The sequence below is a fragment of the Schistocerca gregaria genome, chromosome 7 (genome assembly GCF_023897955.1).
Source record: "Schistocerca gregaria isolate iqSchGreg1 chromosome 7, iqSchGreg1.2, whole genome shotgun sequence".
Taxonomy (NCBI): Eukaryota; Metazoa; Arthropoda; class Insecta; order Orthoptera; family Acrididae; genus Schistocerca; species Schistocerca gregaria.
This window is the reverse complement of record NC_064926.1, coordinates 4073861-4145949: the sequence shown is the minus strand read 5'-3', so window position 1 is coordinate 4145949 and position 72089 is coordinate 4073861.

Below are 72089 nucleotides of genomic sequence, written 5' to 3'. Positions count from 1 at the left end.
TTGTTATCAATCCCCATGCCATTTCTGTGTTTCATCAACACTCTGATAGTCCACAGATTACAGATTGCCTCCAGATGTGCATCGGAAACTACCACTGGTCTTCCTGGGAACGATCAATGCGTAGACTGTTTGAGACATTACTACCATGGAGGAAACTGCGGATGGTGAATGTTGTATTCAATCCCGGTGCAATTTCTGTGTTTCATCAACACTCTGATAGCCCACAGATTACAGATTGTCTCCAGATGTGCTTCTGAAACTACTACTGGTCTTCCAGGGAACGAACAAAGCGAAGACTCTTTGAGACATAACTCACGTGGAGGAAAGTGCGCATGGTGACAGTTGTTATCAATCCCCATGCCATTTCTGTGTTTCATCAACACTCTGATAGTCCACAGATTACAGAATGCCACCAGATGTGCATCGGAAACTACTACTGGTCTTCCAAGGAACGATAAAAGCGTAGACTGTTTGAGACATTACTCCCATGGAGGAAAGTGCGCATGGTGACAGTTGTATTCAAACCCGATGCAATTTCTGTGTTTCATCAAATCTCTAATAGTCCACAGATTACAGAATGACACCAGATATGCATCGGAAACTACTACTGGTCTTCCAGGGAACGATCAAAGTGTAGACTGTTTCAGACATTACTCCCATGGAGGAAAGTGCGCATGGTGACTATTGTATTCATACCCGATGCAATTTCTGTGTTTCATCAATACTCTGATAGTCCACAGTTTACTGAATGCCACCAGATGTGCATCGGAAACTACTACTGGTATTCCAGGGAACGATCAAAGCGTAGACTGTTAGAGATACTATTCCTGTGGAGGATAGTGCGCATGGTGACTCTTATATTCAATCCAGATGCAATTTCTGTGTTTCATCACACTCTTATAGTCCACAGATTACAGATTGTCTCCAGATGTGCTTCGGAAACTACTACTGGTCTTCCTGGGACCGATCAAAGCGTAGACTGTTTGAGACATTACTCCCATGGAGGAAAGTGCGGATAGTGACTGTTGTATTCAATCCCGATGCAATTTCTGTGTTACATCAACACTCTGATAGTCCACAGATTACAGAATGCCACCAGATGTGCATCGAAAACTACTACTGGTCTTCCTGAGAACGATCAAAGCGTAGACTGTTTGAGTCATTACTCCCATTGAGGAAAGTGCGCTTGGTGACTGTTGTATTAAATCGCGATGCAATTTCTGTGTTTCAACAACACTCTGATAGTTCACAGTTTACAGAATGCCTCCAGATGTGCATCGGAAACTACTACTTTTCTTCCAGGGAATGATCAAGGCGTAGACTGATTGAGACATTACTCCCATGGAGGAAGGTGCGCATGGTGACTGTTGTATTCAATCCCGAAGCAATTTCTGTGTTTCATCAACACTCTGATAGTCCACAGATTACAGATTGCCTCCAGATGTGCATCATAAACTACTACTGGTCTTCCTGGGAACGATCAAAGCGTAGACTGTTTGAGACATTACTCCCATGGAGGAAAGTGCGGATAGTGACTGTTGTATTCAATCCCGATGCAATTTCTGTGTTTCATCAACACTCTTTTAGTCCACAGATTACAGATTGTCTCCAGATGTGCTTCGGAAACTACTACTGGTCTTCCTGGGACCGATCAAAGCGTAGACTGTTTGAGACATTACTCCCATGGAGGAAAGTGCGGATAGTGACTGTTGTATTCAATCCCGATGCAATTTCTGTGTTTCATCAACACTCTGTTAGTCCACAGATTACAGATTGTCTCCAGATGTGCTTCGGAAACTACTACTGGTCTTCCAGGGAACGATCAAAGCGTAGACTGTTTGAGACATTAATCACGTGGAGGAAAGTGCGCATGGTGACTGTTGTTATCAATCCCCATGCCATTTCTGTGTTTCATCAACACTCTGATAGTCCACAGATTACAGAATGCCACCAGATGTGCATCGGAAACTACTACTGGTCTTCCAAGGAACGATCAAAGCGTAGACTGTTTGAGACATTACTCCCATGGAGGAAAGTGCGGATAGTGACTGTTGTATTCAATCCCGATGCAATTTCTGTGTTACATCAACACTCTGATAGTCCACAGATTACAGAATGCCACCAGATGTGCATCGAAAACTACTACTGGTCTTCCTGGGAACGATCAAAGCGTAGACTGTTTGAGTCATTACTCCCATGGAGGAAAGTGCGCTTGGTGACTGTTGTATTAAATCGCGATGCAATTTCTGTGTTTCAACAACACTCTGATAGTTCACAGTTTACAGAATGCCTCCAGATGTGCATCGGAAACTACTACTTTTCTTCCAGGGAATGATCAAGGCGTAGACTGATTGAGATACTATTCCTGTGGAGGATAGTGCGCATGGTGACTGTTGTATTCAATCCCGAAGCAATTTCTGTGTTTCATCAACACTGATAGTCCACAGATTACAGATGGCCTCCAGATGTGCATCGGAAACTACTACTGGTCTTCCTGGGAACGTTCAATGCGTAGACTGTTTGAGACATTACTCCCATGGAGGAAAGTGCTCATGGTGACTGTTGTATTCAATCCCGATGCAATTTCTGTGTTTCATCAACACTTTGAAGGTCCACAGATTACAGAATGCCTCCAGATGTGCATCTGAAACTACTACTGGTCTTCCAGGGAACGATCAAAGCGTAGACTGTTTGAGACATTACTCCCATGGAGGAAAGTACGCATGGTGACTCTTATATTCAATCCAGATGCAATTTCTGTGTTTCATCAACACTCTGATAGTCCACAGATTACAGATTGTCTCCAGATGTGCATCGGAAACTAGTACTGGTCTTCCTGGGAACGATCAAAGCGAAGACTGTTTCAGACATTATTACCATGGAGGAAAGTGCGGATGGTGACTGTTGTATTCATTCCCGATTCAATTTCTGTGTTTCATCAACACTCTGATAGTCCACAGATTACAGATTGTCTCCAGATGTGCTTCGGAAACTACTACTGGTCTTCCAGGGAACGATCAAAGCGTAGACTGTTTGAGACATTAGTCACGTGGAGGAAAGTGCGCATGGTGACTGTTGTTATCAATCCCCATGCCATTTCTGTGTTTCATCAACACTCTGATAGTCCACAGATTACAGAATGCCACCAGATGTGCATCGGAAACCACGACTGGTCTTCCAGGGAACGATCAAAGCGTAGACTGTTTGAGACATTACTCCCATGGGGGAAAGTGCGCATGGTGACTGTTGTATTCAATCCCGATGCAATTTCTGTGTTTCATCAACACTCTGATAGTCTACAGATTACAGATTGCCTCCAGATGTGCATCGGAAACTACCACTGGTCTTCCTGGGAACGATCAATGCGTAGACTGTTTGAGACATTACTACCATGGAGGAAACTGCGGATGGTGAATGTTGTATTCAATCCCGATGCAATTTCTGTGTTTCATCAACACTCTGATAGCCCACAGATTACAGATTGTCTCCAGATGTGCTTCTGAAACTACTACTGGTCTTCCAGGGAACGAACAAAGCGAAGACTCTTTGAGACATAACTCACGTGGAGGAAAGTGCGCATGGTGACAGTTGTTATCAATCCCCATGCCATTTCTGTGTTTCATCAACACTCTGATAGTCCACAGATTACAGAATGCCACCAGATGTGCATCGGAAACTACTACTGGTCTTCCAAGGAACGATAAAAGCGTAGACTGTTTGAGACATTACTCCCATGGAGGAAAGTGCGCATGGTGACAGTTGTATTCAAACCCGATGCAATTTCTGTGTTTCATCAACACTCTAATAGTCCACAGATTACAGAATGAAACCAGATATGCATCGGAAACTACTACTGGTCTTCCAGGGAACGATCAAAGTGTAGACTGTTTCAGACATTACTCCCATGGAGGAAAGTGCGCATGGTGACTATTGTATTCATACCCGATGCAATTTCTATGTTTCATCAATACTCTGATAGTCCACAGTTTACTGAATGCCACCAGATGTGCATCGGAAACTACTACTGGTATTCCAGGGAACGATCAAAGCGTAGACTGTTTGAGATACTATTCCTGTGGAGGATAGTGCGCATGGTGACTCTTATATTCAATCCAGATGCAATTTCTGTGTTTCATCACACTCTTATAGTCCACAGATTACAGATTGTCTCCAGATGTTCTTCGGAAACTACTACTGGTCTTCCTGGGACCGATCAAAGCGTAGACTGTTTGAGACATTACTCCGATGGAGGAAAGTGCGGATAGTGACTGTTGTATTCAATCCCGTTGCAATTTCTGTGTTACATCAACACTCTGATAGTCCACAGATTACAGAATGCCACCAGATGTGCATCGAAAACTACTACTGGTCTTCCTGGGAACGATCAAAGCGTAGACTGTTTGAGTCATTACTCCCATGGAGGAAAGTGCGGATGGTGGCTGTTGTATTAAATCGCGATGCAATTTCTGTGTTTCAACAACACTCTGATAGTTCACAGTTTACAGAATGCCTCCAGAAGTGCATCGGAAACTACTACTTTTCTTCCAGGGAATGATCAAGGCGTAGACTGATTGAGACATTACTCCCATGGAGGAAGGTGCGCATGGTGACTGTTGTATTCAATCCCGAAGCAATTTCTGTGTTTCATCAACACTCTGATAGTCCACAGATTACAGATTGCCTCCAGATGTGCATCATAAACTACTACTGGTCTTCCTGGGAACGATCAAAGCGTAGACTGTTTGAGACATTACTCCCATGGAGGAAAGTGCGGATAGTGACTGTTGTATTCAATCCCGATGCAATTTCTGTGTTTCATCAACACTCTTTTAGTCCACAGATTACAGATTGTCTCCAGATGTGCTTCGGAAACTACTACTGGTCTTCCTGGGACCGATCAAAGCGTAGACTGTTTGAGACATTACTCCCATGGAGGAAAGTGCGGATAGTGACTGTTGTATTCAATCCCGATGCAATTTCTGTGTTTCATCAACACTCTGATAGTCCACAGATTACAGATTGTCTCCAGATGTGCTTCGGAAACTACTACTGGTCTTCCAGGGAACGATCAAAGCGTAGACTGTTTGAGACATTAATCACGTGGAGGAAAGTGCGCATGGTGACTGTTGTTATCAATCCCCATGCCATTTCTGTGTTTCATCAACACTCTGATAGTCCACAGATTACAGAATGCCAACAGATGTGCATCGGAAACCACGACTGGTCTTCCAGGGAACGATCAAAGTGTAGACTGTTTCAGACATTACTCCCATGGAGGAAGGTGCGCATGGTGACTGTTGTATTCAATCCCGAAGCAATTTCTGTGTTTCATCAACACTCTTATAGTCCACAGATTACAGATTGTCTCCAGATGTGCTTCGGAAACTACTACTGGTCTTCCTGGGACCGATCAAAGCATAGACTGTTTGAGACATTACTCCCATGGAGGAAAGTGCGGATAGTGACTGTTGTATTCAATCCCGAAGCAATTTCTGTGTTTCATCAACACTCAGATAGTCCACAGATTACAGATTGTCTCCAGATGTGCTTCGGAAACTACTACTGGTCTTCCAGGGAACGATCAAAGCGTAGACTGTTTGAGACATTAGTCTCGTAGAGGAAAGTGCGCATGGTGACTGTTGTTATCAATCCCCATGCCATCTCTGTGTTTCATCAACACTCGGATAGTCCACAGATTACAGATTGCCACCAGATTTGCATCGGAAACCACGACTGGTCTTCCAGGGAACGATCAAAGCGTAGACTGTTTGAAACATTACTCCCATGGGGGAAAGTGCGCATGGTGACTGATGTATTCAATCCCGATGCAATTTCTGTGTTTCGTCAACACTCTGATAGTCTACAGATTACAGATTGCCTCCAGATGTGCATCGGAAACTACCACTGGTCTTCCTGGGAACGATCAATGCGTAGACTGTTTGAGACATTACTACCATGGAGGAAACTGTGGATGGTGAATGTTGTATTCAATCCCGATGCAATTTCTGTGTTTCATCAACACTCTGATAGTCCACAGATTACAGATTGCCTCCAAATGTGCTTCTGAAACTACTACTGGTCTTCCAGGGAACGAACAAAGCGTAGACTCTTTGAGACATAACTCACGTGGAGGAAAGTGCGCATGGTGACAGTAGTTATCAATCCCCATGCCATTTCTGTGTTTCATCAACACTCTGATAGTCCACAGATTACAGAATGCCACCAGATGTGCATCGGAAACTACTACTGGTCTTCCAAGGAACGATCAAAGCGTAGACTGTTTGAGACATTACTCCCATGGAGGAAAGTGCGCATGGTGACAGTTGTATTCAAACCCGATGCAATTTCTGTGTTTCATCAACACTCTAATAGTCCACAGATTACAGAATGACACCAGATGTGCATCGGAAACTACTACTGGTCTTCCAGGGAACGATCAAAGTGTAGACTGTTTCAGACATTACTCCCATGGAGGAAAGTGCGCATGGTGACTATTGTATTCATACCCGATGCAATTTCTGTGTTTCATCAATACCCTGATAGTCCACAGTTTACTGAATGCCCCAGATGTGCATCGGAAACTACTACTGGTATTCCAGGGAACGATCAAAGCGTAGACTGTTTGAGATACTATTCCTGTGGAGGATAGTGCGCATGGTGACTGTTGTATTCAATCCCGAAGCAATTTCTGTGTTTCATCAACACTGATAGTCCACAGATTACAGATGGCCTCCAGATGTGCATCGGAAACTACTACTGGTCTTCCTGGGAACGTTCAAAGCGTAGACTATTTGAGACATTACTCCCATGGAGGAAAGTGCTCATGGTGACTGTTGTATTCAATCCCGATGCAATTTCTGTATTTCATCAACACTTTGAAGGTCCACAGATTACAGAATGCCTCCAGATGTGCATCTGAAACTACTACTGGTCTTCCAGGGAACGATCAAAGCGTAGACTGTTTGAGACATTACTCCCATGGAGGAAAGTACGCATGGTGACTCTTATATTCAATCCAGATGCAATTTCTGTGTTTCATCAACACTCTGATAGTCCACAGATTACAGATTGTCTCCAGATGTGCATCGGAAACTAGTACTGGTCTTCCTGGGAACGATCAAAGCGAAGACTGTTTCAGACATTATTACCATGGAGGAAAGTGCGGATGGTGACTGTTGTATTCATTCCCGATTCAATTTCTGTTTTTCATCAACACTTTGAAGGTCCACAGATTACAGAATGCCTCCAGATGTGCATCGGAAACTACTACTGGCCTTCCAGGGAACGATCAAAGCGTAGACTGTTTCAGACAATACTCCCATGGAGGAAGGTGCGCATGGTGACTGTTGTATTCAATCCCGAAGCAATTTCTGTGTTTCATCAACACTCTGATAGTCCACAGATTACAGATTGCCTCCAGATGTGCATCATAAACTACTACTGGTCTTCCTGGGAACGATCAAAGCGTAGACTGTTTGAGACATTACTCCCATGGAAGAAAGTGCGGATAGTGACTGTTGTATTCAATCCCGATGCAATTTCTGTGTTTCATCAACACTCTTATAGTCCACAGATTACAGATTGTCTCCAGATGTGCTTCGGAAACTACTACTGGTCTTCCTGGGACCGATCAAAGCGTAGACTGTTTGAGACATTACTCCCATGGAGGAAAGTGCGGATAGTGACTGTTGTATTCAATCCCGATGCAATTTCTGTGTTTCATCAACACTCTGATAGTCCACAGATTACAGATTGTCTCCAGATGTGCTTCGGAAACTACTACTGGTCTTCCAGGGAACGATCAAAGCGTAGACTGTTTGAGACATTAATCACGTGGAGGAAAGTGCGCATGGTGACTGTTGTTATCAATCCCCATGCCATTTCTGTGTTTCATCAACACTCTGATAGTCCACAGATTACAGAATGCCACAAGATGTGCATCGGAAACCACGACTGGTCTTCCAGGGAACGATCAAAGTGTAGACTGTTTCAGACATTACTCCCATGGAGGAAGGTGCGCATGGTGACTGTTGTATTCAATCCCGAAGCAATTTCTGTGTTTCATCAACACTCTTATAGTCCACAGATTACAGATTGTCTCCAGATGTGCTTCGGAAACTACTACTGGTCTTACTGGGACCGATCAAAGCGTAGCCTGTTTGAGACATTACTCCCATGGAGGAAAGTGCGGATAGTGACTGTTGTATTCAATCCCGATGCAATTTCTGTGTTTCATCAACACTCTGATAGTCCACAGATTACAGATTGTCTCCAGATGTGCTTCGGAAACAACTACTGGTCTTCCAGGGAACGATCAAAGCGTAGACTGTTTGAGACATTAGTCACGTGGAGGAAAGTGCGCATGGTGACTGTTGTTATCAATCCCCATGCCATTTCTGTGTTTCATCAACACTCTGATAGTCCACAGATTACAGAATGCCACCAGATGTGCATCGGAAACCACGACTGGTCTTCCAGGGAACGATCAAAGCGTAGACTGTTTGAGACATTACTCCCATGGGGGAAAGTGCGCATGGTGACTGTTGTATTCAATCCCGATGCAATTTCTGTGTTTCATCAACACTCTGATAGTCTACAGATTACAGATTGCCTCCAGATGTGCATCGGAAACTACCACTGGTCTTCCTGGGAACGATCAATGCGTAGACTGTTTGAGACATTACTACCATGGAGGAAACTGCGGATGGTGAATGTTGTATTCAATCCCGATGCAATTTCTGTGTTTCATCAACACTCTGATAGCCCACAGATTACAGATTGTCTCCAGATGTGCTTCTGAAACTACTACTGGTCTTCCATGGAACGAACAAAGCGAAGACTCTTTGAGACATAACTCACGTGGAGGAAAGTGCGCATGGTGACAGTTGTTACCAATCCCCATGCCATTTCTGTGTTTCATCAACACTCTGATAGTCCACAGATTACAGAATGCCACCAGATGTGCATCGGAAACTACTACTGGCCTTCCAAGGAACGATAAAAGCGTAGACTGTTTGAGACATTACTCCCATGGAGGAAAGTGCGCATGGTGACAGTTGTATTCAAACCCGATGCAATTTCTGTGTTTCATCAACACTCTAATAGTCCACAGATTACAGAATGACACCAGATGTGCATCGGAAACTACTACTGGTCTTCCAGGGAACGATCAAAGTGTAGACTGTTTCAGACATTACTCCCATGGAGGAAAGTGCGCATGGTGACTATTGTATTCATACCCGATGCAATTTCTGTGTTTCATCAATACTCTGATAGTCCACAGTTTACTGAATGCCACCAGATGTGCATCGGAAACTACTACTGGTATTCCAGGGAACGATCAAAGCGTAGACTGTTTGAGATACTATTCCTGTGGAGGATAGTGCGCATGGTGACTCTTATAATCAATCCAGATGCAATTTCTGTGTTTCATCAACACTCTCATAGTCCACAGATTACAGCTTGTCTCCAGATGTGCTTCGGAAACTACTACTGGTCTTCCTGGGACCGATCAAAGCGTAGACTGTTTGAGACATTACTCCCATGGAGGAAAGTGCGGATAGTGACTGTTGTATTCAATCCCGATGCAATTTCTGTGTTACATCAACACGCGCATAGTCCACAGATTACAGAATGCCACCAGATGTGCATCTAAAACTACTACTGGTCTTCCTGGGAACGATCAAAGCGTAGACTGTTTGAGACATTACTCCCATGGAGGAAAGTGCGGATAGTGACTGTTGTATTCAATCCCGATGCAATTTCTGTGTTTCATCAACACTCTTATAGTCCACAGATTACAGATTATCTCCAGATGTGCTTCGGAAACTACTACTGGTCTTCCTGGGACCGATCAAAGCGTAGACTGTTTGAGACATTACTCCCATGGAGGAAAGTGCGGATAGTGACTGTTGTATTCAATCCCGATGCAATTTCTGTGTTTCATCAACACTCTGATAGTCCACAGATTACAGATTGTCTCCAGATGTGCTTCGGAAACTACTACTGGTCTTCCAGGGAACGATCAAAGCGTAGACTGTTTGAGACATACCTCCCATGGAGGAAAGTGCGCATGGTGACTGTTGTATTCAATCCCGATGCAATTTCTGTGTTTCATCAACACTCTGATAGACCACAGATTACAAAATGCCACCAGATGTGCATCGGAAACCACGACTGGTCTTCCAGGGAACGATCAAAGTGTAGACTGTTTCAGACATTACTCCCATGGAGGAAGGTGCGCATGGTGACTGTTGTATTCAATCCCGAAGCAATTTCTGTGTTTCATCAACACTCTTATAGTCCACAGATTACAGATTGTCTCCAGATGTGCTTCGGAAACTACTACTGGTCTTCCTGGGACCGATCATAGCGTAGACTGTTTGAGACATTACTCCCATGGAGGAAAGTGCGGATAGTGACTGTTGTATTCAATCCCGATGCAATTTCTGTGTTTCATCAACACTCTGATAGTCCACAGATTACAGATTGTCTCCAGATGTGCTTCGGAAACTACTACTGGTCTTCCAGGGAACGATCAAAGCGTAGACTGTTTGAGACATTAGTCACGTGGAGGAAAGTGCGCATGGTGACTGTTGTTATCAATCCCCATGCCATTTCTGTGTTTCATCAACACTCTGATAGTCCACAGATTACAGAATGCCACCAGATGTGCATCGGAAACCACGACTGGTCTTCTAGGGAACGATCAAAGCGTAGACTGTTTGAGACATTGCTCCCATGGGGGAAAGTGCGCATGGTGACTGTTGTATTCAATCCCGATGCAATTTCTGTGTTTCATCAACACTCTGATAGTCTACAGATTACAGATTGCCTCCAGATGTGCATCGGAAACTACCACTGGTCTTCCTGGGAACGATCAATGCGTAGACTGTTTGAGACATTACTACCATGGAGGAAACTGCGGATGGTGAATGTTGTATTCAATCCCGATGCAATTTCTGTGTATCATGAACACTCTGATAGCCCACAGATTACAGATTGTCTCCAGATGTGCTTCTGAAACTACTACTGGTCTTCCAGGGAACGAACAAAGCGTAGACTCTTGAGACATAACTCACGTGGAGGAAAGTGCGCATGGTGACAGTTGTTATCAATCCCCATGCCATTTCTGTGTTTCATCAACACTCTGATAGTCCACAGATTACAGAATGCCACCAGATGTGCATCGGAAACTACTACTGGTCTTCCAAGGAACGATAAAAGCGTAGACTGTTTGAGACATAACTCCCATGGAGGAAAGTGCGCATGGTGACAGTTGTATTCAAACCCGATGCAATTTCTGTGTTTCATCAACACTCTAATACTCCACAGATTACAGAATGACACCAGATGTGCATCGGAAACTACTACTGGTCTTCCAGGGAACGATCAAAGTGTAGACTGTTTCAGACATTACTCCCATGGAGGAAAGTGCGCATGGTGACTATTGTATTCATACCCGATGCAATTTCTGTGTTTCATCAATACTCTGATAGTCCACAGTTTACTGAATGCCACCAGATGTGCATCGGAAACTACTACTGGTTTTCCAGGGAACGATCAAAGCGTAGACTGTTTGAGATACTATTCCTGTGGAGGATAGTGCGCATGGTGACTGTTGTGTTCAATCCCGAAGCAATTTCTGTGTTTCATCAACACTGATAGTCCACAGATTACAGATGGCCTCCAGATGTGCATCGTAAACTACTACTGGTCTTCCTGGGAACGTTCAATGCGTAGACTGTTTGAGACATTACTCCCATGGAGGAAAGTGCTCATGGTGACTGTTGTATTCAATCCCGATGCAATTTCTGTGTTTCATCAACACTTTGAAGGTCCACAGATTACAGAATGCCTCCAGATGTGCATCTGAAACTACTACTGGTCTTCTAGGGAACGATCAAAGCGTAGACTGTTTGAGACATTACTCCCATGGAGGAAAGTACGCATGGTGACTCTTATATTCAATCCAGATGCAATTTCTGTGTTTCATCAACACTCTGATAGTCCACAGATTACAGATTGTCTCCAGATGTGCTTCGGAAACTACTACTGGTCTTCCAGGGAACGATCAAAGCGTAGACTGTTTGAGACATTAGTCACGTGGAGGAAAGTGCGCATGGTGACTGTTGTTATCAATCCCCATGCCATTTCTGTGTTTCATCAACACTCTGATAGTCCACAGATTACAGAATGCCACCAGATGTGCATCGGAAACCACGACTGGTCTTCTAGGGAACGATCAAAGCGTAGACTGTTTGAGACATTGCTCCCATGGGGGAAAGTGCGCATGGTGACTGTTGTATTCAATCCAGATGCAATTTCTGTGTTTCATCAACACTCTGATAGTCCACAGATTACAGATTGTCTCCAGATGTGCATCGGAATCTAATACTGGTCTTCCTGGGAACGATCAAAGCGAAGACTGTTTCAGACATTATTACCATGTGGGGAAAGTGCGGATGGTGACTGTTGTATTCATTCCCGATTCAATGTTTGTTTTTCATCAACACTTTGAAGGTCCACAGATTACAGAATGCCTCCAGATGTGCATCGGAAACTACTACTGGCCTTCCAGGGAACGATCAAAGCGTAGACTGTTTCAGACATTACTCCCATGGAGGAAGGTGCGCATGGTGACTGTTGTATTCAATCCCGAAGCAATTTCTGTGTTTCATCAACACTCTGATAGTCCACAGATTACAGATTGCCTCCAGATGTGCATCATAAACTACTACTGGTCTTCCTGGGAACGATCAAAGCGTAGACTGTTTGAGACATTACTCCCATGGAGGAAAGTGCGGATAGTGACTGTTGTATTCAATCCCGATGCAATTTCTGTGTTTCATCATCACTCTTATAGTCCACAGATTACAGATTGTCTCCAGATGTGCTTCGGAAACTACTACTGGTCTTCCTGGGACCGATCAAAGCGTAGACTGTTTGAGACATTACTCCCATGGAGGAAAGTGCGGATAGTGACTGTTGTATACAATCCCGATGCAATTTCTGTGTTTCATCAACACTCTGATAGTCCACTGATAACAGATTGTCTCCAGATGTGCTTCGGAAACTACTACTGGTCTTCCAGGGAACGATCAAAGCGAAGACTGTTTGAGACATTAATCACGTGGAGGAAAGTGCGCATGGTGACTGTTGTTATCAATCCCCATGCCATTTCTGTGTTTCATCAACACTCTGATAGTCCACAGATTACAGAATGCCACCAGATGTGCATCGGAAACCACGACTGGTCTTCCAGGGAACGATCAAAGCGTAGACTGTTTGAGAGATTACTCCCATGGGGGAAAGTGCGCATGGTGACTGTTGTATTCAATCCCGATGCAATTTCTGTGTTTCATCAACACTCTGATAGTCCACACATTACAGAATGCCCCAAGATGTGCATCGGAAACTACTACAGGTCTTCCAGGGAACGATCAAAGCGTAGACTGTTTGAGACATTACTCCTATGGAGGAAAGTGCGCATGGGGACTGTTGTATTCATTCCCGGTGCTATTTCTGTGTTTCATCAACACCCTGATAGTCCACAGACTACAGAATGCCACCAGATGTGCATCGGAAACTACTACTGGTATTCCAGGGAACGATCAATGCATTGACTGTTTGAGACACTTTTCCCGTGGAGGATTGTGCGCATAGTGACTGTTGCATTCAATCCCGATTCAATATCTGTGTTTCATCAACACTCCTATAATCCACAGATTACAGACTGCCACCAGATGTGCAACAGAAACTACTACTGGTGTTCCAGGGAACGCTCAAAGCGTAGACTGTTTGCGACATTACTCCCATGGAGAAAAGTGCGGATGGGGACTGTTGTATTCAATCCCGATGAAATATCTGTGTTTCATCATCACTCTGATTTTCCACAGATTACAGATTGTCTCCAAATGTGCTTCTGAAACTGCTACTGGTCTTCCAGGGAACGATCAAAGCGTAGACTGTTTGAGACATTACTCCCGTGGAGGAAAGTGCGCATGGTGACTGTTGTATTCAATCCCCATGCCATTTCTGTGTTCCATCAACACTCTGATAGTCCACAGATTACAGATTGCCTCCCGATGTGCATCGGAAACTACTAGTGGTCTTCCTGGGAACGATCAAAGCGTAGACTGTTTGAGACATTACTCCCGTTAAGGAAAGTGCGCATGGTGACTGTTGTATTCAATCCCGATGCAATTTCTATGTTTCATCAACACTCTGATAGTCCACAGATTACAGATTGCCTCCAGATGTGCATCGGAAACTACTACTGGTCTTCCTGGGAACGATCAAAGAATTGACTGTTTGAGACACTAGTCCCATTGTGGAAAGTGCGCATGGTGACTGTTGTTATCAATCCCCATGCCATTTCTGTGTTTCATCAACACTCTGATAGTCCACAGATTACAGAATGCCTCCAGATGTGCATCGGAAACTACTACTGGTCTTCAGGTAACGATCAGAGCATAGACTCTTTGAGACATTACTCCCGTGGAGGAAAGGGCGCATGGTGACTGTTGTATTCAATCCTAATGCAATTTCGGTGTTTCATCAACACTTACTTAGTCCACAGATTACAGAATGCCTCCAGATGTGCATCGGAAACTACTACTGGTCTTCCAGGGAACGATCAAAGCGTAGACTGTTTGAGACTTTACTCCCATGGAGGAAAATGCGGATTTTGACTGTTGTATTCAATCCCGATGCAGTTTGTGTGTTTCATCAACACTCTGATAGTCCACAGATTACAGATTGTCTCCAGATGTGCATCGGAAGCTACTACTGGTCTTCCTGGGAACGAGCAAAGCGTAGACTGTTTCAGACATTACTCCCATGGAGGAAAGTGCGGATTGTGACTGTTGTATTCTCTCGCGATGCAATTTCTGTGTTTCATCAACACTTTGAAGTTCCACAGATTACAGAATGCCTCCAGATGTGCATCGGAAACTACTAATGGTCTTCCAGGGAACGATCAAAGCGTAGACTGTTTCAGGCATTACTCCCATGGAGGAAAGTGCGCCTGGTTACTGTTGTCTTCAATCCCGATGCAATTTCTGTGTTTCATCAATACTATGATAGTCCAAAGATTACAGATTGCCTCCAGATGTGCATTGGAAACTACTACTGGTCTTCCTGGGAACGATCAAAGCGTAGACTGTTTAAGATATTACTCCTGTTTAGGAAAGTGCGCATGGTGACTGTTGTTATCAATCCCCATGCCATTTCTGTGTTTCATCAACACTCTGGTTGTCCACAGATTACAGAATGCCACCAGATGTGCATCGGAAACTACTACTGGTCTTCCAGGGAACGATCAAAGCGTAGACTGTTTGAGACATTACTCCCGTGGTGAAAAGTGCGCATGGTGACTGTTGTATTCAATCCCGATGCAATTTCTCTGTTTCATCAACACCCTGATATAAACAGATTACAGAATGATACCAGATATGCATAGGAAACTACAACTGGCCTTCCAGGGAACGATCAAAGCGTAGACTGTTTCAGACATTACTCCCATGGAGGAAAGTGCGGATTGTGACTGTTGTATTCTCTCGCGATGCAATTTCTGTGTTTCATCAACACTTTGAAGTTCCACAGATTACAGAATGCCTCCAGATGTGCATCGGAAACTACTACTTTTCTTCCAGGGAATGATCAAGTTGTAGACTGTTTGAGACATTCTCCCGTGAAGAAAAGTGCAGATTGTGACTGTTCTATTCAATCCCGATGCAATTTCTGTGTTTCAACAACAATCTGATAGTTCACAGATTACAGAATGCCTCCAGATGTGCATCGGAAACTACTACTTTTCTTCCAGGGAATGATCAAGGCGTAGACTGATTGAGACATTACTCCCATGGAGGAAGGTGCTTATGGTGACTGTTGTATTCAATGCCGATGCAATGTCTGTGTTTCATCAACACCCAGATAGACCACAGATTACAGAATGACTCCAGATGTGCATCGGAAACTACTACTGGTCTTCCACGGGACGACCAAAGTGTAGACTGTTTCAGACGTTACTACAATGGAGGAAAGTGCGGATGGTGACTGTTGTATTCAATCCCGATGCAATTTCTGTGTTTCATCAACACTCTGATAGTCCACGGATTACAGATTGTCTCCAGATGTGCTTCTGAAACTACTACTGGTCTTCCAGGGAACGAAGATAGCGTAGAGTGTTGGAGACATTACTCACGTGGAGGAAAGTGCGCATGGTGTCTGTTGTATTCAATCCCCGTGCAATTTCTGTGTTTCATCAACACTCTGATAGTCAACAGATTACAGAATGCCACCTGATGTGCATCGGAAACTACTACTGGTCTTCCAAGGAACGATCAAAGCGTAGACTGTTTGAGACATTACTCCCATGGAGGAAAGTGCGCATGGTGACAGTTGTATTCAAACCCAATGCAATTTCTGTGTTTCATCAACACTCTAATAGTCAACAGATTACAGAATGCCACCTGATGTGCATCGGAAACTACTACTGGTCTTCCAGGGAACGATCAAAGCGTAGACTGTTTCAGACATTACTCCCATGGAATAAAGTGCGCATGGTGACTATTGTTTTCAATCCCGATGCAATTTCTGTGTTTCATCAACACTCTGATAGTCCACAGATTACAGAATGACTCCAGATGTGCATTAGAAACTACTACTGGTCTTCCAGGGAACGATCACAGCGTGGACTGTTAGAGACATCACTCCCATGGAGGAAATAGCGCATGGTGACTGTTGTATTCAATTCCTATGCAATTTATTTGTTTCACCAACACCCTAATAGTCCACAGATTAAAGAATTCCTCCAGATGTGCATCGGAAACTACTACTGCTCTTTCAGGGAACGATCAAAGCGTAGACTGTTGGTGACATTACTCCCATGGAGGAAAGTGTGCATGGTGACTGTTGTATTCAATCCCGATGCAATTTGCGTGTTTCATCAACACTCTAATAATCCACAGATTACAGAATGAATCCAGATGTGCATCGGAAACTACCAATGGTCTTCCAGGGAACGATCAAAGCGTGGACTGTTTGAGACATTACGCCCATGGAGGAAAGTGCGCATGGTGACTGTTGTATTCAATCCCGATGAAATTTCTGTCCATCATCAACTCTCTGGTGGACCCCAGATTACAGATTGCCTCCAGATGTGCATCGGAAACTACTACTGGTCTTCCTGGGAATGATCAAAGCGTAGACTGTTTGAGACATTACTCCCATAGAGGAAAGTGCGCATGGTGACTGTTGTATTCAATCCCGATGCAATTTCTGTGTTTCATCAACACTGATAGTCCACAGATTACAGATGGCCTCTAGATGTGCATCGGAAACTACTACTGGTCTTCCTGGGAACGATCAATGCGTAGACTGTTTGAGACATTACTCCCATGGAGGTAGGTGCTCATGGTGACTGTTGTATTCAATCCCGATGCAATTTCTGTGTTTCATCAACACTTTGAAGGTCCACAGATTACAGAATGCCTCCAGATGTGCATCGGAAACTACTACTGGTCTTCCAGGGAACGATCAAAGCGTAGACTGTTTGAGACATTACTCCCATGGAGGAAAGTGCGCATGGTGACTCTTATATTCAATCCCGATGCAATTTCTGTGTTTCATCAACACTCTGATAGACCACACATTACAGAATGCCCCCAGATGTGCATCGGAAGCTACTAATGGTCTTCCAGGGAACGATCAAAGCGCAGTCTGTTTGAGACATTACTCCCATGGAGGAAAGTGGGCATGGTGACTGTTGTATTCAATTACGATGCAATTTCTGTGTTTCATCAACACTCTGATAGTCCACAGATAACAGATTGCCTCCAGATGTGCTCCTGAAACTACTACTGGTCTTCCAGGGAACGAACTAAGCGTAGACTGTTTGAGACATTACTCACGTGGAGGAAAGTGTGCATGGTGGCTGTTGTTATCAATCCCCATGCCATTTCTGTGTTTCATCAACACTCTGATAGTCCACAGATTACAGAATGCCACCAGATATGCATCGGAAACTACTACTGGTCTTCCAGGGAACGATCAAAGCGTAGACTGTTTCAGACATTACTCCCATGGAGGAAAGTGCGGATGGTGACTGTTGTATTCATTCCCGATGCAATTTCTGTGTTTCACCAACACTCTGATAGTCCACAGATTACAGATTGTCTCCAGATGTGCTTCTGAAACTACTACTGGTCTTCCAGGGAACGAACTAAGCGTAGACTGTTTGAGACATTACTCACGTGGAGGAAAGTGCGCATGGTGGCTGTTGTTATCAATCCCCATGCCATTTCTGTGTTTCATCAACACTCTGATAGTCCACAGATTACAGAATGCCAGCAGATATGCATCGGAAACTACTACTGGCCTTCCAGGGAACGATCAAAATCGTAGACTCTTTGAGACATTACTCCCATTGAGGAAAGTGCGCAAGGTGACTGTTATATTCAAACCCGATGCAATTTCTGTGATTCATCAACACTCTAATAGTCCACAGAGTACAGAATGACACCAGATGTGCATCGGAAACTACTACCGGTCATCCAGGGAACGATCAAAGCGCAGACTGTTTAAGAACTACTCCCATGTAGGAAAGAGCGCTTGGTGACTGTTGTATTCAATCCCGATGGAAATTCTGTGTTTCATCAACACTCTGATAGTCCACATATTACAGAATGCTTCCAGATGTGCAACGGAAACTAATACTGGTCTTCCAGAGAACGATCAAAGCGTAGACTGTTTCAGACATTACTCCCATGGAGGAAAGTGCGCATGGTGACTGTTGTATTCAATCCCTTTGCAATTTATTTGTTTCGTCAACACTCTGATAGTCCACAGATTAAAGAATGCCTCCAGATGTGCATCGGAAACGACTACTGGTCTTTCAGGGAACGATCAAAGCCTAGACTGTTAGTGACATTACTCCCATGGAGGAAAGTGCGTATGGTGACTGTTGTTTTCAATCCCGATGCAATTTCAGTGTTTCATCAACACTCTGATAGTCCACAGATTACAGAATGCCTCCAGATGTGCATCAGAATCTACTACTGGTATTCCAGGGAACGATCAAATCGTATACTGTTTGAGACATTACACCCATGGAGGAAAGTGTTAATATTGACTGTTGTATTCAATCCCGCTGCAATTTCTGTGTTTCATCAACAGTCTGGAAGTCCACAGTTTTCAGAATGCCTCCAGATGTGCATCGGAAACTACTACTGGTCTTCCAGGGAACGATCAAATCGCAGACTGTTTGAGACATTACTCCCATGGAGGAAAGTGCGCATGGGGAATGTTGTAGTCAATCCTGATGCAATTTCTGTGTTTTATGAACACTCTGATAGTCCACAGATTACAGAATGCTTCCAGATATGCATCGGAAACTACTACTGGTCTTCCAGGGAACGATCACAGCGTAGACTGTTTGAGGCATTACTCCCATGGAGGAAAGTGCGCATGGTGACTATTGTATTCAATCCCTATGCAATTTATTTGTTTCGTCAACACTCTGATAGTCCACAGATTAAAGAATGCCTCCAGATGTGCATCGGAAACTACTACTGGTCTTTCAGGGAACGATCAAAGCCTAGACTGTTAGTGACACTACTCCCATGGAGGAAAGTGTGCATTGTGACTGTTGTATTCAATCCCGATGCAATTTCCGTGTTTCATCAACACTCTGATAGTCCATAGATTACAGAATGCCTCCAGATGTGCATCGGAAACTATCAATGGTCTTCCAGGGAACGATGAAAGCGTTGCCTGTTTGAGACATTACACCCATGGAGGAAAGTGCGAATATTGACTGTTGTATTCAATCCCGCTACAATTTCTGTGTTTCATCAACAGTCTGATAGTCCACAGATTACAGAATGCCCCAGATGTGCGTCGAAAACTACTACTGGACTTCCAGGGAACGATCAAAGCGTAGACGTTTTGAGACATTACTCCCATGGAGGAAAGTACGCATGGTGACTGTTGTATTCATTCCCGATGCAATTTCTGTGTTTCACCAACACTCTGATAGTAAACAGATTACAGAATTCCTCCAGATGTGCAACGGAAACTACTACTGGCCTTCCAGGAAACGATCAAAGCGTAGACTGTTTCAGACATTACTCCCATTTAGGAAAGTGCTCATGGTGACTGTTGTATTGAATCTCGATGCAATTTCTGTGTTTCATCAACACTCTGATAGTCCTCACATTACAGAATGCCCCCAGATGTGCATCGGAAACTACTAATGGTCTTCCAGGGAACGATCAAAGCGCAGTCTGTTTGAGACATTACCCCCATGGAGGACAGTACGCATGGTGACTGTTGTATTCATTCCCGATGCAATTTCTGTGTTTCACCAACACTCTGATAGTAAACAGATTACAGAATGCCTCCAGATGTGCAACGGAAACTACTACTGGCCTTCCAGGAAACGATCAAAGCGTAGACTGTTTCAGACATTATTTCCATGGGGGAAAGTGCGGATGGTGACTGTTGTTTTCACTCCCAATTCTATTTCTGTGTTTCATCAACACTTTGAAGGTCCATAGAATACAGAATGCCTCCAGATGTGCATCGGAAACTACTACTGGACTTCCAGGGAACGATCAAAGCGTAGACGTTTTGAGACATTACTCCCATGGAGGAAAGTGCGGATGGTGACTGTTATATTCAATCCCGATTCAATTTTTGTGTTTTATGAACACTCTGATAGTCCACAGATCACAGAATGCCTCCAGATGTGCGTCGGAAACCACTACTGGTCTTCCAGGGAACGATCAAAGCGTAGACTGTTTGAGACATTACTCCCATGGAGGAAAGTGCGCATGGTGACTCTTATATTCAATCCCGATGCAATTTCTGTGTTTCAACAACACATTGATAGTCCTCACATTACAGAATGCCCCCAGATGTGCATCGGAAACTACTAATGGTCTTCCTGGGAACGATCAAAGCGCAGTCTGTTTGAGACATTACCCCCATGGAGGAAAGTGCGCATGGTGACTGTTGTATTCAATGGCGATGCAATTTCTGTGTTTCATCAACACTCTGTTAGTCCACAGATTACATATTGTCTCCAGATGTGCATCGGAAACTACTACTGGTCTTCCAGGAAAGATCAAAGCGTAGACTGTTTCAGACATTATTTCCATGGGGGAAAGTGCGGATGGTGACTGTTGTATTCACTCCCGATTCTATTTCTGTGTTTCATCAACACTTTGAAGGTCCATAGAATACAGAATGCCTCCAGATGTGCATCGGAAACTACTACTGGACTTCCAGGGAACGATCAAAGCGTAGACGTTTTGAGACATTACTCCCATGGAGGAAAGTGCGGATGGTGACTGTTATATTCAATCCCGATTCAATTTTTGTGTTTCATCAACACTCTGATAGTCCACAGATTACAGAATGCCTCCAGATGTGCATCAGAAACTACTACTGGTCTTCCAGGGAAAGATCAAAGCGTATATTGTTTGAGACTTTACACCCATGGAGGAAAGTGCGAATATTAACTGTTGTATTCAATCCCGCTATAATTTCTGTTTCATCAACACTCTGATAGTCCACAGATTACAGAAACCTCCAGATGTGCATCGGAAACTACTACTGGTCTTCCAGGTAACGATCACAGCGTAGACTGTTTGAGACATTACTCCCTTGGAGGTAAGTGCTCATGGTGACTGTTGTATTCAATCCCGATGCAATTTCCGTGTTTCATCAACACTCTGATAGTCCACAGATTACAGAATGCCTCCAGATGTGCATCGGAAACTACCAATGGTCTTCCAGGGAACGATCAAAGCGTGGACTGTTTGAAACATTAGTCCCATGGAGGAAAGTGCGTATGGTGACTGTTGTATTCAATCCCCATGCAATTTCTGTGTTTTATGAACACTCTGATAGTCCACAGATTACAGAATGCCTCAAGATGTGCATCGGAAACTACTACTGGTCTTCCAGGGAACGATCAAAGCGTAGACTGTTTCAGACGTTACTCCCATGGAGGAGAGTGCGGATGGTGACTGTTGTATTCATACCCGATGCAATTTCTGTGTTTCATCAATACTCTGATAGTCCACAGATTGCAGAATGCCACCAGATGTGCATCGGAAACTACTACTGGTATTCCAGGGAACGATCAAAGCGTAGACTGTTTGAGACCCTATTCCTGTGGAAGAAATTGCGCATGGTGACTGTTGTATTCAATCCCGATGCAACTTCTGTGTTTCATCAACACTTTGAAGGTCCACAGATTACAGAATGCCTGCAGATGTGCATCGGAAACTACTACAGGTCTTCCAGGGAACGATCAAAGCGTAGACTGTTTGAGACATTACTCCCATGGAGGAAAGTGCGCATGGTGACTCTTATATTCAATACCGATGCAATTTCTGTGTTTCATCAACACTCTGATAGTCCTCACATTACAGAATGCCCCCAGATGTGCATCGGAAACTACTAATGGTCTTCCAGGGAACGATCAAAGCGCAGTTTGCTTGAGACATTACTCCCATGGAGGAAAGTGCGCATGGTGACTGTTGTATTCATTCCCGATGCAATTTTGTGTTTCACCAACACTCTGATAGTTAACAGATTACAGAATGCCTCCAGATGTGCATCGGAAACAACTACTGGTCTTCCAGGAATCGATCAAAGCGTAGACTGTTTCAGACGTTACTGCCACGGAGGAAAGTGCGCATGGTGACTGTTGTATTCAATCCCGATGTAATTTATGTGTTTTATGAACACTCTGATAGTCCACAGATTACAGAATGCCTCCAGATGTGCGTCGGAAACTACTACTGGTCTTTCAGCGAACGATCAAAGCGTAGACTGCATGAGACATTACTCCCATGGAGGATAGTGCGCATGGTGACTCTTATATTCAATCCCGATGCAATTTCTGTGTTTCAACAACACTCTGATAGTCCTCACATTACAGAATGCCCCCAGATGTGCATCGGAAACTACTAATGGTCTTCCAGGGAACGATCAAAGCGCAGTCTGTTTGAGACATTACTCCCATGGAGGAAAGTGCGCATAGTGACTGTTGTATTCTTTCCCGATGCAATTTCTGTGTTTCACCAACTCTCTGATAGTAAACAGATTACAGAATGCCTCCAGATGTGCATCGGAAACTACTACTGGACTTCCAGGAAACGATCAAAGCGTAGACTGTTTCAGACATTACTCCCATGGAGGAAAGTGCGCATGGTGACTGTTGTATTCAGTCCCGAAGCAATTTCTGTGTTTCATCAACACTCTGATAGTCCACAGATTACAGATTGCCTCCAGATGTGCATAGGAAACGACTTCTGGTCTTCCTGGGAACGATCAAAGTGCAGACTGTTTGAAGCATTACTCCCATGGAGGAAAGTGCGCATGGTGACTGTTGTATTCAATGCCGATTCAATTTCTGTGTTTCATCAACACTCTGATAGTCCACACATTACAGGATGCCTCCAGTTGTGCATCAGAAACTACTACTGGTCTTCCAGGGAAAGATCAAAGCGTATATTGTTTGAGACTTTACACCCATGGAGGAAAGTGCGAATATTAACTGTTGTATTCAATCCCGCTACAATATCTTTGTTTCATCAACAGTCTGATAGTCCACAGATTACAGAATGCCTCCAGATGTGCATCGTAAACTACTACTGGTCTTCCAGGTAACGATCACAGCGTAGACTGTTTGAGACATTACTCCCATGGAGGTAAGCGCTCATGGTGACTGTTGTATTCAATCCCGATGCAATTTCCGTGTTTCATCAACACTCTGATAGTCCACAGATTACAGAATGCCTCCAGATGTGCATAGGAAACTACCAATGGTGTTCCAGGGAACGATCAAAGCGTGGACTGTTTGAGACATTACTCCCATGGAGGAAAGTGCGCATGGTGACTGTTGTATTCAATCCCGATGCAATTTCTGTGTTTTATGAACTCTCTGATAGTCCACAGATTACAGAATGCCTCCAGATGTGCATCGGAAACTACTACTGGTCTTCCAGGGAACTATCAAAGCGTAGACTGTTTCAGACGTTACTCCCATGGAGGAATGTGCGGATGGTGACTGTTGTATACAATCCCGATGCAATTTCTGTGTTTCATCAACACTCTATAGTCCACACATTACAGAATGCCCCCAGATGTGCCTCGGAAACCATTACAGGTCTTCCAGGGAACGATCAAAGCGTAGACTGTTTGGTCATTACTCCCATGAAGGAAAGTGCGCATGGTGACTGTTGTATTAATACCCGATGCAATTTCTGTGTTTCATCAATACTCTGATAGTCCACAGATTGCAGAATGCCACCAGATGTGCATCGGAAACTACTACTGGTATTCCAGGGAACGATCATAGCGTAGACTGTTTGAGACCCTATTCCTGTGGAAGAAAGTGCGCATGGTGAGTGTTGTATTCAATCCCGATGCAATTTCTGTGTTTCATCAACACTTTGAAGGTCCACAGATTACAGAATGCCTCCAGATGTGCATCGGAAACTACTACTGGACTTCCAGGGAACGATTAAAGCGTAGACGGTTTGAGACATTACACCCATGGAGGAAAGTGCGGATGGTGAATGTTATATTCAATCCCGATTCAATTTCTGTGTTTCATCAACACTCTGATAGTCCACAGATTACAGAATGCCTCCAGATGTGCATCGGAAACTACCAATGGTGTTCCAGGGAACGATCAAAGCGTGGACTGTTTGAGACATTACTCCCATGGAGGGAAGTGCGCATGGTGACTGTTGTATTCAATCCCGATGCAATTTCTGTGTTTTATTAACACTCTGATAGTCCACAGATTACAGAATGACTCCAGATGTGCATCGGAAACTACTACTGGTCTTCCAGGGAACGATCAAAGCGTAGACTGTTTCAGACGTTACTCCCATGGAGGAATGTGCGGATGGTGACTGTTGTATACAATCCCGATGCAATTTCTGTGTTTCATCAACACTCTATAGTCCACAAATTACAGAATGCCCCCAGATGTGCCTCGGAAACTATTACAGGTCTTCCAGGGAACGATCAAAGCGTAGACTGTTTGGACATTACTCCCATGAAGGAAAGTGCGCATGGTGACTGTTGTATTCATACCCGATGCAATTTCTGTGTTTCATCAATACTCTGATAGTCCACAGATTGCTGAATGCCACCAGATGTGCATCGGAAACTACCACTGGTATTCCAAGGAACGATCAAAGCGTAGACTGTTTGAGACCCTATTCCTGTGGAAGAAAGTGCGCATGGTGACTGTTGTATTCAATCCGGATGCAATTTCTGTGTTTCATCAACACTCTGGTAGTCCACAGATGAGAGGTGGCCTCCAGATGTCCATCGGCAACTACTACTGGTCTTCCAGGGAACGATCAAAGCGTAGACTGTGTCAGACATCACTCCCATGGAGGAAAGTGCGCATGGTGACTGTTGTATTCAATCCCGATGCATTTTCGGTGTTTCATCAACACTCTGATAGTTCACAGATTACAGAATGCCACCAGATGTGCATCGGAAACTACTACTGGTCTTCCAGGGAACAATCAAAGCGTAGACTGTTTCAGACGTTACTCCCATGGAGGGAAGTGCGGATGGTGACTGTTGTATTCAATCCCGATGCAATTTCTGTGTTTCATCAACACTCTGATAGTCCTCAGATTACAGATTGTCTCCAGATGTGCATCGCAAACTACTACTGGTCTTCCTGGGAACGATCAAAGCGTAGACTGTTTCAGACATTATTTCCATGGAGGTAAGTGCGGATGGTGACTGTTGTATTCACTCCCGATTCAATTTCTGTGTTTCATCAACACTGTGAAGGTCCACAGATTACAGAATGCCTCCAGATGTGCATCGGAAACTACTTCTGGTCTTCCAGGGAACGATCAAAGCGTAGACTGTTTCACACATTACTCCCATGGAGGAAAGTGCGCATGGTGACTGTTGTATTCAATCCCAATGCAATTTCGGTGTTTCATCAACACTCTGATAGTCCACAGATTACAGAATGCCACCAGATGTGCATCGGAAACTACTACTGGTCTTCTATGGAACGATCAAAGCGTAGACTGTTTGAGACATTACTCCTACGTAGGAAAGTGCTCATGGTGACTGTTGTAATGAATCCCGATGCAATATCTGTGTTTCATCAACACTCTGATAGTCCACAGATTACAGAATGATTCCAGATGTGCAACGGAAACTAATACTGGTCTTCCAGAGAACGATCAAAGAGTAGACTGTTTCAGACATTACTTCCATGGAGGAAGGTGCGCATGGTGACTGTTGTATTCAATCCCTATGCAATATATTTGTTTCGTCAACACTCTGATAGTCCACAGATTAAAGAATGTTTCCAGATGTGCATCGGAAACTACTACTGGCCTTTCAGGGAACGATCAAAGCCTAGACTGATAGTGACATTACTCCCATGGATGAAAGTGCGTATGGTGACTGTTGTTTTCAATCCCGATGCAATTTCAGTGTATCATCAACACTCTGATAGTCCACAGATTACAGAATGCCTCCAGATGTGCATCAGAATCTACTACTGGTCTTCCAGGGAACGATCAAGTCGTATACTGTTTGCGACATTACACCCATGGAGGAAAGTGGGAATATTGACTGTTGTATTCAATCCCGCTGCAATTTCTGTGTTTCATCAACAGTCTGATAGTCCACAGTTTACAGAATGCCTCCAGATGTGCATCGGAAACTACTACTGGTCTGCCAGGGAACGATCAAAGCGTAGACTCTTTGAGACATTACTCACATGGAGGAAAGTGCACATGGGAAATGTGTATTCAATCCTGATGCAATTTCTGTGTTTTATGAACACTCTGATAGTCCACAGATTACAGAATGCCTAAAGATATGCATCGGAAAGTACTACTGGTCTTCCAGGGAACGATCAAATCGTATACTGTTAGTGACATTACTCCCATGGAGGAAAGTGTGAATGTTGACTGTTGTATTCAATCCCGATGCCATTTCCGTGTTTCATCAACACTCTGATAGTCCACAGATTACAGACTGCCTCCAGATGTGCATCGGAAACTATCAATGGTCTTCCAGGGAACGATGAAAGCGTTGCCTGTTTGAGACATTACTCCCATGGAGGAATGTGCGCATGGTGACTGTTGTATTCAATTCCGATGCAATTTCTGTGTATCATCAACTCTCTGGTAGTCCCCAGATTACAGATTGCCTCCAGATGTGCATCTGAAACTACTACTGGTCTTCCAGGGAACGATCAAAGCGTAGACGTTTTGAGACAATACTCCCAAGGAGGAAAGTGCGGATGTTGACTGTTATATTCAATCCCGATGCAATTTCTGTGTTTCATCATCACTCTGATAGTCCACACATTACAGAATGCCTCCACGTGTGCATCGGAAACTACTACTGGTCTTCTAGGGAACGATCAAAGCGTAGACTGTTTGAGCCATTACTCCCGTGGAGGAAAGTGCGCTTGGTGACTGTTGTATTCAATCCCAATGATATTTCTGTGTTTCATCAACACACCGATAGTCCATAGATTACAGAATACAACCATATGCGCATCAGAAACTTCTACTGGTCTTACAGGGAACGATGAAACCGGAGACTGTTTGAGTCATTACTCACATGGACGAATGTGCGCTTGGTGACAGTTGTATTAAATCGCGATGCAATTTCTGTGTTTCATCAACAGAGTGATAGTCCACAGATTACAGAATGCCTCCAGATGTGCATCGGAAACTACTACTGGTCTTCCAGGGAACGATCACTGCGTAGACTGTTTCAGACATTACTCCCATGGAGGAAAGGGCGAATGGTGACTGTTGTATTCAATCCCGATGCAATTTCTGTGATTCATCAACACTCTGATAGTCCACCGATTACAGATTACCTCCAGATGTACATCGGAAACTACTACTGGTCTTCCTGGGAACGATCAAAGCGTAGACTGTTTGAGTCATTACTCACATGGACGAAAGTGCGCTTGGTGACTGTTGTATTCAATCCCGATGCAATTTCTGTGTTTCATCAACACTCTGATTGTCCACAGATTACACAATGCCCCAAGTGTGCATCATAAACTACTACTGGTCTTCCAGGGAGCGATCAAAACGTCGACTGTTTGAGACATTCCTCCCATGGAGGTAAGTGCGCATGGTGACTGTTGTATTCAATCCCTATGCAATTTCTATGTTTCATCAACACTCTGATAGTCCACAGATTACAGAATGCCTCCAGATGTGCTTCGGAAACTACTACTGGTCTTTCAGTCAACGATCAAATCGTAGGCTGTTAGTGACATTACTCCCATGGAGGAAAGTGTGCATGGTGACTGTTGTATTCAATCCCGATGCAATTTCCGTGTTTCATCAACACTCTGATAGTCCACAGATTACAGAATGCTTCCAGATGTGCATTGGAAACTACCACTGGTCGTCCAGGGATCGATCAAAGCGTGGACTGTTTGAGACATTACTCCCATGGAGGAAAGTGCGCATGGTGACTGTTGTATTCAATCCCTATGCAATTTCCGTGTTTCATCAACACTCTGATAGTCCAATTATTACAGAATGCCTCCAGATGTGCATCGGAAACTACTACTGGTCTTCCTGGGAACGATCAAGTCGTAGACTGTTTGAGACATTACACCCATGGAGGAAGTGCTCATGGTGACTGTTGTATTCAATCCCGATGCAATTTCTGTGTTTCATCAACACTCTGATAGTCCACAGATTACAGATTGCCTCCAGATGTGCATCGGAAACTTCTACTGGTCTTCCTGGCAACGATCAAAGCGTAGACTGTTTGAGACATTACTCCCATGAAGGAAAGTGCGCATGGTGACTGTTGTATTCAATCCCGATGCAATTTCTGTGATTCATCAACACTCTGATAGTCCACAGATTACAAAATGCCTCCAGATGTGCATCGGAAACTACTAAAGGCCTTCCAGGGATCGATCAAAGCGTGGACTGTTTGAGACATTCCTCCCATGGAGGAATGTGTGCATGGTGACTTTTGTATTCAATCTCGATGCAATTTCTGTGGGTCATAAACACTTTGAAGGTCCACAGATTACAGAATGCCTCCAGATGTGCTTCGGAAACTATTACTGTTCATCCAGGGAACGATCAATGCGTAGACTGTTTCAGAAATTACTCCCATGGAGGAAAGTGCGCATGGTGACTGTTGTATTCAATCCCGATGCAATTTCTGTGTTTCATCAACACACTGATTGTCCACAGATTACACAATGCTTCCAGATGTGCATCGGAAACTACTACTGGTCTTCCAGGAAGCGATCAAAGCGTCGACTGTTTGAGTCATTACTCCCATGGACGAAAGTGCGCTTGGTGACTGTTGTATTAAATCGCGATGCAATTTCTGTGTTTCATCAACACTCTGATAGTCCACAGATTGCAGAATGCTTCCAAATGTGCATCGGAAACTACAACTGGCCTTCCAGGGAACGAGCAAAGCGTAGACTGTTTGAGACATTACTCCTATGGAGGAGAGTGCGCATGGTGACTGTTGTATTCAATCAATATGCAATTTCTTTGTTTCATCAACAATCTGATAGTCCACAGATTACAGAATGCCTCCAGATGTGCATCGGAAACTACTACTGGTCTTTCAGGGAACGATCAAAGCGTAGCCTGTTTGAAACATTACTCCCATGGAGGAAAGTTGCGCATGGTGACTGTTGTATTCAATCCCGAGGCAATTTCTGTGTTTCATCAACAGTCTGATAGTCCACAGATTACAGAATGCCCCCAGATGTGCATCGGAAACTATTACTGGTCTTCGAGGGAACGATCAAAGCGTAGACTGTTTGAGACATTAATCCCATTGAGGAAAGAGCGCATGGCGACTGTTGTATTCAATCGCGATGCAATTTCTGTGTTTCATCAACACTCTGATAGTCCACAGATTACAGATTGCCTCCATATGTGCATCGGAAACTACTACTGGTCTTCCTGGGAACGATCAAAGCGTAGACTGTTTGAGACATTACTCCCATGGAGGAGAGTCCGCATGGTGACTGTTGTATTCAATCCCGATGCAATTTCTGTGTTTCAACAACACTCTGATAGTAAACAGATTACAGAATGCCTCCATATGTGCATCGGAAACTACTACTGGTCTGCCAGGGAACGATCAAAGCGCAGACTGTTTGAGACATTACTCGCATGGAGGAAAGTGCGCATGGTGACTGTTGTATTCAATCCCGATGCAATTTCTGTGTTTCATCAACCCTCTGAGTGTCCACAGATTACACAATGCCTCCACATGTGCATCGGAAACTACTACTGGTCTTCCAGGGAGCGATCAAAGCGTCGACTGTTTGAGACATTACTCCCATGGAGGAAAGTGCGCATGGCGACTGTTGTATACAATCCCGATGCAATTTCCGTGTTTCATCAACACTGATAGTCCCCAGATTACAGAATGCCTCCAGATATGCATCGGAAACTACCACTGGTCGTCCAGGGAACGATCAAAGTGTGGACTGTTTGAGACATTCCTCCCATGGAGGAAAGTGCGCATGGTGACTGTTGTATTCAATCCCTATGCAATTTCTATGTTTCATCAACACTCTGATAGTCCACAGACTACAGAATGCCTCCAGATGTGCATCGGAAACTACTACTGGTTTTCCAGGGAACGATCTATGCGTAGACTGTTTCAGAAATTACTCCCATGGAAGAAAGTGCGCATGGTGACTGTGGTATTCAATCCCGATGCAATTTCTGTGTTTCATCAACACTCCGATAGTCTACAGATTACAGATGGCCTCCAGATGTGCATCGGAAACTACTACTGGTCTTCCTGGGAACGATCAAGTCGTAGACTGTTTGAGACATTACTCCCATGGAGGAAAGTGCACATGGTGACCGTTGTATTCAATCCCGATGCAATTTCTGTGTTTCATCAACACTCTGATATTCCACAGATTACAGATTGCCTCCAGATGTGCATCGGCAACTACTACTGGTCTTCCTGGGAACGATCAAAGCGTAGACTGTTTGAGACATTACTCCCATGGAGAAAAGTGCGCATGGTGACTGTTGTATTCAATTCCGATGCAATTTCTGTGTTTCATCAACACTCTGATAGTACACGGATTACAGATGGCCTCCAGATGTGCATCGGAAACTACTACTGGCCTTCCTGGGAACGATCAAGTCGTAGACTGTTTGAGACATTACTCCCATGGAGGAAAGTGCCCATGGTGACCGTTGTATTCAATCCCGATGCAATTTCTGTGTTTCATCAACACTCTGATAGTCCACAGATTACAGATTGCCTCCAGATGTGCATCGGAAACTACTACTGGTCTTCTATGGAACGATCAAAGCGTAGACTGTTTGAGACATTACTCCTACGTAGGAAAGTGCTCATGGTGACTGTTGTAATGAATCCCGATGCAATATCTGTGTTTCATCAACACTCTGATAGTCCACAGATTACAGAATGATTCCAGATGTGCAACGGAAACTAATACTGGTCTTCCAGAGAACGATCAAAGAGTAGACTGTTTCAGACATTACTTCCATGGAGGAAGGTGCGCATGGTGACTGTTGTATTCAATCCCTATGCAATATATTTGTTTCGTCAACACTCTGATAGTCCACAGATTAAAGAATGTTTCCAGATGTGCATCGGAAACTACTACTGGCCTTTCAGGGAACGATCAAAGCCTAGACTGATAGTGACATTACTCCCATGGATGAAAGTGCGTATGGTGACTGTTGTTTTCAATCCCGATGCAATTTCAGTGTATCATCAACACTCTGATAGTCCACAGATTACAGAATGCCTCCAGATGTGCATCAGAATCTACTACTGGTCTTCCAGGGAACGATCAAGTCGTATACTGTTTGCGACATTACACCCATGGAGGAAAGTGGGAATATTGACTGTTGTATTCAATCCCGCTGCAATTTCTGTGTTTCATCAACAGTCTGATAGTCCACAGTTTACAGAATGCCTCCAGATGTGCATCGGAAACTACTACTGGTCTGCCAGGGAACGATCAAAGCGTAGACTCTTTGAGACATTACTCACATGGAGGAAAGTGCACATGGGGAATGTGTATTCAATCCTGATGCAATTTCTGTGTTTTATGAACACTCTGATAGTCCACAGATTACAGAATGCCTAAAGATATGCATCGGAAAGTACTACTGGTCTTCCAGGGAACGATCAAATCGTATACTGTTAGTGACATTACTCCCATGGAGGAAAGTGTGAATGTTGACTGTTGTATTCAATCCCGATGCCATTTCCGTGTTTCATCAACACTCTGATAGTCCACAGATTACAGACTGCCTCCAGATGTGCATCGGAAACTATCAATGGTCTTCCAGGGAACGATGAAAGCGTTGCCTGTTTGAGACATTACTCCCATGGAGGAATGTGCGCATGGTGACTGTTGTATTCAATTCCGATGCAATTTCTGTGTATCATCAACTCTCTGGTAGTCCCCAGATTACAGATTGCCTCCAGATGTGCATCTGAAACTACTACTGGTCTTCCAGGGAACGATCAAAGCGTAGACGTTTTGAGACAATACTCCCATGGAGGAAAGTGCGGATGTTGACTGTTATATTCAATCCCGATGCAATTTCTGTGTTTCATCATCACTCTGATAGTCCACACATTACAGAATGCCTCCACGTGTGCATCGGAAACTACTACTGGTCTTCTAGGGAACGATCAAAGCGTAGACTGTTTGAGCCATTACTCCCGTGGAGGAAAGTGAGCTTGGTGACTGTTGTATTCAATCCCAATGATATTTCTGTGTTTCATCAACACACCGATAGTCCATAGATTACAGAATACAACCAGATGCGCATCAGAAACTTCTACTGGTCTTACAGGGAACGATCAAACCGGAGACTGTTTGAGTCATTACTCACATGGACGAATGTGCGCTTGGTGACAGTTGTATTAAATCGCGATGCAATTTCTGTGTTTCATCAACAGAGTGATAGTCCACAGATTACAGAATGCCTCCAGATGTGCATCGGAAACTACTACTGGTCTTCCAGGGAACGATCACTGCGTAGACTGTTTCAGACATTACTCCCATGGAGGAAAGGGCGAATGGTGACTGTTGTATTCAATCCCGATGCAATTTCTGTGATTCATCAACACTCTGATAGTCCACCGATTACAGATTACCTCCAGATGTACATCGGAAACTACTACTGGTCTTCCTGGGAACGATCAAAGCGTAGACTGTTTGAGTCATTACTCACATGGACGAAAGTGCGCTTGGTGACTGTTGTATTCAATCCCGATGCAATTTCTGTGTTTCATCAACACTCTGATTGTCCACAGATTACACAATGCCCCAAGTGTGCATCATAAACTACTACTGGTCTTCCAGGGAGCGATCAAAACGTCGACTGTTTGAGACATTCCTCCCATGGAGGTAAGTGCGCATGGTGACTGTTGTATTCAATCCCTATGCAATTTCTATGTTTCATCAACACTCTGATAGTCCACAGATTACAGAATGCCTCCAGATGTGCTTCGGAAACTACTACTGGTCTTTCAGTCAACGATCAAATCGTAGACTGTTAGTGACATTACTCCCATGGAGGAAAGTGTGCATGGTGACTGTTGTATTCAATCCCGATGCAATTTCCGTGTTTCATCAACACTCTGATAGTCCACAGATTACAGAATGCTTCCAGATGTGCATTGGAAACTACCACTGGTCGTCCAGGGATCGATCAAAGCGTGGACTGTTTGAGACATTACTCCCATGGAGGAAAGTGCGCATGGTGACTGTTGTATTCAATCCCTATGCAATTTCCGTGTTTCATCAACACTCTGATAGTCCAATTATTACAGAATGCCTCCAGATGTGCATCGGAAACTACTACTGGTCTTCCTGGGAACGATCAAGTCGTAGACTGTTTGAGACATTACACCCATGGAGGAAGTGCTCATGGTGACTGTTGTATTCAATCCCGATGCAATTTCTGTGTTTCATCAACACTCTGATAGTCCACAGATTACAGATTGCCTCCAGATGTGCATCGGAAACTTCTACTGGTCTTCCTGGCAACGATCAAAGCGTAGACTGTTTGAGACATTACTCCCATGAAGGAAAGTGCGCATGGTGACTGTTGTATTCAATCCCGATGCAATTTCTGTGATTCATCAACACTCTGATAGTCCACAGATTACAAAATGCCTCCAGATGTGCATCGGAAACTACTAAAGGCCTTCCAGGGATCGATCAAAGCGTGGACTGTTTGAGACATTCCTCCCATGGAGGAATGTGTGCATGGTGACTTTTGTATTCAATCTCGATGCAATTTCTGTGGGTCATAAACACTTTGAAGGTCCACAGATTACAGAATGCCTCCAGATGTGCTTCGGAAACTATTACTGTTCATCCAGGGAACGATCAATGCGTAGACTGTTTCAGAAATTACTCCCATGGAGGAAAGTGCGCATGGTGACTGTTGTATTCAATCCCGATGCAATTTCTGTGTTTCATCAACACACTGATTGTCCACAGATTACACAATGCTTCCAGATGTGCATCGGAAACTACTACTGGTCTTCCAGGAAGCGATCAAAGCGTCGACTGTTTGAGTCATTACTCCCATGGACGAAAGTGCGCTTGGTGACTGTTGTATTAAATCGCGATGCAATTTCTGTGTTTCATCAACACTCTGATAGTCCACAGATTGCAGAATGCCTCCAAATGTGCATCGGAAACTACAACTGGCCTTCCAGGGAACGAGCAAAGCGTAGACTGTTTGAGACATTACTCCTATGGAGGAGAGTGCGCATGGTGACTGTTGTATTCAATCAATATGCAATTTCTTTGTTTCATCAACAATCTGATAGTCCACAGATTACAGAATGCCTCCAGATGTGCATCGGAAACTACTACTGGTCTTTCAGGGAACGATCAAAGCGTAGCCTGTTTGAAACATTACTCCCATGGAGGAAAGTTGCGCATGGTGACTGTTGTATTCAATCCCGATGCAATTTCTGTGTTTCATCAACAGTCTGATAGTCCACAGATTACAGAATGCCCCCAGATGTGCATCGGAAACTATTACTGGTCTTCGAGGGAACAATCAAAGCGTAGACTGTTTGAGACATTAATCCCATTGAGGAAAGAGCGCATGGCGACTGTTGTATTCAATCGCGATGCAATTTCTGTGTTTCATCAACACTCTGATAGTCCACAGATTACAGATTGCCTCCATATGTGCATCGGAAACTACTACTGGTCTTCCTGGGAACGATCAAAGCGTAGACTGTTTGAGACATTACTCCCATGGAGGAGAGTCCGCATGGTGACTGTTGTATTCAATCCCGATGCAATTTCTGTGTTTCAACAACACTCTGATAGTAAACAGATACAGAATGCCTCCATATGTGCATCGGAAACTACTACTGGTCTGCCAGGGAACGATCAAAGCGCAGACTGTTTGAGACATTACTCGCATGGAGGAAAGTGCGCATGGTGACTGTTGTATTCAATCCCGATGCAATTTCTGTGTTTCATCAACCCTCTGAGTGTCCACAGATTACACAATGCCTCCACATGTGCATCGGAAACTACTACTGGTCTTCCAGGGAGCGATCAAAGCGTCGACTGTTTGAGACATTACTCCCATGGAGGAAAGTGCGCATGGCGACTGTTGTATACAATCCCGATGCAATTTCCGTGTTTCATCAACACTGATAGTCCCCAGATTACAGAATGCCTCCAGATATGCATCGGAAACTACCACTGGTCGTCCAGGGAACGATCAAAGTGTGGACTGTTTGAGACATTCCTCCCATGGAGGAAAGTGCGCATGGTGACTGTTGTATTCAATCCCTATGCAATTTCTATGTTTCATCAACACTCTGATAGTCCACAGACTACAGAATGCCTCCAGATGTGCATCGGAAACTACTACTGGTTTTCCAGGGAACGATCAATGCGTAGACTGTTTCAGAAATTACTCCCATGGAAGAAAGTGCGCATGGTGAATGTGGTATTCAATCCCGATGCAATTTCTGTGTTTCATCAACACTCCGATAGTCTACAGATTACAGATGGCCTCCAGATGTGCATCGGAAACTACTACTGGTCTTCCTGGGAACGATCAAGTCGTAGACTGTTTGAGACATTACTCCCATGGAGGAAAGTGCACATGGTGACCGTTGTATTCAATCCCGATGCAATTTCTGTGTTTCATCAACACTCTGATATTCCACAGATTACAGATTGCCTCCAGATGTGCATCGGCAACTACTACTGGTCTTCCTGGGAACGATCAAAGCGTAGACTGTTTGAGACATTACTCCCATGGAGAAAAGTGCGCATGGTGACTGTTGTATTCAATTCCGATGCAATTTCTGTGTTTCATCAACACTCTGATAGTACACAGATTACAGATGGCCTCCAGATGTGCATCGGAAACTACTACTGGCCTTCCTGGGAACGATCAAGTCGTAGACTGTTTGAGACATTACTCCCATGGAGGAAAGTGCCCATGGTGACCGTTGTATTCAATCCCGATGCAATTTCTGTGTTTCATCAACACTCTGATAGTCCACAGATTACAGATTGCCTCCAGATGTGCATCGGAAACTACTACTGGTCTTCCTGGGAACGGTCAAAGCGTAGACTGTTTGAGACATTACTCCCATGGAGAAAAGTGCACATGGTGACTGTTGTATTCAATCCCGATGCGATTTCTGTGTTTCATCAACACTCTGATAGTCCACAGATTACAGATTGCCTCCAGATGTGCATCGGAAACTACTACTGGTACTCCTGGGAACGATCAAAGCGTATACTGTTTGAGACATTACTCCCATGGAGGAAAGTGCGCATGGTGACTGTTGTATTCAATCCCCATGCAATTTCTGTGTTTCATCAACACTTTGAAGGTCCACAGATTACAGAATGCCTCCAGATGTGCATTGGAAACTACTGCTGGTCTTCCAGGGAACGATCAAAGCGTAGACAGTTTCAGACATTACTCCCATGGAGGAAAGTGCGAATGGTGACTGTTGTATTCAATCCCAATGCAATTTCTGTGTTTCATCAACACTCTGATAGTCCACAGATTACACATTGCCTACAGATGTGCATCGGAAACTACTACTGGTCTTCCTGGGAACGATCTAAGCGTAGACTGTTTGAAACATTGATCCCATGGAGGAAAGTGCGGATGGAGTTTGTTGTATTCAATTCCGAGGCAATTTCTGTGTTTCATCAACACTCTGATAGTCCAAGGATTTCAGATTGTCTCCAAATGTGCTTCGGAAACTACTACTGGTCTTTCAGAGAACGATCAAAGCGTAGACTGTTTGAGACATTACTCCCGTGGAGGAATTTGCTCATGGTGACTGTTGTTATCGATCCCCATGCCATTTCTGTGTTTCATCAACACCCTGATAGTCCACAGATTACAGAACTCCACCAGATGTGCATCGGAAACTACTACTGGCCTTCCAGGGAACGATCAAAGCGTAGACTCTTAGAGACATTACTACCATGGAGGAAAGTGCGCATGGTGACTGTTGAATTCAATCCCAATGCAATTTCTGTGTTTCATCAACACTTTGATGGTCCACAGATTAAAGATTGTCTCCAAATGTGCTTCGGAAACTACTACTGGTCTTCCAGGGAACGATCAAAGCGTAGTCTGTTTGAGACATTACTCCCGTGGAGGAAAGTGCGCATGGTGACTGTTGTTATCAATCCCCATGACATTTCTGTGTTTCATCAACACTCTAATTGTCAACAGATTACAGAATTCCTCCAGATGTGCATCGGAAGCAACTACTGGTCTTCCACGGATCGATCAAATCGTAGACTGTTTCAGACGTTACTCCCATGGAGGAATGTGCGGATGGTGACTCTTGTATTTAATCCCGATGAAATTTCTGTGTTTCATCAACACTCTGATAGTCCACAGATTACAGATTGTTTCTAGATGTGCATCGGAAACTACTACTGGGCTTCCTGGGAACGATCTAAGCGTAGACTGTTAGTGACATTACTCCCATGGAGGAAAGTGCGGATGGTGACTGTTGTATTCAATCCCGATGCCATTTCTGTGTTTCATCAACACTCTGATATTCCACAGATTATAGATTGCCTATCGATGTGCATCGGAAACTACTACTGGTCTTCTTGGGAACGATCAAAGCGCAGACAGTTTCAGACACTACTAGCATGGTGGAAAGTTCGGATGGTGACTGTTGTATTCAATCCCAATGCAATTTCTGTGTTTCATCAACACTCTGATAGTCCACAGATTACAGATTGCCTATCGATGTGCAACGGAAACTACTACTGGTCTTCCTGGGAACGATGAAAGCGTAGACTGTTTGAGACATTCCTCCAATGGAGGAAAGTGCGGATGGAGACTGTTGTGTTCAATCCCGAGGCAATTTCTGTGTTTCATCAACACTCTGATAGTCCACAGATTACAGAATTTCTCCAAATGTGCTTCGAAAACTACTACTGGTCTTCCGGGGAACGATCAAAGCGTAGACTCTTTCAGACATTACTCACATGGAGGAAAGTGCGGATGGTGACTGATGTATTCACAACCCGATGCAGTTTCTGTATTTCATCAACACTTTGAAGGTCCACATATTACAGAATGCCTCCATATGTGCATCGGAAAGTACTACTGGTCTTCCAGGGAACGATCAAAACGTTGACTGTTTCAGACATTACTAACATGGAGGAAAGTGCGCATGGAGACTGTTGTATTCAATCGTGATGCAATTTCTGTGTTTCATCAACACTTTGATAGTCCACAGAATACACATTGCCTCCAGATGTGCATCGGAAACTACTACTGGTCTTCCAGGGAACGATCAGAGGGTAGACTGTTTCAGACATTACTCCCGTGGAGGAAAGTGCGCATGGTGACTGTTGTTATCGATCCCCATGCCATTTCTGTGTTTCATCAACACTCTGATAGTCCACAGATTACAGAATTCCTCCAGATGTGCATCGGAAATTACTACTGGTCTTCCTGGGAACGATCAAAGCGTAGACTGTTTCAGACATTACTCCCATGGAGGAAAGTGCGCATGGTGACTGTTGTATTCAATCCCGATGCAATTTCTGTGTTTCATCAACACTCTGATAGTCCACACATTACAGAATGCCCCCAGATGTGAATCGGAAATTACTACAGGTATTCCAGGGAACGATCAAAGCGTAGACTGTTTGAGACATTACTCCCATTGAGGAAAGTGCGCATGGTGACTGTTGTACTCATTCCCGATGCAATTTCTGTGTTTCATCAACACTCCGATAGTCCACAGATTACAGAATGTCACAGATGTGTATCGGAAACTAGTACTGGTGTTCCAGGGAACGATCAAAGCGTAGACTGTTTGCGACATTACTCCCATGGAGAAAAGTGCGGATGGGGACAGTTGTATTCAATTTTGATGAAATTTATGTGTTTCATCAACACTCTGATAGTCCTCAGATTACAGATTGTCTCCAAATGTGCTTCGGAAACTACTACTGGTCTTCCAGGGAACGATCAAAGCGTAGACTGTTTCAGACATTACTCCCATGGAGGAAAGTGCGGATTGCGACTGTTGTATTCAATCCCGATGCAATTTCTGTGTTTCATCAACACTCTGATAGACCACAGATTTCAGATTGCCTCCAGATTTGCATCGGAAACTACTACTGGTCTTCAGGGAACAATCAGAGCATAGACTCTTTGACACATTACTCCCGTGGAGGAAAGTGCGCTTGGTGACTGTTGTATTCAATCCCGACGCAATTTCTGTGTTTCATCAACAACCGGATAGACCACAGGTTACAGAATGCCTCCAGATGTGCGTCGGAAACTACTACTGGTCTTCGTGGGAACGATCAAAGCGTAGACTGTTTCAGACATTACTCCCATTGAGTAAAGTGCGCATGGTGACTGTTGTATTCAGTCCCGATGGAATTTCTGTTTTTCATCAACACTTTGAAGGTCCACAGATTACAGAATGCCTCCAGATGTGCATCGGAAACTACTACTGGTCTTCCAGGGAACGATCAAAGCGTAGACAGTTTCAGACATTACTCCCATGGAGGAAAGTGCGGATTGCGACTGTTGTATTCAATCCCGATGCAATTTCTGTGTTTCATCAACACTCTGATAGACCACAGATTTCAGATTGCCTCCAGATTTGCATCGGAAACTACTACTGGTCTTCCTGGGAACGATCAATGCGTAGACTGTTTGAGACATTACTCCCATGAGGGAAAGTGCGCATGGTGCTGTTGCATTCAATCCCGATGCAATTTCTGTGTGTCATCAACACTTTGAAAGTCCACATATTACAGAATGCCTCCAGATGTGCATCGGAAACTACTACTGGTCTTCCAGGGAGCGATCAATGCGTAGACTGTTTGAGACATTACACCCATGGAGGAAAGTGCGCATGGTGACTGTTGTATTGAATCCCGATGCAATTTCTGTGTTTCATCAACACTCTGATAGTCCTCAGATTACAGAATGCCACCAGATGTGCATCGGAAACTACTACTGGTATTCCAGGGAACGATCAAAGCATTGACTGTTTGAGACACTATTCCCGTGGAGGATTGTGCGCATGGTGACTGTTGTATTCAATCCCGATGCAATTTCTGTGTTTCATCAACACTCCTATAATCCACAGATTACAGAATGCCACCAGATGTGCAACGGAAAATACTACTGGTGTTCCAGGGAACGATCAAAGTGTAGACTGTTTCAGACATTACTCCCATGGAGAAAAGTGCGGATGGGGAATGTTGTAATCAATCACGATAAAATTTCTGTGTTTCATCAACACTCTGATTGTCCACAGATTACAGATTGTCTCCAAATGTGCTTCGGAAACTACTACTGGTCTTCCAGGGAACGATCAAAGCGTAGACTGTTTGAGACATTACTAACGTGGAGGAAAGTGCGCATGGTGACTGTTGTATTCAATCCCCAAGCCATTTCTGTGTTTCATCAACACTCTGACAGTCCACAGATTACAGATTGCCTCCAGATGTGCATCGGAAACTACTAGTGGTCTTCCTGGGAACGATCAATGCGTAGACTGTTTGAGGCATGACTCCCGTGGAGGAAAGTGCGTATGGCGACTGTTGTATTCAATCCCGATGCAATTTCTGTGTTTCATTAACACTCTGATAGCAAACAGATTACAGAATGATACCAGGTGTGCATCGGAAACTACTACTGGTCTTCCAGGGAACGATCAAAGCGTAGACTGTTTGAGACATTACTCCCGTGGAGGAAAGTGCGCATGGTGACTGTTGTATTCAATCCCGATGCAATTTCTATGTTTCATCAACACTCTGATAGTCCACAGATTACAGACTGTCTCCAGATGTGCATCGGAAACTACTACTGGTCTTCCTGGGAGCGATCAAAGAATTGACTGTTTGAGACATTACTCCCATGGTGGAAAATGCGGATGGTGACTGTTGATTTCAATCCCGATGCAATTTCTGTGTTTCATCAACACTCTTATAGTCCACAGATTACAGATTGTCTCCAGATGTGATCGGAAACTACTACTTTTCTTCCAGGGAACGATCAAAGCGTAGAATGTTTCAGACATTACTCCCATGGAGGAAAGTGCGGATGGTGACTGTTGTATTCAATCCCGATGCAATTTCTGTGTTTCATCAACACTCTGATAGTCCACAGATTACAGATTTTCTCCAGATGTGCATCAGAAACTACTACTGGTCTTCCTGGGAACGATGAAAGCGTAGACTGTTTGAGACATACCTCCCATGGAGGAAACTGCGGATGGAGACTGTTGTATTCAATCCCGAGGTAATTTCTATGTTTCATCAACACTCTGATAGTCCACAGATTACAGATTGTCTCCAAATGTGCTTCGAAAACTACTGCTGGTTTTCCGGGGAACGATCAAAGCGTAGACTGTTAGAGACATTACTCCAATGGAGCAAAGTGTGCATGGTGACTGTTGTATTCAATCCCGATGCAATTTCTGTGTTTCATCAATACTCTGATAGTCCAGACATTACCGATTGCCTGTCGATGTGCATCGGAAATTACTACTGGTCTTCCTGGGAACGATCAAAGCGTAGACTGTTTCAGACATTACTCCCATGGAGGAAAGTGCGCATGGTGACTGTTGTATTCAATCCCGATGCAATTTCTGTGATTCATCAACACTCTGATAGTCCACACATTACAGAATGACCCCAGATGTGAATCGGAATTTACTACAGGTCTTCCAGGGAACGATCAAAGCGTAGACTGTTTGAGACATTACTCCCATTGAGGAAAGTGCGCATGGTGACTGTTGTACTCATTCCCGATGCAATTTCTGTGTTTCATCAACACTCCGATAGTCCACAGATTACAGAATGCCACCAGATGTGCATCGGAAACTACTACTGGTATTCCAGGGAACGATCAAGGCATAGACTGTTTGAGATACTATACCCGTGGAGGAAAGTGCGCATGGTGACTGTTGTATTCAATCCCGATGCAATTTCTGTGTTTGAACAACACTCTGATAGTCCACAGATTACAGATTTCCTCCAGATGTGCATCGGAAACTACTACTGGTCTTCAGGGAACGATCAGAGCATAGACTCTTTGACACATTACTCCCGTGGAGGAAAGTGTGCATGGTGACTGTTGTATTCAATCCCGATGCAATTTCTGTGTTTCATCAACACTCTGATAGTCCACAGATTACAGAATGCCAACAGATGTGCATCGGAAACTACTACTGGTCTTCGTGGGAACGATCAAAGCGTAGACTGTTTCAGACATTACTCCCATGGAGGAAAGTGCGCATGGTGACTGTTGTATTCAGACCCGATGCGATTTCTGTTTTTCATCAACACTTTGAAGGTCCACAGATTACAGAATGCCTCCAGATCTGCATCGGAAACTACTACTGGTCTTCCAGGGAACGATCAAAGCGTAGACAGTTTCAGACATTACTCCCATGGAGGAAAGTGCGGATGGCGACTGTTGTATTCAATCCCGATGCAATTTCTGTGTTTCATCAACACTCTGATAGACCACAGATTACAGATTGCCTCCAGATGTGCATCGGTAACTACTACTGGTCTGCCTGGGAACGATCAATGCGTAGACTGTTTGAGACATTACTCCCACGAGGGAAAGTGCGCATGGTGCTGTTGTATTCAATCCCGATGCAATTTCTGTGTGTCATCAACACTTTGAAAGTCCACAGATTACAGAATGCCTCCAGATGTGCATCGGAAACTACTACTGGTCTTCCAGGGAGCGATCAAAGCGTAGACTGTTTGAGACATTACTCCCATGGAGGAAAGTGCGCATGGTGACTGTTGTATTGAATCCCGATGCAATTTCTGTGTTTCATCAACACTCTGATAGTCCACAGATTACAGAACGCCACCAGATGTGCATCGGAAACTACTACTGGTATTTTAGGGAACGATCAAAGCATTGACTGTTTGAGACACTATTCCCGTGGAGGATTGTGCGCATGGTGGCTGTTGTATTCAATCCCGATGCAATTTCTGTGTTTCATCAACACTCCTATAATCCACAGATTACAGAATGCCACCAGATGTGCAACGGAAACTACTACTGGTGTTCCAGGGAACGATCAAAGCGTAGACTGTTTGCGACATTACTCCCATGGAGAAAAGTGCGGATGGGGACTGTTGTATTCAATCCTAATGCAATTTCGGTGTTTCATCAATACTTAGTTAGTCCACAGATTACAGAATGCCTCCAGATGTGCATCGGAAACTACTACTGGTCTTCCAGCTAACGATCAAAGCGTAGACTGTTTCAGACGTTACTCCCATGGAGGAAAATTCGGATGGTGACTGTTGTTTTCAATCTCGATGCAATTTCTGTGTTTCATCAACACTCTGATTGTCCACAGATTACAGAATGCCTCCAGATGTGCATCGGTAACTACTACTGGTCTGCCTGGGAACGATCAATGCGTAGACTGTTTGAGACATTACTCCCACGAGGGAAAGTGCGCATGGTGCTGTTGTATTCAATCCCGATGCAATTTCTGTGTGTCATCAACACTTTGAAAGTCCACAGATTACAGAATGCCTCCAGATGTGCATCGGAAACTACTACTGGTCTTCCAGGTAGCGATCAAAGCGTAGACTGTTTGAGACATTACTCCCATGGAGGAAAGTGCGCATGGTGACTGTTGTATTGAATCCCGATGCAATTTCTGTGTTTCATCAACACTCTGATAGTAAACAGATTACAGAACGCCACCAGATGTGCATCGGAAACTACTACTGGTATTTTAGGGAACGATCAAAGCATTGACTGTTTGAGACACTATTCCCGTGGAGGATTGTGCGCATGGTGGCTGTTGTATTCAATCCCGATGCAATTTCTGTGTTTCATCAACACTCCTATAATCCACAGATTACAGAATGCAACCAGATGTGCAACGGAAACTACTACTGGTGTTCCAGGGAACGATCAAAGCGTAGACTGTTTGCGACATTACTCCCTTGGAGAAAAGTGCGGATGGGGACTGTTGTATTCAATCCTAATGCAATTTCGGTGTTTCATCAACACTTAGTTAGTCCACAGATTACAGAATGCCTCCAGATGTGCATCGGAAACTACTACTGGTCTTCAGGGAACGATCAGAGCATAGACTCTTTGAGACATTACTCCCGTGGAGGAAAGCGTGCATGGTGATTGTTGTATTCAATCCTAATGCAATATCGGTGTTTCATCAACACTTAGTTAGTCCACAGATTACAGAATGCCTCCAGATGTGCATCGGAAACTACTACTGGTCTTCCAGGGAACGATCAAAGCGTAGACTGTTTGAAACATTACTCCCGTGGAGGAAAGTGCGCATGGTGACTGTTGTTATCAATCCCCATGCCAATTCTGTGTTTCATCAACACTCTGATAGTCCACAGATTACAGAATGCCTCCAGATGTGCATCGGAAACTACTACTGGTCTTCAGGGAACGATCAGAGCATAGACTCTTTGAGACATTACTCCCGTGGAGGAAAGCGTGCATGGTGACTGTTGTATTCAATCCTAATGCAATATCGGTGTTTCATCAACACTTAGTTAGTCCACAGATTACAGAATGCCTCCAGATGTGCATTGGAAACTACTACTGGTCTTGCAGCTAACGATCAAATCGTAGACTGTTTCAGACGTTACTCCCATGGAGGAAAAATCGGATGGTGACTGTTGTTTTCAATCTCGATGCAATTTCTGTGTTTCGTCAACACTCTGATAGTCCACAGATTACAGATTGTCTCCAGATGTGCATAGGAAGCTACAACTGGTCTTCCTGGGAACGATCAAAGTGTAGACTGTTTCAGACATTACTCCCATGGAGGAAAGTGCGGATGGTGACTGTTGTATTTACTCCCGATGCAATTTCTGTGTTTCTGAAGTTCCACAGATTACAGAATGCCTCCAGATGTGCACCGGAAACTACTACTTTTCTTCCAGGGAACGATCAAAGCGTAGACTGTTTGAGACATTACTCCCGTGGAGGAAAGTGCGCATGGTGACTGTTGTATTCAATCCCGATGCAATTTCTGTGTTTCATCATCACTCTGGTAGTCTACAGATTACAGATTGCCTCCAGATGTTCATCGGAAACTACTACTGGTCTTCCTGGGAACGATCAATGCGTAGACTGTTTGAGACATTACTCCCATGGAGGAAAGTGCGCATGGTGACTGTTGTATTCAATCCCGATGCAATTTCTGTGTGTCATCAACACTTTGAAAGTCCACAGAGTACAGAATGCCTCCAGATGTGCATCGGAAACTACTACTGGTCTTCCAGGGAGCGATCAAAGCCTAGACTGTTTGAAACATTACTCCCATGGAGGAAAGTGCGCATGGTGACTGTTGTATTGAATCCCGATGCAATTTATGTGTTTCATCAACACTCTGATAGTCCACAGATTACAGAATGCCACCAGATGTGCATCGGAAACTACTACTGGTATTCCAGGGAACGATCAAAGCATTGACTGTTTGAGACACTATTCCCGTGGAGGATTGTGCGCATGGTGACTGTTGTATTCAATCCCGATGCAATTTCTGTGTTTCATCAACACTCCTGTAATCCACAGATTACAGAATGCCACCAGATGTGCAACGGTAACTACTACTGGTGTTCCAGGCAACGATCAAAGCGTAGACTGTTTGCGACATTACTCACATGGAGAAAAGTGCGGATGGGGACTGTTGTATTCAATCCCGATAATATTTCTGTGTTTCATCAACACTCTGATTGTCCACAGATTACAGATTGTCTCCAAATGTGCTTCGGAAACTACTACTGGTCATCCAGGGAACGATCAAAGAGTAGACTGTTTGAGACATTACTCCAATGGAGGAAAGTGCGCATGGTGACTGTTGTATTCAATCCCCATGCCATTTCTGTGTTTCATCAACACTCTGATAGTACACTGATTACAGATTGCCTCCAGATGTGCATCGGAAACTACTAGTGGTCTTCCTGGGAACGATCAATGCGTAGACTGTTTGAGGTATGACTCCCGTGGAGGAAAGTGCGCATGGTGACTGTTGTATTCAATCCCGATGCAATTTCTGTGATTCATCAACACTCTGATAGTCCACACATTACAGAATGACCCCAGATGTGAATCGGAATTTACTACAGGTCTTCCAGGGAACGATCAAAGCGTAGACTGTTTGAGACATTACTCCCATTGAGGAAAGTGCGCATGGTGACTGTTGTACTCATTCCCGATGCAATTTCTGTGTTTCATCAACACTCCGATAGTCCACAGATTACAGAATGCCACCAGATGTGCATCGGAAACTACTACTGGTATTCCAGGGAACGATCAAGGCATAGACTGTTTGAGATACTATACCCGTGGAGGAAAGTGCGCATGGTGACTGTTGTATTCAATCCCGATGCAATTTCTGTGTTTGAACAACACTCTGATAGTCCACAGATTACAGATTTCCTCCAGATGTGCATCGGAAACTACTACTGGTCTTCAGGGAACGATCAGAGCATAGACTCTTTGACACATTACTCCCGTGGAGGAAAGTGTGCATGGTGACTGTTGTATTCAATCCCGATGCAATTTCTGTGTTTCATCAACACTCTGATAGTCCACAGATTACAGAATGCCAACAGATGTGCATCGGAAACTACTACTGGTCTTCGTGGGAACGATCAAAGCGTAGACTGTTTCAGACATTACTCCCATGGAGGAAAGTGCGCATGGTGACTGTTGTATTCAGACCCGATGCGATTTCTGTTTTTCATCAACACTTTGAAGGTCCACAGATTACAGAATGCCTCCAGATGTGCATCGGAAACTACTACTGGTCTTCCAGGGAACGATCAAAGCGTAGACAGTTTCAGACATTACTCCCATGGAGGAAAGTGCGGATGGCGACTGTTGTATTCAATCCCGATGCAATTTCTGTGTTTCATCAACACTCTGATAGACCACAGATTACAGATTGCCTCCAGATGTGCATCGGTAACTACTACTGGTCTGCCTGGGAACGATCAATGCGTAGACTGTTTGAGACATTACTCCCACGAGGGAAAGTGCGCATGGTGCTGTTGTATTCAATCCCGATGCAATTTCTGTGTGTCATCAACACTTTGAAAGTCCACAGATTACAGAATGCCTCCAGATGTGCATCGGAAACTACTACTGGTCTTCCAGGGAGCGATCAAAGCGTAGACTGTTTGAGACATTACTCCCATGGAGGAAAGTGCGCATGGTGACTGTTGTATTGAATCCCGATGCAATTTCAGTGTTTCATCAACACTCTGATAGTCCACAGATTACAGAACGCCACCAGATGTGCATCGGAAACTACTACTGGTATTTTAGGGAACGATCAAAGCATTGACTGTTTGAGACACTATTCCCGTGGAGGATTGTGCGCATGGTGGCTGTTGTATTCAATCCCGATGCAATTTCTGTGTTTCATCAACACTCCTATAATCCACAGATTACAGAATGCCACCAGATGTGCAACGGAAACTACTACTGGTGTTCCAGGGAACGATCAAAGCGTAGACTGTTTGCGACATTACTCCCATGGAGAAAAGTGCGGATGGGGACTGTTGTATTCAATCCTAATGCAATTTCGGTGTTTCATCAACACTTAGTTAGTCCACAGATTACAGAATGCCTCCAGATGTGCATCGGAAACTACTACTGGTCTTCCAGCTAACGATCAAAGCGTAGACTGTTTCAGACGTTACTCCCATGGAGGAAAATTCGGATGGTGACTGTTGTTTTCAATCTCGATGCAATTTCTGTGTTTCATCAACACTCTGATTGTCCACAGATTACAGATTGTCTCCAGATGTGCATCGGTAACTACTACTGGTCTGCCTGGGAACGATCAATGCGTAGACTGTTTGAGACATTACTCCCACGAGGGAAAGTGCGCATGGTGCTGTTGTATTCAATCCCGATGCAATTTCTGTGTGTCATCAACACTTTGAAAGTCCACAGATTACAGAATGCCTCCAGATGTGCATCGGAAACTACTACTGGTCTTCCAGGTAGCGATCAAAGCGTAGACTGTTTGAGACATTACTCCCATGGAGGAAAGTGCGCATGGTGACTGTTGTATTGAATCCCGATGCAATTTCTGTGTTTCATCAACACTCTGATAGTAAACAGATTACAGAACGCCACCAGATGTGCATCGGAAACTACTACTGGTATTTTAGGGAACGATCAAAGCATTGACTGTTTGAGACACTATTCCCGTGGAGGATTGTGCGCATGGTGGCTGTTGTATTCAATCCCGATGCAATTTCTGTGTTTCATCAACACTCCTATAATCCACAGATTACAGAATGCCACCAGATGTGCAACGGAAACTACTACTGGTGTTCCAGGGAACGATCAAAGCGTAGACTGTTTGCGACATTACTCCCTTGGAGAAAAGTGCGGATGGGGACTGTTGTATTCAATCCTAATGCTATTTCGGTGTTTCATCAACACTTAGTTAGTCCACAGATTACAGAATGCCTCCAGATGTGCATTGGAAACTACTACTGGTCTTGCAGCTAACGATCAAATCGTAGACTGTTTCAGACGTTACTCCCATGGAGGAAAAATCGGATGGTGACTGTTGTTTTCAATCTCGATGCAATTTCTGTGTTTCGTCAACACTCTGATAGTCCACAGATTACAGATTGTCTCCAGATGTGCATAGGAAGCTACAACTGGTCTTCCTGGGAACGATCAAAGTGTAGACTGTTTCAGACATTACTCCCATGGAGGAAAGTGCGGATGGTGACTGTTGTATTTACTCCCGATGCAATTTCTGTGTTTCTGAAGTTCCACAGATTACAGAATGCCTCCAGATGTGCACCGGAAACTACTACTTTTCTTCCAGGGAACGATCAAAGCGTAGACTGTTTGAGACATTACTCCCGTGGAGGAAAGTGCGCATGGTGACTGTTGTATTCAATCCCGATGCAATTTCTGTGTTTCATCATCACTCTGGTAGTCTACAGATTACAGATTGCCTCCAGATGTTCATCGGAAACTACTACTGGTCTTCCTGGGAACGATCAATGCGTAGACTGTTTGAGACATTACTCCCATGGAGGAAAGTGCGCATGGTGACTGTTGTATTCAATCCCGATGCAATTTCTGTGTGTCATCAACACTTTGAAAGTCCACAGATTACAGAATGCCTCCAGATGTGCATCGGAAACTACTACTGGTCTTCCAGGGAGCGATCAAAGCCTAGACTGTTTGAAACATTACTCCCATGGAGGAAAGTGCGCATGGTGACTGTTGTATTGAATCCCGATGCAATTTATGTGTTTCATCAACACTCTGATAGTCCACAGATTACAGAATGCCACCAGATGTGCATCGGAAACTACTACTGGTATTCCAGGGAACGATCAAAGCATTGACTGTTTGAGACACTATTCCCGTGGAGGATTGTGCGCATGGTGACTGTTGTATTCAATCCCGATGCAATTTCTGTGTTTCATCAACACTCCTGTAATCCACAGATTACAGAATGCCACCAGATGTGCAACGGTAACTACTACTGGTGTTCCAGGCAACGATCAAAGCGTAGACTGTTTGCGACATTACTCACATGGAGAAAAGTGCGGATGGGGACTGTTGTATTCAATCCCGATAATATTTCTGTGTTTCATCAACACTCTGATTGTCCACAGATTACAGATTGTCTCCAAATGTGCTTCGGAAACTACTACTGGTCATCCAGGGAACGATCAAAGAGTAGACTGTTTGAGACATTACTCCAATGGAGGAAAGTGCGCATGGTGACTGTTGTATTCAATCCCCATGCCATTTCTGTGTTTCATCAACACTCTGATAGTACACTGATTACAGATTGCCTCCAGATGTGCATCGGAAACTACTAGTGGTCTTCCTGGGAACGATCAATGCGTAGACTGTTTGAGGTATGACTCCCGTGGAGGAAAGTGCGCATGGTGACTGTTGTATTCAATCCCGATGCAATTTCTGTGTTTCATCAACACTCTGATGGCAAACAGATTACAGAATGATACCAGATGTGCATCGGAAACTACTATTGATCTTCCAGGTAACGATCAAAACGTAGACTGTTTGAGACATTACTCCGGTGGAGGTGACTGCGCATGGTGACTGTTGTATTCAATCCCGATGCAATTTCTATGTTTCATCAACACTCTGATAGTCCACAGATTACAGATTGTCTCCAGATGTGCATCGGAAACTACTACTGGTCTTCCTGGGAACGATCAAAGAATTGACTGTTTGAGACATTACTCCCATGGTGGAAAGTGCGCATGGTGACTGTTGTATTCAATCCCGATGCAATATCTGTGTTTCATCAACACTCAGATAGTCCACAGATTACAAAATGCCTCCAGTTGTGCATTGGAAACTACTACTGGTCTTCCAGGGAACGATCAAAGCGTAGACTGTTTGAGACATTACTCCCGTTTAGGAAAGTGCGCATGGTGACTGTTGTTATCAATCCCCATGCCAATTCTGTGTTTCATCATCACTCTGATAGTCCACAGATTACAGAATGCCTCCAGATGTGCATCAGAAACTACTACTGGTGTTCAGGGTACGATCAGAGCATAGACTCTTTGAGACATTACTCCAGTGGAGGAAAGTGTGCATGGTGACTGTTGTATTCAATCCTAATGCAATTTCGGTGTTTCATCAACACTTAGTTAGTCCACAGATTACAGAATGCCTCCAGATGTGCATCGGAAACTACTACTGGTCTTCCAGGGAACTATCAAAGCGTAGACTGTTTCAGACGTTACTCCCATGGAGGAAAATGCGGATGGTGACTGTTGTTTTCAATCCCGATGCAATTTCTGTGTTTCATCAACACTCTGATAGTCCACAGATTACAGATTGTCTCCAGATGTACATCGGAAGCTACTACTGGTCTTCCTGGGAACGATCAAAGTGTAGACTGTTTCAGACATTACTCCCATGGAGAAAAGTGCGGATGGTGACTGTTGAATTCACTCCCGATGCAATTTCTGTGTTTCATCAACACTTTGAAGTTCCACAGATTACAGAATTGCTCCAGATGTGCACCGGAAAATACTACTATTCATCCAGGGAACGATCAAAGCGTAGACTGTTTCAGATATTACTCCCATGGATTAAAGTGCGCCTGGTGACTGTTGTATTCAATCCCGATGAAATTTCTGTGTTACATCATCACTATGATAGTCCAAAGATTACAGATTGCCTCCAGATGTGCATCGGAAACTACTACTGGTCTTCCTATCAACGAGCAAAGCGTAGACTGTATAGGCATTACTCCCGTGGAGGAAGGTGCGCATGGTGACTGTTGTTATCAATCCCCATGCCATTTCTGTGTTTCATCATCACTCTGATAGTCCACAGATTACATAATGCCACCAGATGTGCATCGGAAACTATTACTGGTCTTTCAGGGAACGATCAAATCGTAGACTGTTTGAGACATTACTCCCATGGAGGAAAGTGCGCTTGGTGATAGTTGTATTAAATCGCGATGCAATTTCTGTGTTTCAACAACAATCTGATAGTTCACAGTTTACAGAATGCCTCCAGATGTGCATCGGAAACTACTACTTTTCTTCCAGGGAATGATCAAGGCGTAGACTGATTGACACATTACTCCCATGGAAGAAAGTGCTTATGGTGACTGTTGTATTCAATCCCGATGCAATTTCCGTGTTTCATCAACACTCTGGTAGTCTACAGTTTACAGATTGCCTCCAGATGTGCATCGGAAACTACTACTGGTCTTCCTGGGAACGATCAATGGGTAGATTGTTTGAGACATTACTCCCATGGAGGAAAGTGCTTATGGTGACTGTTGTACTCAATCCCGATGCAATTTCCGTGTTTCATCAACACTCTGGTAGTCTACAGATTACAGATTGCCTCCAGATGTGCATCGGAAACTACTACTGGTCTTCCTGGTAACGATCAATGCGTAGACTGTTTGAGACATTACTCCCATGGAGGAAAGTGCGCATGGTGATTGTCGTGTTCAATCCCGATGCAATTTCTGTGTTTTATGAACACTCTGATGGTCCACAGATTACAGAATGCCTCCAGATGTGCATCGGAAACTACTACTGGTCTTGCAGGGAACGATCACAGCGTAGACTGTTTCAGACATTACTCCCATGGAGGAAAGTGCGCATGGTGCCTGTTGTATTCAATCCCTATGCAATTTATTTGTTTCATCAACACTCTGATAGTCCACAGATTAAAGAATGCCTCCAGATGTGCATCGGAAACTACTAGTGGTCTTTCAGGGAACGATCAAAGCGTAGACTGTTGGTGACATTACTCCCATGGAGGAAAGTGTGCATGGTGACTGTTGTATTCAATCCCGATGCAATTCCCGTGTTTCAACAACACTCTGATAATCCACAGATTACAGAATGCCTCCAGACGTGCATCAGAAACTACCAATGGTCTTCCAGGGAACGATCAAAGCGTAGACTGTTTGAGACATTACTCCCATGGAGGAAAGTGCGCATGGTGACTGTTGTATTCTATCCCGATGAAATTTCTGTCTATCATCAACTCTCTGGTAGTCCCCAGATTACAGATTGCCTCCAGATGTGCATCGGAAACTACTTCTGGTCTTCCAGGGAATGATCAGAGCGTAGACTGTTTGAGACATTACTCCCATGAAGGAAAGTGCGCATGGTGTCTGTTGTATTCATACCCGATATATTTATGTGTTTCATCAATACTCTAATAGTCCACAGTTTACAGAATGCCACCAGATGTGCATCAGAAGCTACTACTGGTATTCCAGGGAACGATCATAGTGTAGAATGTTTGAGACACTATTCCTTTGGAGGAAAGTGCGCATGGTGACTGTTGTATTCAATCCCGATGCAATTTCTGTGTTTCATCAACACTGATAGTCCACAGATTACAGATGGCTTCCAAATGTGCATCGGAAACTACTACTGGTCTTCCTGAGAACGTTCAATGCGTAGACTGTTTGAGACATTACTCCCATGGAGGAAAGTGCTCATGGTGACTGTTGTATTCAATCCCGATGCAATTTCTGTGTTTCATCAACACTTTGAAGGTCCACAGATTACAGAGTGAGTTCAGATGTGCATCGGAAACAACTACTGGTCTTCCAGGGAACGATCAAAGCGTAGACTGTTTGAGACATTACTCCCATGGAGAAAAGTGCGCATGGTGACTCTTATATCCAATCCAGATGCAATATCTGTGTTTCATCAACACTCTGATAGTCCACAGATTACAGAATGCCCCCAGATGTGCATCGGAAATTACTACACGTCTTCCAAGGAACGATCAAAGCGTAGACTGTTTGAGACATTACTCCCATGGAGGAAAGTGTGCATGGTGACTGTTGTACTCATTCCCTATGCAATTTCAGTGTTACATCAACACTCTGATAGTCCACAGATTACAGAATGCCACCAGATGTGCATCGGAAACTACTACTGGTATTCCAGGGAACGATCAAAGCATAGACTGTTTGAGATACTATACCCGTGGAGGAAAGTGCGCATGGTGACTGTTGTATTCAATCCCGATGCCATTTCTGTGTTTCATCAACACTCCTATGATCCACAGATTACAGAATGTCACTAGATGTGCATCGGAAACTACTACTGGTGTTCCAGGGAACGATCAAAGCGTAGACTGTTGGCGACATTACTCCCATGGAGAAATGTGCGGATGGGGACTGTTGTATTCAATCCTGATGAAATTTCAGGGTTTCGTGAACACTCTGATAGTCCTCAGATTACAGAAAGCCACCAGATGTGCATCGGAAACTACTACTGGTCTTCCTGGGAACGATCAAAGCGTAGTCTGTTTGAGTCATTACTCCCATAGAGGAAAGTGCGCTTGGTGATTGTTGTATTGAATCGCGATGCAGTTTCTGTGTTTCAATAACACTCTGATAGTTCACAGTTTACAGAATGCCTCCACATGTGCATCGGAAACTACTACTTTTCTTCCAGGGAATGATCAAGGCGTAGACTGATTGAGACATTACTCCCATGGAGGAAATTGCTTATGGTGACTGTTGTATTCAATGCCGATGCAATTTCTGTGTTTCATCAACACCCAGATACACCACAGATTTCAGAATGCCTAACGATGTGCATCGGAAACTATTACTGGTCTATCAGGGAACGATCAAAGCATAGACTGTTTCAGACGTTACTACAATGGAGGAAAGTGCAGATGGTGACTGTTGTTATCAATCCCCATGCCATTTCTGTGTTTCATCAACACTCTGATAGTCCACAGATTACAGAATGCCACCAGATGTGCATCGGAAACTACTACTGGTCTTCCAAGGAACGATCAAAGCGTAGACTGTTTGAGACATTACTCCCAAGGAGGAAAGTGCGCATGGTGACAGTTGTATTCAAACCCGATGCAATTTCTGTGTTTCATCAACACTCTAATAGTCCACAGATTACAGAATGACACCAGATGTGCATCGGAAACTACTTCTGGTCTTCCAGGGAACGATCAAAGTGTAGACTGTTTCAGACATTACTCCAATGGAGGAAAGTGCAAATGGTGACTGTTCTATTCAATCCCGATGCAATTTCAGTGTTTTATCAACATTCTTACAGTCCACAGATTACAGAATGCCACCAGATGTGCATCGGAAACTACTACTGGTCTACCTGGGAACGATCAAAGCGAAGACTGTTTGAGTCATTACTCCCATGGAGGAAAGTGCGCTTGGTGTTTGTTGTATTAAATCGCGAAGCAATTTCTGTGTTTCAACAACACTCTGATAGTCCTCAGATTACTGATTGTCTCCAAATGTGCTTCGGAAACTACTACTGGTCTTCCAGGGAACGATCAAAGCGTAGACTGTTTGAGACATTATTCCCGTGGAGGAAAGTGCGCATGGTGACTGTTGTATTCAATCCCGATGCAATTTCTCTGTATCATCAACACTCTGATAGTAAACAGATTACAGAATGATACCAGTTGTACATCGGAAACTAATACTGGTATTCCAGGGAACGATCAACGCGTAGACTGTTTGAGACACTATTCACGTGGAGGAAAGTGCGCATGGTGACTGTAGTATTCAATCCCGATGCAATTTCTGTGTTTCATTAACACTCCTATAATCCACAGATTACAGAATGCCACCAGATGTGCATCGGAATCTACTACTGGTGTTCCAGGGAACGATCAAAGCGTAGACTGTTTGCGACATTACTCCCATGGAGAAAAGTGCGGATGATGACTGTTGTATTCAATCCCGATGAAATTTCCGTGTTTCATCAACACTCTGATGGTCCACAGATTACAGATCGTCTCCAAATGTGCTTCGGAAGCTACTACTGGTCTTCCAGGGAACGATCAAAGCGTAGACTGTTTGAGACACTATTTCCGTGGAGGAAAGTGCGCATGGTGACTGTTGGATTCAATCCCGATGCAATATCTGTGTTTCATCAACACTCCTATAATTCACAGATCACAGAATGACACCAGATGTGAATCGGAAACTACTACTGGTCTTCCTGGGAACGATCAAAGCGTAGACAGTTTGAGTCATTACTCCCATGGAGGAAAGTGCGCTTGGTTATTGTTGTATTGAATCGCGATGCAATTTCTGTGTTTCAACAACACTCTGATAGTTAACAGTTTACAGAATGCATCCAGATGTGCATCGGAAACTACTACTTTTCTTCCAGGGAGTGATCAAGACGTAGACTGATTGAGACATTACTCCCATGGAGGACAGTGCTTATGGTGACTGTTGTATTCAATGCAGATGCAATTTCTGTGTTTCATCACACCCAGATACACCACAGATTACAGAATGCCTAACGATGTGCATCGGAAACTACTACTGGTCTTCCAGCAAACGATCAAAGCGTAGACTGTTTCAGACGTTACTACAATGGAGGAAAGTGCGGATGGGGACTGTTGTATTCAATCCTGGTTCAATTTCTGTGTTTCATCAACACTCTGATAGTCCACAGATTAATGAATGCCTCCAGATGTGCATCGGAAACTTGTACTGGTCTTCCAGGGAACGATCAAAGCGTAATCTGTTTCAGACATTACTTCCATGGAGGAAAGGGCACATGGTGACTGTTGTATTCAATCCCGATGCAGTTTCTGTGTTTCATCAACACTCTGATAGTCTACAGATTACAGATTGCCTCCAGATGTGCATCGGAAACTACTACTGGTCTTCCTGGGAACGATCAATGCGTAGACTGTTTGAGACATTACTCCCATGGTGGAAAGTGCTGATAGTGACTGTTGTATTCAATCCCGATGCAATTTCTGTGTTTCATCAACACTCTGATAGTCCACAGATTACAGATTGTCTCCAGATGTGCTTCGGAAACTACTACTGGTCTTTCAGGGAACGATCAAAGCGTAGACTGTTTGAGACATTACTCACGTGGAGGAAAGTGCGCATGGTGCCTGTTGTTATCAATCCGTATGGCATTTCTGTGTTTCATCAACACTCTGATAGTCCACAGATTCAAATGCCACCAGATGTGCATAGGAAACCACTACTGGTCTTCCAGGGAACGATCAAAGCGTAGACTGTTTGAGACATTACTCCCATGGAGGAAAGTGCGCATGGTGACTGTTGTATTCAATCCCGATGCAATTCCTGTGTTTCATTAACACTCTGATAGTCCACACATTACAGAATGCCCCCAGATGTGCATTGGAAATTACTACAGGTCTTCCAGGGAACGATCAAAGCGTAGACTGTTTGAGACATTACTCCCATGGAGGAAAGTGCGCATGGTGACTGTTATACTCATTCCCGATGCAATTTCTGTGTTACATCAACACTCTGATATTCCACAGATTACAGAATGCCACCAGATGTGCATCGGAAAGTACTACTGGTATTCCAGGGAACGATCAAAGCATAGACTGTTTGAGATACTATTCCCGTAGAGGATAGTGCGCATGGTGACCGTTGTATTCAATGCCGATGCAATTTCTGTGTTTCATCAACACTCCAATAATCCACAGATTACAGATTGCCTCCAGATGTGCATCGGAAACTACTACTGGTCTTCCTGGGAACGATCAAAGCGAAGACTGTTTGAGTCATTACTCCCATGGAGGAAAGTGCGCTTGGTAATTGTTGTATTAAATCGCGATCCAATATCTGAGTTTCAACAACACTCTGATAGTCCACAGATTACAGATTGTCTCCAAATGTGCTTCGGAAACTACTACTGGTCTTCCAGGGAACGATCAAAGCGTAGACTGTTTGAGACATTACTCCCGTGGAGGAAAGTGCGCATGGTGACTGTTGTATTCAATCCCGATGCAATTTCTCTGTTTCATCAACACTCTTATAGTCCACAGATTACAGAATGCCACCAGATGTGCATCGGAAACTACTACTGGTCTTCCTGGGAACGATCAAAGCGTAGACTGTTTGAGTCATTACTCCCATGGAGGAAAGTGCGCCTGGTTATTGTTTTATTGAATCGCGATGCAATTTCTGTGTTTCAACAACATTCTTATAGTTCACAGTTAACAGAATGCCTCCAGATGTGCATCGGAAACTACTACTTTTCTTAAAGGGAATGATCAAGACGTAGACTGATTGAGACATTACTCCCATGGAGGAAAGTGCTTATGGTGAATGTTGTATTCAATGCAGATGCAATTTCTGTGTTTCATCACACCCAGATACACCACAGATTACAGAATGCCTAACGATGTGCATCGGAAAGTACTACTGGTCTTCCAGCAAACGATCAAAGCGTGGACTATTTCAGTCGTTACTACAATGGAGGAAAGTGCGGATGGTGACTGTTGTATTCAATCCTGATTCAATTTCTGTGTTTCATCAACACTCTGATAGTCCACAGATTAATGAATGCCTCCAGATGTGCATCGGAAACTAGTACTGGTCTTCCGGGGAAAGATCGAAGCGTAATCTGTTTCAGACATTACTTCCATGGAGGAAAGGGCACATGGTGACACTTGTATTCAATCCCGATGCAGTTTCTGTGTTTCAACAACACTCTGATAGTCTACAGATTACAGATTGCCTCCAGATGTGCATCGGAAACTACTACTGGTCTTCCTGGGAACGATCAATGCGTAGACTGTTTGAGACATTCCTACCATGGAGGAAACTGCGGATGGTGAATGTTGTATTCAATCCCGATGCAATTTCTGTGTTTCATCAACACTCTGATAGTCCACAGATTACAGATTGTCTCCAGATGTGCTTCTGAAACTACTACTGGTCTTCCAGGGAAAGAACAAAGCGTAGCCTGTTTGAGACATTACTCACGTGGAGGAAAGTGCGCATAGTGACTGTTGTTATCAATCCCCATGCCATTTCTGTGTTTCATCAACACACTGATAGTCCACAGATTACAGAATGCCACCAGATGTGCATCGGAAACTACTACTGGTCTTCCAAGGAACGATCAAAGCGTAGACTGTTTGAGACATTACTCCCATGGAGGAAAGTGCGCATGGTGACAATTGTATTCAAACCCGATGCAATTTCTGTGTGTCATCAACACTCTAATAGTCCACAGATTACAGATTGTCTCCAGATGTGCTTCTGAAACTACTACTGGTCTTCCTGGGAACGATCAAAGCGTAGACTGTTTGAGACATTACTCCCATGGAAAAAAGTGCTGATAGTGACTGTTGTATTCAATCCCGATGCAATTTCTGTGTTTCATCAACACTCTGATAGTCCACAGATTACAGAATGCCACCAGATGTGCAAGGAAACCACTGCTTGTCTTCCAGGGAACGATCAAAGCGTAGACTGTTTGAGACATTACTCCCATGGAGGAAAGTGCGCATGGTGACTGCTGTATTCAATCCCGATGCAATTTCTGTGTTTCATCAACACTCTGATAGTCCACACATTACAGAATGCCCCCAGATGTGCATTGGAAATTACTACAGGTCTTCCAGGGAAGGATCAAAGCGTAGACTGTTTGAGACATTACTCCCATGGAGGAAAGTGCGCTTGGTGATTGTTGTATTAAATCGCGATCCAATTTCTGTGTTTCAACAACACTCTGATAGTACTCAGATTACAGATTGTCTACAAATGTGCTTCCGAAACTACTACTGGTCTTCCAGGGAACGATCAAAGAGTAGACTGTTTGAGACATTACACCCGTGGAGGAAAGTGCGCATGGTGACTGTTGTATTCAATCCCGATGCAATTTCTCTGTTTCATCAACACTCTGATAGTAAACAGATTACAGAATGATACCAGTTGTGCATCGGAAACTAATACTGGTCTTCCAGGGAACGATCAAAGCGTAGACTGTTTGAGACATTACTCCCGTGGAGGAAAGTGCGCATGGTGACTGTTGTATTCAATCCCGATGCAATTTCTCTGTTTCATCAACACTCTTATAGTCCACAGATTACAGAATGCCACCAGATGTGCATCGGAAACTACTACTGGTCTTCCTGGGAACGATCAAAGCGTAGACTGTTTGAGTCATTACTCCCATGGAGGAAAGTGCGCCTGGTTATTGTTTTATTGAATCGCGATGCAATTTCTGTGTTTCAACAACATTCTTATAGTTCACAGTTAACAGAATGCCTCCAGATGTGCATCGGAAACTACTACTTTTCTTAAAGGGAATGATCAAGACGTAGACTGATTGAGACATTACTCCCATGGAGGAAAGTGCTTATGGTGAATGTTGTATTCAATGCAGATGCAATTTCTGTGTTTCATCACACCCAGATACACCACAGATTACAGAATGCCTAACGATGTGCATCGGAAAGTACTACTGGTCTTCCAGCAAACGATCAAAGCGTGGACTATTTCAGTCGTTACTACAATGGAGGAAAGTGCGGATGGTGACTGTTGTATTCAATCCTGATTCAATTTCTGTGTTTCATCAACACTCTGATAGTCCACAGATTAATGAATGCCTCCAGATGTGCATCGGAAACTTGTACTGGTCTTCCAGGGAACGATCAAAGCGTAATCTGTTTCAGACATTACTTCCATGGAGGAAAGGGAACATGGTGACTGTTGTATTCAATCCCGATGCAGTTTCTGTGTTTCATCAACACTCTGATAGTCTACAGATTACAGATTGCCTCCGGATGTGCATCGGAAACTACTACTGGTCTTCCTGGGAACGATCATTGCGTAGACTGTTTGAGACATTACTACCATGGAGGAAACTGCGGATGGTGAATGTTGTATTCAATCCCGATGCAATTTCTGTGTTTCATCAACACTCTGATAGTCCACAGATTACAGAATGCCCCCTGATGTGCATCGGAAACTGCTAATGGTCTTCCAGGGAACGAACAAAGCGTAGACTGTTTGAGGCATTACTCCCATGGAGGAAAGTGCGCATGGTGACTGTTGTACTCATTCCCGATGCAATTTCTGTGTTACATCAACACTCTGATAGTCCACAGATTACAGAATGCCACCAGATGTGCATCGGAAAGTACTACTGGTATTCCAGCTAACGATCAAAGCATAGACTGTTTGAGATACTATTGCCGTGGAGGATAGTGCGCATGGTGACCGTTGTATTCAATGCCGATGAAATTTCTGTGTTTCATCAACACTCCTATAATCCACAGATTACAGAATGTCACCAGATGTGCAACGTAAACTACTACTGGTCTTCCAGGGAACGATCAAAGCGTAGACTGTTTCAGACATTACTCCAATGGAGGAAAGTGCAAATGGTGACTGTTCTATTCAATCCCGATGCAATTTCTGTGTTTTATCAACACTCTTAAAGTCCACAGATTACAGAATGACACCAGATGTGCATCGGAAACTACTACTGGTCTACCTGGGAACGATCAAAGCGTACACTGTTTGAGTCATTACTCCCATGGAGGAATGTGCGCATGGTGATTGTTGTATTAAATCGCGATCCAATTTCTTTGTTTCAAGAACACTCAGATAGTCCTCAGATTACAGAATGTCTACAAATGTGCTTCGGAAACTACTGCTGGTCTTCCAGGGAACGATCAAAGCGTAGACTGTTTGAGACATTACACCCGTGGAGGAAAGTGCGCATGGTGACTGTTGTATTCAATCCCGACGCAATTTCTCTGTTTCATCAACACTCTGATAGTAAACAGATTACAGAATGATACCAGTTGTGCATCGGAAACTAATACTGGTCTGCCAGGGAACGATCAAAGCGTAGACTGTTTGAGATACTATTCCTGTGGAGGATAGTGCGCATGGTGACTGTTGTATTCAATCCCGAAGCAATTTCTGTGTTTCATCAACACTGATAGTCCACAGATTACAGATGGCCTCCAGATGTGCATCGGAAACTACTACTGGTCTTCCTGGGAACGTTCAATGCGTAGACTGTTTGAGACATTACTCCCATGGAGGAAAGTGCGCATGGTGACTGTTGTATTCAATCCCGATGCAATTTCTGTGTTTCATCAACACTTCGAAGGTCCACAGATTACAGAATGCCTCCAGATGTGCATCTGAAACTACTACTGGTCTTCCAGGGAACGATCAAAGCGTAGACTGTTTGAGACATTACTCCCATGGAGGAAAGTACGCATGGTGACTCTTATATTCAATCCAGATGCAATTTCTGTGTTTCATCAACACTCTGATAGTCCACAGATTACAGATTGTCTCCAGATGTGCATCGGAAACTAGTACTGGTCTTCCTGCAAACGATCAAAGCGAAGACTGTTTCAGACATTATTACCATGGAGGAAAGTGCGGATGGTGACTGTTGTATTCATTCCCGATTCAATTTCTGTTTTTCATCAACACTTTGAAGGTCCACAGATAACAGAATGGCTCCAGATGTGCATCGGAAACTACTACTGGCCTTCCAGGGAACGATCAAAGCGTAGACTGTTTCAGACATTACTCCCATGGAGGAAGGTGCGCATGGTGACTGTTGTATTCAATCCCGAAGCAATTTCTGTGTTTCATCAACACTCTGATAGTCCACAGATTACAGATTGCCTCCAGATGTGCATCATAAACTACTACTGGTCTTCCTAGGAACGATCAAAGCGTAGACTGTTTGAGACATTACTCCCATGGAGGAAAGTGCGGATAGTGACTGTTGTATTCAATCCCGATGCAATTTCTGTGTTTCATCAACACTCTTATAGTCCACAAATTACAGATTGTCTCCAGATGTGCTTCGGAAACTACTACTGGTCTTCCTGGGACCGATCAAAGCGTAGACTGTTTGAGACATTACTCCCATGGAGGAAAGTGCGGATAGTGACTGTTGTATTCAATCCCGATCCAATTTCTGTGTTTCATCAACACTCTGATAGTCCACAGATTACAGATTAACTCCAGATGTGCTTCGGAAACTACTACTGGTCTTCCAGGGAACGATCAAAGCGTAGACTGTTTGAGACATTAATCACGTGGAGGAAAGTGCGCATGGTGACTGTTGTTATCAATCCCCATGCCATTTCTGTGTTTCATCAACACTCTGATAGTCCACAGATTACAGAATGCCACCAGATGTGCATCGGAAACCACGACTGGTCTTCCAGGGAACGATCAAAGTGTAGACTGTTTCAGATATTACTCTCATGGAGGAAGGTGCGCATGGTGACTGTTGTATTCAATCCCGAAGCAATTTCTGTGTTTCATCAACACTCTTATAGTCCACAGATTACAGATTGTCTCCAGATGTGCTTCGGAAACTACTACTGGTCTTCCTGGGACCGATCAAAGCGTTGACTGTTTGAGACATTACTCCCATGGAGGAAAGTGCGGATAGTGACTGTTGTATTCAATCCCGATGCAATTTCTGTGTTTCATCAACACTCTGATAGTCCACAGATTACAGATTGTCTCCAGATGTGCTTCGGAAACTACTACTGGTCTTCCAGGGAACGATTAAAGCGTAGACTGTTTGAGACATTAATCACGTGGAGGAAAGTGCGCATGGTGACTGTTGTTATCAATCCCCATGCCATTTCTGTGTTTCATCAACACTCTGATAGTCCACAGATTACAGAATGCCACCAGATGTGCATCGGAAACCACGACTGGTCTTCCAGGGAACGATCAAAGCGTAGACTGTTTGAGACATTACTCCCATGGGGGAAAGTGCGCATGGTGACTGTTGTATTCAATCCCGATGCAATATCTGTGTTTCATCAACACTCTGATGGTCTACAGATTACAGATTGCCTCCAGATGTGCATCGGAAACTACTACTGGTCTTCCTGGGAACGATCAATGCGTAGACTGTTTGAGACATTACTACCATGGAGGAAACTGCGGATGGTGAATGTTGTATTCAATCCCGATGCAATTTCTGTGTTTCATCAACACTCTGATAGTCCACAGATTACAGATTGTCTCCAGATGTGCTTCTGAAACTACTACTGGTCCTCCAGGGAACGAACAAATTGTAGACTCTTTGAGACATAACTCACGTGGAGGAAAGTGCGCATGGTGACTGTTGTTATCAATCCCCATGCCATTTCTGTGTTTCATCAACACTCTGATAGTCCACAGATTACAGAATGCCACCAGATGTGCATCGGAAACTGCTACTGGTCTTCCAAGGAACGATCAAAGTGTAGACTGTTTCAGACATTACTCCCATGGAGGAAAGTGCGCATGGTGACTATTGTATTCATACCCGATGCAATTTCTGTGTTTCATCAATACTCTGATAGTCCACAGTTTACTGAATGCCACCAGATGTGCATCGGAAACTACTACTGGTATTCCAGGGAACGATCAAAGCGTAGACTGTTTGAGATACTATTCCTGTGGAGGATAGTGCGCATGGTGACTGTTGTATTCAATCCCGAAGCAATTTCTGTGTTTCATCAACACTGATAGTCCACAGATTACAGATGGCTTCCAGATGTGCATCGGAAACTACTACTGGTCTTCCTGGGAACGTTCAATGCGTAGACTGTTTGAGACATTACTCCCATGGAGGAAAGTGCTCATGGTGACTGTTGTATTCAATCCCGATGCAATTTCTGTGTTTCATCAACACTTTGAAGGTCCACAGATTACAGAATGCCTCCAGATGTGCATCTGAAACTACTACTGGTCTTCCAGGGAACGATCAAAGCGTAGACTGTTTGAGACATTACTCCCATGGAGGAAAGTACGCATGGTGACTCTTATATTCAATCCAGATGCAATTTCTGTGTTTCATCAACACTCTGATAGTCCACAGATTACAGATTGTCTCCAGATGTGCATCGGAAACTAGTACTGGTCTTCCTGGGAACGATCAAAGCGAAGACTGTTTCAGACATTATTACCATGGAGGAAAGGTGCGGATGGTGACTGTTGTATTCATTCCCGATTCAATTTCTGTTTTTCATCAACACTTTGAAGGTCCACAGATTACAGAATGCCTCCAGATGTGCATCGGAAACTAATACTGGCCTCCCAGGGAACGATCAAAGCGTAGACTGTTTCAGACATTACTCCCATGGAGGAAGGTGCGCATGGTGACTGTTGTATTCAATCCGGAAGCAATTTCTGTGTTTCATCAACACTCTGATAGTCCACAGATTACAGATTGCCTCCAGATGTGCATCATAAACTACTACTGGTCTTCCTGGGAACGATCAAAGCGTAGACTGTTTGAGACATTACTCCCATGGAGGAAAGTGCGGATAGTGACTGTTGTATTCAATCCTGATGCAATTTCTGTGTTTCATCAACACTCTTATAGTCCACAGATTACAGATTGTCTCCAGATGTGCTTCGGAAACTACTACTGGTCTTCCTGGGACCGATCAAAGCGTTGACTGTTTGAGACATTACTCCCATGGAGGAAAGTGCGGATAGTGACTGTTGTATTCAATCCCGATGCAATTTCTGTGTTTCATCAACACTCTGATAGTCCACAGATTACAGATTGTCTCCAGATGTGCTTCGGAAACTACTACTGGTCTTCCTGGGACCGATCAAAGCGTAGACTGTTTGAGACATTACTCCCATGGAGGAAAGTGCGGATAGTGACTGTTGTATTCAATCCCGATGCCATTTCTGTGTTTCATCAACACTCTGATAGTCCACAGATTACAGAATGCCACCAGATGTGCATCGGAAACCACGACTGGTCTTCCAGGGAACGATCAAAGTGTAGACTGTTTCAGACATTACTCCCATGGAGGAAGGTGCGCATGGTGACTGTTATATTCAATCCCGAAGCAATTTATGTGTTTCATCAACACTCTTATAGTCCACAGATTACAGATTGTCTCCAGATGTGCTTCGGAAACTACTACTGGTCTTCCAGGGAACGATCAAAGCGTAGACTGTTTGAGACATTAGTCACGTGGAGGAAAGTGCGCATGGTGACTGTTGTTATCAATCCCCATGCCATTTCTGTGTTTCATCAACACTCTGATAGTCCACAGATTACAGAATGCCACCAGATGTGCATCGGAAACCACGACTGGTCTTCCAGGGAACGATCAAAGCGTAGACTGTTTGAGACATTACTCCCATGGGGGAAAGTGCGCATGGTGACTGTTGTATTCAATCCCGATGCAATTTCTGTGTTTCATCAACACTCTGATAGCCTACAGATTACAGATTGCCTCCAGATGTGCATCGGAAACTACTACTGGTCTTCCTGGGAAAGATCAATGCGTAGACTGTTTGAGACATTACTACCATGGAGGAAACTGCGGATGGTGAATGTTGTATTCAATCCCGATGCAATTTCTGTGTTTCATCAACACTCTGATAGTCCACAGATTACAGATTGTCTCCAGATGTGCTTCTGAAACTACTACTGGTCTTCCAGGGAACGAACAAAGCGTAGACTCTTTGAGACATAACTCACGTGGAGGAAAGTGCGCATGGTGACAGTTGTTATCAATCCCCATGCCATTTCTGTGTTTCATCAACACTCTGATAGTCCACAGATTACAGAATGCCACCAGATGTGCATCGGAAACTACTACTGGTCTTCCAAGGAATGATCAAAGCGTAGACTGTTTGAGACATTACTCCCATGGAGGAAAGTGCGCATGGTGACAGTTGTATTCAAACCCGATGCAATTTCTGTGTTTCATCAACACTCTAATAGTCCACAGATTACAGAATGACACCAGATGTGCATCGGAAACTACTACTGGTCTTCCAGGGAACGATCAAAGTGTAGACTGTTTCAGACATTTCTCCCATGGAGGAAAGTGCGCATGGTGACAATTGTATTCATACCCGATGCAATTTCTGTGTTTCATCAATACTCTGATAGTCCACAGTTTACTGAATGCCACCAGATGTGCATCGGAAACTAGTACTGGTCTTCCAGGGAACGATCAAAGCGTAGTCTGTTTCAGACATTACTTCCATGGAGGAAAGTGCGCATGGTGACTGTTGTATTCAATCCCGATGCAATTTCTGTGTTTCACCAACACTGATAGTCCACAGATTACAGATGGCCTCCAGATGTGCATCGGAAACTACTACTGGTCTTCCTGGGAACGTTCAATGCGTAGACTGTTTGAGACATTACTCCCATGGAGGAAAGTGCTCATGGTGACTGTTGTATTCAATCCCGATGCAATTTCTGTGTTTCATCAACACTTTGAAGGTCCACTGATTACAGAATGCCTCCAGATGTGCATCTGAAACTACTATTCAATTTCTGTGTTTCTTCAACACTCTGATAGTCCACAGATTACAGATTGTCTCCAGATGTGCATCGGAAACTAGTACTGGTCTTTCTGGGAACGATCAAAGCGAAGACTGTTTCAGACATTATTACCATGGAGGAAAGTGCGGATGGTGACTGTTGTATTCATTCCCGATTCAATTTCTGTTTTTCATCAACACTTTGAAGGTCCACAGATTACAGAATGCCTCCAGATGTGCATCGGAAACTACTACTGGCCTTCCAGGGAACGATCAAAGCGTAGACTGTTTCAGACATTACTCCCATGGAGGAAGGTGCGCATGGTGACTGTTGTATGCAATCCCGAAGCAATTTCTGTGTTTCATCAACACTCTGATAGTCCACAGATTACAGATTGTCTCCAGATGTGCTTCGGAAACTACTACTGGTCTTCCAGGGAACGATCAAAGCGTAGACTGTTTGAGACATTAATCACGTGGAGGAAAGTGCGTATGGTGACTGTTGTTATCAATCCCCATGCCATTTCTGTGTTTCATCAACACTCTGATAGTCCACAGATTACAGAATGCCACCAGATGTGCATCGGAAACCACGACTGGTCTTACAGGGAACGATCAAAGCGTAGACTGTTTGGGACATTACTCCCATGGGGGAAAGTGCGCATGGTGACTGTTGTACTCAATCCCGATGCAATTTCTGTGTTTCATCAACACTCTGATAGTCCACACATTACAGAATGCCCCCAGATGTGCATCGGAAATTACTACAGGTCTTCCAGGGAACGATCAAAGCGTAGACTGTTTGAGACAGTACTCCCATGGAGGAAAGTGCGCATGGTGACTGTTGTACTCATTCCCGATGCAATTTCTGTGTTACATCAACACTCTGATAGTCCACAGATTACAGAATGCCACCAGATGTGCATCGAAAACTACTACTGGTCTTCCTGGGAACGACCAAAGCGTAGACTGTTTGAGTCATTACTCCCATGGAGGAAAGTGCGCTTGGTGACTGTTGTATTAAATCGCGATGCAATTTCCTTGTTTCAACAACACTCTGATAGTTCACAGTTTACAGAATGCCTCCAGATGTGCATCGGAAACTACTACATTTCTTCCAGGGAAGGATCAAGGCGTAGACTGATTGAGACATTACTCCCATGGAGGAAAGTTCTTTTGGTGACTGTTGTATTCAATGCCGATGCAATTTCTGTGTTTCATCAACACCCGGATACACCACAGATTACAGAATGCCTAAAGATGTGCATCGGAAACTACTACTGGTCTACCAGGGAACGATCAAAGCGTAGACTGTTTCAGACGTTACTACAATGGACGAAAGTTCGGATGGTGACTGTTGTATTCAATCAGGATTCAATTTCTGTGTTTCATCAACACTCTGATAGTCCACAGATTACAGAATGCCTCCAGATGTGCATCGGAAACTAGTACTGGTCTTCCAGGGAACGATCAAAGCGTAGTCTGTTTCAGACATTACTTCCATGGAGGAAAGTGCGCATGGTGACTGTTGTATTCAATCCCGATGCAATTTCTGTGTTTCATCAACACTCTGATAGTCTACAGATTACAGATTGCCTCCAGATGTGCATCGGAAACTAGTACTGGTCTTCCAGGGAACGATCAAAGCGTAGTCTGTTTCAGACATTACTCCCATGGACAAAAGTGTGTTTCATCAACAACCGGATAGACCACAGATTACAAAATGCCTCCAGATGTGCATCGGAAACTACTACTGGTCTTCAGGGTACGATCAGAGCATAGACTCTTTGACACATTACTCCCGTGGAGGAAAGTGCGCATGGTGACTGTTGTATTCAATCCCGATGCAATTTCTGTGTTTCATGAACACTCTGATAGTCCACAGATTACAGAATGCCACCAGATGTGCTTCGGAAACTACTACTGGTCTTCCTGGGAACGATCAAATCCTAGACTGTTTGAGACATGACTCCAGTGAAGGAAGGTGCGCATGGTGACTGTTGTATTCAATCCCCATGCCATTTCTGTGTTTCATCAACACTCTGATAGTAAACAGATTACAGAATGATACCAGATGTGCATCGGAAACTACTACTGGTCTTCCAGGGAACGATCAAAGCGTAGACTGTTTGAGACATTACTCCCGTGGAGGAAAGTGCGCATGGTGACTGTTGAATTCAATCGTAATGCAATTTCTGTGTTTCATCAACACTCTGATAGTCCACAGATTACAGATTGTCTCCAGATGTGCATCGGAAACTAGTACTGGTCTTCCTGGGAACGATCAAAGCGAAGACTGTTTCAGACATTATTACCATGGAGGAAAGTGCGGATGGTGACTGTTGTATTCATTCCCGATTCAATTTCTGTTTTTCATCAACACTTTGAAGGTCCACAGATTACAGAATGCCTCCAGGTGTGCATCGGAAACTACTACTGGCCTTCCAGGGAACGATCAAAGCGTAGACTGTTTCAGACATTACTCCCATGGAGGAAGGTGCGCATGGTGACTGTTGTATTCAATCCCGATGCAATTTCTGTGTTTCATTAACACTCTTATAGTCCACAGATTACAGATTGTCTCCAGATGTGCTTCGGAAACTACTACTGGTCTTCCTGGGACCGATCAAAGCGTAGACTGTTTGAGACATTACTCCCATGGAGGAAAGTGCGGATAGTGACTGTTGTATTCAATCCCGATGCAATTTCTGTGTTTCATCAACACTCTGATAGTCCACAGATTACAGATTGTCTCCAGATGTGCTTCGGAAACTACTACTGGTCTTCCAGGGAACGATCAAAGCGTAGACTGTTTGAGACATTAATCACGTGGTGGAAAGTGCGGATAGTGACTGTTGTATTCAATCCCGATGCAATTTCTGTGTTTCATCAACACTCTGATAGTCCACAGATTACAGATTGTCTCCAGATGTGCTTCGGAAACTACTACTGGTCTTCCAGGGAACGATCAAAGCGTAGACTGTTTGAGACATTAGTCACGTGGAGGAAAGTGCGCATGGTAACTGTTGTATTCAAACCCGATGCAATTTCTGTGTTTCATCAACACTCTAATAGTCCACAGATTACAGAATGACACCAGATGTGCATCGGAAACTACTACTGGTCTTCCAGGGAACATTCAAAGTGTAGACTGTTTCAGACATTTCTCCCATGGAGGAAAGTGCGCATGGTGACAATTGTATTCATACCCGATGCAATTTCTGTGTTTCATCATACTCTGATAGTCCACAGTTTACTGAATGCCACCAGATGTGCATCGGAAACTACTACTGGTATTCCAGGGAACGATCAAAGCGTAGACTGTTTGAGATACTATTCCTGTGGAGGATAGTGCGCATGGTGACTGTTGTATTCAATCCCGAAGCAATTTCTGTGTTTCACCAACACTGATAGTCCACAGATTACAGATGGCCTCCAGATGTGCATCGGAAACTACTACTGGTCTTCCTGGGAACGTTCAATGCGTAGACTGTTTGAGACATTACTCCCATGGTGGAAAGTGCTCATGGTGACTGTTGTATTCAATCCCGATGCAATTTCTGTGTTTCATCAACACTTTGAAGGTCCACTGATTACAGAATGCCTCCAGATGTGCATCTGAAACTACTATTCAATTTCTGTGTTTCATCAACACTCTGATAGTCCACAGATTACAGAATGCCTCCAGATGTGCATCGGAAACTAGTACTGGTCTTCCAGGGAACGATCAAAGCGTAGTCTGTTTCAGACATTACTTCCATGGAGGAAAGTGCGCATGGTGACTGTTGTATTCAATCCCGATGCAATATCTGTGTTTCATCAACACTCTGATAGTCTACAGATTACAGAATGCCTCCAGATGTGCATCGGAAACTAGTACTGGTCTTCCAGGGAACGATCAAAGCGTAGTCTGTTTCAGACATTACTCCCATGGAGGAAGGTGCGCATGGTGACTGTTGTATTCAATCCCGAAGCAATTTCTGTGTTTCATCAACACTCTGATAGTCCACAGATTACAGATTGCCTCCAGATGTGCATCATAAACTACTACTGGTCTTCCTGGGAACGATCAAAGCGTAGACTGTTTGAAACATTACTCCCATGGAGTAAAGTGCGGATAGTGACTGTTGTATTCAATCCCGATGCAATTTCTGTGTTTCATCAACACTCTTATAGTCCACAGATTACAGATTGTCTCCAGATGTGCTTCGGAAACTACTACTGGTCTTCCTGGGACCGATCAAAGCGTAGACTGTTTGAGACATTACTCCCATGGAGGAAAGTGCGGATACTGACTGTTGTATTCAATCCCGATGCAATTTCTGTGTTTCATCAACACTCTGATAGTCCACAGATTACAGATTGTCTCCAGATGTGCTTCGGAAACTACTACTGGTCTTCCAGGGAACGATCAAAGCGTAGACTGTTTGAGACATTAGTCACATGGAGGAAAGTGCGCATGGTGACTGTTGTTATCAATCCCCATGCCATTTCTGTGTTTCATCAACACTCTGATAGTCCACAGATTACAGATTGTCTCCAGATGTGCATCGGAAACTAGTACTGGTCTTCCTGGGAACGATCAAAGCGAAGACTGTTTCAGACATTATTACCATGGAGGAAAGTGCGGATGGTGACTGTTGTATTCATTCCCGACTCAATTTCTGTTTTTCATCAACACTTTGAAGGTCCACAGATTACAGAATGCCTCCAGATGTGCATCGGAAACTACTACTGGCCTTCCAGGGAACGATCAAAGCGTAGACTGTTTCAGACATTACTCCCATGGAGGAAGGTGCGCACGGTGACTGTTGTATTCAATCCCGAAGCAATTTCTGTGTTTCATCAACACTCTGATAGTCCACAGATTACAGATT